The sequence below is a fragment of the Cyprinodon tularosa genome, unplaced genomic scaffold (genome assembly GCF_016077235.1).
Source record: "Cyprinodon tularosa strain WSP-4 unplaced genomic scaffold, ASM1607723v1 ctg63, whole genome shotgun sequence".
Classification (NCBI taxonomy): domain Eukaryota; kingdom Metazoa; phylum Chordata; class Actinopteri; order Cyprinodontiformes; family Cyprinodontidae; genus Cyprinodon; species Cyprinodon tularosa.
Genome location: NW_024039374.1, coordinates 2,695,332 through 2,767,420, shown reverse-complemented (window position 1 = coordinate 2,767,420; position 72,089 = coordinate 2,695,332). Strand labels below are relative to the sequence as shown.

Genomic DNA, 72,089 nt, shown 5'->3' with positions numbered 1-72,089 from the left:
TCAATAGTTGACACCATGGGCGTAGGTTTGCATAGGGACCATAGGGACATGTCCCTACCAAAATTTTGAACCGACCTAATTGTCCCGACCAATAATTGGATGTGAGCAACATGTTTCTAATTTACAGCAGTAGTTATCGCAGCAGTGGCTTCTTTTCCTCTCGCAGCTCCTCTGCCTGCTCTCTCCTGTCCCTTTCACGCAGCAGCGCATGGAACTGTGCTGCGCTCTTTAACTCTACTCTCATTGGTTGTTCTGCCTTAGGTTCCGCCTTCTCTCTCTCTGATTGGCTGTTTTCTAGTCCGCGTGTGCTTGGAGTACAACATTGAAAATTTATTCACACTAGAATGCAGCGGTTACTACAATTAATATTAGGCTGCAAAACTAGCCCCAATAAAAAAAAAAAAAAAATGAATATCATGTACACTAAAAAACAAAAACCTTTTTTTTCTTTTATAAAACGAAATATTCTGAGTCAGCCTGGAGTTCTGAAGACTAATGAAGCTCTAGCGAAAGTTCAATTGATGAAACTCTGACTTACCTCCATCAATCAGAAGCCGATCCGTCTCTGAAGCGAGCCAATCAGCTTCGAACTACTCCACCACGAAGCCCAATCAGCGTCCTGCTTCCACTTTATAAACTCCCTCAAATCTCACCACAGCCGCTATCCTGCAATCGCAATGTCGGATTTCGATTCAGACGACAATTCAATTTTCCCCGCTCGGAGAAGCTCCCGTCTAGCCGCTCTCATCTCTTCTTCCGCGTTACACTCCAAGGGTATATTGCCAGGCTCCGACCTAGACGCTGCTCAGATGTCTTAACGAGCCTCCCTCATACCTCCTCGTGATTCATCTCCCTCGCCTTCCGCTTCAATCCGCTCCGCTTCCTGGCCGCAAAAGACATGCAAGTCCTCCGCTCCCCTCGCCAGGCGCAGAAGGCCTCCCGGATCTGTCCCAGCAGCACACTGTTAAAAAAGTAAATGGCAATTGTTGTTCTAACACACAATTGTATTGTAATCCGACTCAGAAATATAAATTTGACATCTAACAAATAAATACACGTTTGCCCAACTCAAATTCTCAGAAGTTGGTTTAACAAGGAGTTTTAAATCGCCTATACAAGATTTTTTGAGTTCCCTCAACTGTAAACTCATGGGCATGCGCACTGCTTATGTTCATGGACACGCCCACTACGGTACGGGGTTTCCTATCCCTTTCTTCAAGGGCACAGCCTTTTTCCCTCGTGTTTGAGAAGATTGGCGGACATTGTGATTTTATGCATCTGGAGAACCACGGAGGAACGACCCTGGGACCTTACCAGTTTTCCCGGTGAGTGCTGCAAAGTACAGACAGTTAGCGGTTAGCTCCGTGAGTTAGCATTCCCTTGTGGTGTATTGCCACCGAGTTGAAGCATGAGTTCACATGTTTTTCACGTTCTGATGAAAGGAAAAGCAGCGCACGTGCACGTGTATAATGCGCGTGTGCGCGTGCGTGTTTATGCCGCGCATGTGCGGGTGAGTGTTTATGCATAGAGAAAAGAGTGTGCCTGTTATTTTCATTGTACAAATGAAAAGAGAGATTAAGTTGAGTGTAATAACTTATTAAATTTCTAAATTGTTTTATGTAGTGCAGTGTTGTTGCACTCAGGCACAGAATATTACAAGACTACATTATTTTACTTTCTTAATCCGATGTGGGTATTTACTGTTATTTACATTATTTACATGTGGATTTTTTGCTTTCATGATTTTATTTGCTTTACAAGAAAAACAGTGACATTAACATTTTATATGTTAACCCTGTAATGCAGCAGTTAATTCGTAATGAGTTAGAAAAGTTACATTACACACTGAAATTTATCATACTTGGAGAGATATAAACTGTACAGTTAAGAACAAGAAGTGAATGGATTTAACTAAGCCCTGTTGTGCTATGCAGGCTGGGTTTTTTGGATACCCTGGATTCTGGATTCTCTCCTTAAATGGAGATGGCGAGCCAACCGTGTGAACATCTGGATTTGGATTGAAGAGAAGGATTTGGACTGAAGAGGACTTTCTTTTTTTGCATTCATCGTCCTGTCGGAGTGGTAGGACTAAAAAGAAAAACTCAGAGATAAAAAGGGAAAACCTTTTTCTTTTTCCGTTGGGAAACAAGACATTTTATTTCATTTTATTTTTTTTAAAAGGGTGCACCCAATTTAAAGAGACTACAATTGAAAAAAACAAACTGAAGGCCGTCCAAATTTGTAAAACTGTTATTTTTTCATATATGTTAATACACTTACTTCACAAAAAATTACCTGTGTGTTTTCCTCTTACTAAAATGGTGTCTTACTGTTTTTTCCCTCATCATCACTCTTACGAATCTAGAACATTCTGGTCCAGTGTCATGTTACTTTGATCTGTGCAGTTAAGATTATGTTGTTGAACATGGTTTTATACTGTATCTATGCAATGTTTGGCTTGAAGCAATAAAAATGTTGTATTAACATAATTTTTTGTGTGTTGAATGATTGGTAGTGAAGACGATTGGTAGGACTAAAAAAACTGAGTTGATAGAACTCAACTTGCAGATAACACTACAAAATCTATATGTCAAACTCATAAAACAAAGTTGATAGAACTCAGAACTTAAAGGTGAAACTCAAAAACCTAAGTTGGTAGAACTAAAAATTTCTATGTAACACTCCAAAAACCTAAGTTGGCAGAACTCAAAAATCTTTGTAAACTCAACCACAGTGAATTTAAGTAAGGAAAACTCAAAAAACCAAATGCATCACGTTGCCTAGAAAATGTAAGTTCTGTCAACCTCTATTTTTTTTTCAGTGCAGTCACCGCTACGCCCGCTCCTTCTCATCGTTTCGATGCAGCCTTGGACCTCTTCAGCTTCCTGATTCATAGCAGCTCCCCCGTCTAGTCCTTCTGGCGTTTAACAGCTCTCAGCCTCCCTCCGCTCCACCGGACTCTCTCACTCAATCCTTCGACGCTGTCCGCACGCTCCAAACGTGGGAATCCCTGCACTGCCACGTCATCCCTGCCGCTGTCTGCTCAGACGGACCTCCCCCTCCCCTCATTCACATTAGGGAACGCCCGCCCTGGGCCAGCCTTAGGGTAAGACGTATTCAACCATGTTTTCATTCATAATTTTCTTTCTATTTGAGTTTTCTCTTATGCTTCGTCTGCCTCTATCAGGCATACTTATGTTAACACACATGCTGATATTTTCACTAGCCTCGTTCTAAATTATTCAGGGTAATATTTTAGTCTCTTATTCTTCCCTCCCCTGAAGTCGATCAGCAGGTCGCATCAGCAGGTGACGTCACAGTTTTCCTTAAATCATCCGATCTCCGTCTACCAGAGATCTTTCTGTTGGCCAAATTTTTTGGCCGCATTCAGCATCTATCGTGATTACTCAGAGCTTCTGCAGGAGGGCCATCCGATCAGTCTGTCCCCGCCGTGCACACTTCATATATATCGTACCTCAGTCTTAGCAGCCCGTCATCTTACCACCCCTTATTATTACTTCTGATTATCGTTCTGTCTTCTTCATCAAAAAAAAAAAAAAAAATTACACAAAACTGATGTTCTCCATCAGTCATTTCTAAATGCCAATTGCGCTCCTTGCTAGGTCAGCTAATTTGCCATGCGCTTATTTCTCAAGGCCGCGCTTTCATTCCCAGCTGCTTGATCCGGCAATTTCCGTCCCTCTCCTTGGTCAGATTACTGAACGTAGGCTGCCGTTCGGATCCCCTGGTCTAACTGCTTCTAATTGGGACAAAATTTCTTTTCTATGTCGACATTATCTATCTCCTGCCATGCTTCAAAAATTTTATGGATGCTGCATCCGTAGGTTTTGGGGGGTTCTTCAGGACAGGTGGTTCACGGGTTCATGGCCTCTTTTATTCACACCCATTATGCTTGTGTGAGGTCTACCCTTAGCTAGCTTGCCATCGTGGGGCTTTGGGAAGGATCGCGTCCGCCCACTGCGATAACTTCGTAGTAGTTGAAGCCACTAATAAGTCACTCCTCCTCCCAGTCTCTCATGCCTTCTTCAGAAGCATCACTGGCAGCAGTCACTAACGTTTCATCATCTCGGCGCGTCATGTTCAGGCATTCAAGCACTTTCATTCGCCCAAGGGTTACCCTACGTCCACTCATGGTTCCTTCACCACCTCAGGATACTCTTAGAATCACGTGGCTTTCCCTCTAGTAGGTAATCTGGGCATTCGTTCTGGACCGAGCAGATGCATTGCAGCTACTCGCGGGGTTCTGAGGCTTCCCTCAGCTCTGGGCCGATGGTTCACCAGCCTATACCTCATTCATCCGCCCAGAACTCTCACCAATTCTCTCAGCTCAGTGCTCTCTCTGCCTCTAGGTAACTCTATTACAAATACTGGTGGTGGTTCAACTCATTTTCATAATTTTCTGACCTAATCACGACCATCCTCTAACTCATTTTCTACTCCCACTCCTTATCAGTTTTCTTCATTATTCCCTGCTTCATGCAGTCTTCCATGCTGTCTCCTTGCTATTCATGCTATCTTCATTCTGGCTCGCATTCATGCAATCTCACCTTTATGACAGGCATTTATATGCATTCTCCTGTGTGTCACGTCACGTCTGGTCTGTGTCTCGTCATGCATCCTTGACACCATTTAGCATGCATTCCCTAATGCATCAATTCTTCATATATGTTACCATCCGCAAGATTCATTATCAGACTCATCCGCAAGATTCATTATCAAACTCATCTGCAAGATTCATTATCAAACTCATCCGCAAGATTCATTATCAGACTCATCAGCAAGATTCCTTCCCTAATGCATCACATGCTCCCTATCTGTGTCTCGTCGTGTTATATGTTCTATATGGACTCATCCGCAAGATTCATTATCGGACTCATCCGCAAGATTCATTATCAGACTCATCCGCAAGATTCATTCCCTAATGCATCACATGCTCCCTATCTGTGTCTCGTCGTGTCTCGTCATGCATCCCTTACGCCATTTTGCTTGCATTTCCAATGCATCAATATGCACCATGTCTGCGTCTCGTCATGTGTCTGTATCCCGTCATGTTATATGTTCTATATGGACTCATCCGCAAGATTCATTATCAGACTCATCTGCAAGATTCATTATCAGACTCATCCGCAAGATTCATTCCCTAATGCATCACATGCTCCCTATCTGTGTCTCGTCGTGTCTCGTCATGCATCCCTTACGCCATTTTGCTTGCATTTCCAATGCATCAATATGCACCATGTCTGCGTCTCGTTATGTCTGTATCCCGTCATGTTATATGTTCTATATGGACTCATCCGCAAGATTCATTATCAGACTCATCCGCAAGATTCATTATCATCGTCATCATAATGGGATGCATCGTCGTCGTCACCATCATCATCATCATCATCCGCAGGATTCATCATCATCATCCGCAGGATTCATCATCATCGTCATCATCATCATGGGATCATCATCGTCATGGGTTCTTCATCGTCATCATCATCATGGGATCATCATCGTCATCATCATCATGGGATCATCATCGTCATCATCATCATGGGATCATCGTCATCATCATCATCATGGGATCATCATCATCATCATCATCATCATGGGTTCATCATCATGGGATCATCATCATGGGTTCATCATCATCATCATCATAATCATGGGATCATCATCATCATCATCATCATCATGGGATCATCATCATCATGGGATCATCATCATCATCATGGGATCATCATCATCATCATCATGGGATCATCATCATCATCATCATCATGGGATCGTCATCATCATCATCATCATCATCATCATCATGGGATTATCATCATCATCATCATGGGATCATCATCATCATCATCATGGGATCATCATCATCATCATCATGGGATCATCATCATCATCATCATCATGGGTTCATCATCATCATCATCATCATCATGGGTAAATCATCATCATCATCATCATCATGGGTAAATCATCATCGGTAAGTTCTCGGCGTCAACCGTGGTCGCCATCCTCATCAACAACTTGGCTCGGTAAGTTGTTCGCAAACCTTCTCAGCATTTCATTACGCATTCTTTATTCTGTCCCTAGTGTATGCCCTACGAGCATACGGACTCTCCGGCCTCGACCTCGGCTTTTGGGGGAACATCCCTATTCACATTCATCTACTCATGCATGTTAAAGCATAATTCAGCATGAATGTTCCTGCCGAGGTCTGAGCGCCAAAGACTATACTTTCTTATCAATAAATTCTTCTAATTATCTTTTCTCTCTGTGTGAGTTTTTCAGATTGAAATGAAGCTCTAGCGAAAGTTCAATTGAAGAAACTCTGACTTACCTCCATCAATCAGAAGCCGATCCTTCTCTGAAGCGAGCCAATCAGCTTCGAACTACTCCACCACGAAGCCCAATCAGCGTCCTGCTTCCACTTTATAAACTCCCTCAAATCTCACCACAGCCGCTATCCTGCAATCGCAATGTCGGATTTCGATTCAGACGACAATTCACCCACCTCCATCCCCTTCTCCGCCATCGCAGCTGAATCGTCCTCCATGACACGACTTCACCTCAACCTCATCAGAGAGTATTAATCCCAGTTGTCACCATCCCTCGTCTCATCGCATTGGTCCGGCAGAAGACCACCATGTTGAGCCCGGTTCTGCCAGAGGTTTCTTCCCAAAGGGGAGTTTTTCCTCTCCACTGTCGCTTCATGCTTGCTCATCATGGACACTTCACGGTACCTGCATCACCGAGCAGGACCTCTATATCCCGAGTCTGAGTGAAGCCCCTGCGTCAGCTCCCTCAGTCTTCTAGTCCCACAATTCTGCCCAGCAGATCACCTTGTCAACCAGCTCGGATTAAACCACCACCAGTTTCAGGCCCGGGGGAACATCCCTATTCACATTCATCTACTCATGCATGTTAAAGCATAATTCAGCATGAATGTTCCTGCCGAGGTCTGAGCACCAAAGACTATACTTTCTTATCAATAAATTCTTCTAATTATCTTTTCTCTCTGTGTGAGTTTTTCAGATTGAACTGGAAAATGGGCAAATAAAGGCTGTAAGCCATCAACATTTCTGAATCTTAGCCACAGCCAACTAAAAAAGAAAATGTGAGGGTTTCCTTTTTACTGATATTTAGTTGATATTACTGTTTTCATTTTTTGTTTTTATTTTTACAATTTTGCTTCATTACCAGTAAAGAGCGAGTATCCTTCTATCAAATGTGTTGTGGAGTGGGAGCTGAGAGATAAAGACAACAAAGACCTGTTCTGCATCCGATTCCCAGTTCAGATTGTGAGCTAAACCACCATAATAGAAGAACCTCAGATGAGCTGCTTTTAAGAAGGGATTCAGCTTTGAGTAAAAAAAATAAAAAATCTAATATCCCTGGTTCTTGAGACTTTTATCTAAGTGGGTTGCTCTGTGGGGAAAGGCACATTTTACATTTATATTACTGTCTGTTTTAAAGTCTCTATTCTCCAGTTAATGATGAATCACTTACTAAATTAGTTGACGATTATTGAAATAATCAATTAATATGATTCATTTTTTTCAGCCCCAGGTGAAATACATGAAATGGGCGACACAGAGTAACTACAGCCCAGATGTTCAACTTTTATAGTGAAGTTAATATTTTAATGAATGTATTATTTTGCTTGATACAAAGAGAGAATAGTAGGTACAAATATAAGAGTGGGGTTTACCTCTGCATAATTCTATATCTTCAAAAGAAAATACTGTATTTACCTTCTCTCTTAGTCGTTCAAATGAAACTGTTTTCAAAGTGGAAAACAGTCCTAATTCCACATTCATCAGAGCCGGTGATACTTCAAACATTGATAAACAGCATCTAATGAGTGTAGAGCTTATAACATTTTTATTAATGGAGCAAAATGATGCTTTTCTCTTTTAACAATGAATTCCTCTTATCAGTACGGATGCTCACATCGAGCATAAAAAAGGGCATATGGCATAGCACCAATGACACCAGACCAATAGTGTCCCTACCAAAGTTCAAATCAAACCTACGCCCTTGGTTGACACACATCAAGACGTAGCAATAGATTCTGTAGCACGTTTTGAGCCGCAGGAGCAGCACGTCTGAGCAGCTAAACCAGCACCTCACTGCAGCTTCTGAGCATCAGACTCACGGGACGCACTGCGAAAGCAGCAGCTTCTGGAGTTGGAGTTGCTCTACATGCCAGATCAACCAATCAGAGAAGCTGATCTGGGAGCTGGCAGGGAGACGGACACAGCACTTCTGATGGAGATTGCTATGATCCCTCCTCCAAAACAGTTTATTAAGATCTAAATTAACTTAAAATCTGCCAGCAAAACATGTTAGATTTTATAACCCTGGTGCCTGCAGTTTGGAATACGTGCATCAAAAACGCTAACACCTACTTCCAGCCCTTATGGATTCTGTGTTTTGCAACTTCTAGATGTCCCTCATACTTGGTTTAAATAGCTTACTGTAACTGCGCCACTATCATGGAGTTAGGCTCTACAGAACTCTGTTAATGAGCTAACATTTGAGTCAAGTGTGATTAAGCACAAACACATTTAAGAGTAAGAGGACACTGGTCCTTAAGGAATGGAGTTTGAGGGCAATGGGGGATGAAGAACGACTCATGATATTGGCAGCAGGATAAGATCAAAAAAGGTGCTTGCAAACTTTTTGGATAGACGTGTTTTTTATTTTATTTATTTATTTATTTTTAGGTTTCTCTGTGACAGTGCTACATTATTCCTAAATATAAAACATATATTTCATCACAGCCATGATAAGAGACACTGAAGTTGTGAATGTTTAAATCTGGTAAAATAAAGGATAATGAATACTTCACAGTCAGACTTTTCAGCATATGGCTCTGAGGAACTGTAAGCATCATGACATCTAGCTAAAGGCACTCTAGTGTGCATCCAGGCCTTAAGAGAGAGACTTGCTTAATGGTTAGTGATTAAACATAATAAAGACACATAAAATGAGATACAATTTTTCTCACAGTGATGCCGCCCGGATGAATGCACGCACAGACCTTGGCCATGGGGCGTGCAAGCTGGAAATAATGTTGTGTCTCTATTTCCAATAAAACAAAATAGTAAATTATTTACAGCAGGCCACTGAGTGTGCATCCCTCTCATTTGTATTCCTGTTGTAGCGGTGATAAATGTGACATCATGGTGATGAATGAAGGTGTTGGGGTTTTAAAATCCACTTTTTCTGTAAACCAAGGACAGATGGTTATTTTTTATGTGAGCAGCAGAATAATCAAATTAGATGAGGGGGTCTATTTCGGTAGACAAATTTGCCAGACAAGACAGCGGCTGTTTGAATGTCATAATTAAAAATGTCAATAATAAGCATGTGCTATGAGCTGCTGAGAAGCTATAGATAAATACGTTGGTGAACATAAGTTAAAATAAGAATTGTCTTCATGTTGGAAGGCTAATTAGAAAGCCGTCTATTTCTTCATTTTCTACAAAGAGTATAACTGATTAAATCTTTCTCCACCTCCTGCATTCAACTTACACCACATCTCCGATCTCCTTCTTCTGGCCAATTAAATATCCTGACTCAGCTTAGAGATAGAAAGCAGTATTCTGAATGCCACACACTCAGATCCCCACAAAGGGTCATATCTTCAACAATGTTTCACACAAATGTGTTCTTTAGCAGCAAAGGTCAGAGTATGGTTCTTAAAAAATAAATAGCATTTTATAGCTACTCCAGCAGATGGCACTCATATTGGTTTATTGATGCGCAAGTAGAACTATTTTGTGTTGGGTTGTGCTCTACAGTCTCTTCTGACCGGCTGATTGAACACAGGTGTAACAGCTGAATTACAGTCTCACTGTTGGACATTAACCCCCTCCCTATATCTGGACTCAAACAGTCATTACTGATGACACCCAATGTAATTGCTAATTTTACGCTTCAGCTGGCACATTTTCCACTCGTCTTTCTCCTAATTCACCTCCCCTTTCTTTTCTGCAGTCTAAGTTATTCGCTGCATGTCTCTATCTTTCACTATGTCTCAATGCTAAGAGCAATTTATAACTGTCTGCATTGCTCAGCTGCCAGTCAACAACCTCAAGGGATGAACTACAAAGAAACGGAGAAAAAGGTCTCTCCTCCTTTTTAGCTCTGTCTCTTGTGTAATTGTATCTGTGCAGCTCCAAGTAACTGTTTGCTCACGTTCTTTCAATTTCAATCTGGATGTAATATGATAACCTGATCGGATTATGAGCTGATAGATTTTTTTTCCCCATCATATGAACACACTCACTGGAGCAATTTGTGAGTTTATACATTTGTGAGTTACATCGCCTTATTTTAATATTCTTTTTATTATCTTTAATTATTTTTGTTGCCTTTAACAGCTATTTTTTTCCTTTTTTTTCTTAAGTAGACCACATAGAATTTTCTTGCCACAGAAATGTGCTACATAAATAATCCGGCCATTCCTTATACGTGCCTGATAGGGTCTCAGATTCGTCTCATGCATTAAAAACAACTTTTCCCCCAAAAAGAGAAAGAAAGTTGGTTCTCTTCAGAAGGAAACAAATTTCTTAGCTGTGTTTAAGCCACGACAGGCACCAGAGACCTTAAGACCACAGCTACGAACAGCCACATCGACAACGGAGGAGGAGAACATGGACCATTCTGACTCTATGTCTCCAGCCTCCCTCTGGATCTGGGAGAAACTCATCCGGAGGTGGGAGTTGAAGACCGCACTAACAGAAGCATCTACCAGATGTTCCCAACTGACCCTCACAACACACTTAGGCCTGCCAGGTCTGACTGGCTTCCTCCCCTGCCAGCAGATCCAGCTCACCACCAGGTGGTGTTTGGTTGAAAGCTCAGCCCCTCTCTTCTCCCGAGTGTCCGGGAAATGCTACCAGATGTCAGATTACACAACTACAAAGTTGATCATCAACCTCCGGCCTAGGGTGTCCTGGTGCCACATGCAATCATGGACGCCCTTGTGCTCGAACATGGTTTTCATAATGGACAAACTGTGATTAACACAGAAGTCCTATAACAGAACACCACTCGTGTTCATATCGGGGAGGCTGTACCTACCGATCACCCGAGTCCAGGTCTTACTGCTGCTGCCCACGTGGGCGTTGAAGTCCCCAAGTAGGAAAATGGAGTCCCCAGTTGGAGTACCATCTAATACCCCTCCCAAGCACTCCAAGAAGGCAGGGTACTCTAGACCAATGTTGGGCCCATAGGCCGAGACAACTGTAAGAGACCTGTCCTGAAGCCGAAGGTGTAGGGAAGCAACCCTCTCATTGACCGGGGGGACCTCCAACACATGAGGACTGAGATGGGGGACAATGAGCAAGGCCACCTCTCCAAAATGGCAACGACAGAGAAGTGGAGCGTCCAGCCTCTCTCCAGGAGATGGGATCTGGAACCAAAACAGTGCGTAGAGCTTTGGGTTCCGGCATGCAGGTGCTCCCATGCAAGCCCCAACCAACTCATGGTGCCCTGTTGGGGATGTTCCAGGAGTATGGGGTCCGAGGCCCTCTGTTCAGGGCTCTCCTCTCTCTGTATGACCACAGCGGGTGCTTGGTTCGCATTGCGGGCAGTAAGTCAGACCTGTTCCCAGTGCATGCTGGTCTCCGCCAGCGCTTCCCTTTGTCACCGGTTCTGTTCATTACATTTATGGACAGAATTTCTAGGCACAGCCAGGGCCCGGAGGGGGTCTGTTTTGGGAATCTCAGGATATCATCTCTGCTGTTTGCAGATGATGTTGTTCTGTTGGCCTCATCAAATCAGGAGCTCCAACGTGCACTTGGGTGGTTTGCAGCCGAGTGTGGGGTGGCCGGTATGAGGATCTGCACCTCCACATCTGAGGCCATGGTTCTCCACCAGAGAAAGGTGGACTCGCCTCTTCAGGTCCTTGTCTAAGGTGGAGGAGTTCAAGTATCTTGGGGTCTTGTTCATGAGTGGAAGGACAGATGGAGCGTGAGATTGATCGACTGATTGGTTCAGAGTCGGCAGTGATGCAGTCTCTGTATAGGACTGTCGTGGTGAAGAGGGAGCTGAGTCGGGGGGCAAAGCTCTCGATTTACCGATTGATCTACGTTCCCACCCTCACCTATGGTCATGAGATCTGAGTAATGACTGAAAGGACAAGATGGTGCATACAAGCGGCTGAAATGAGTTTCCTTCGCAGGGTGGCTGGGCGCACCCTTCGAGATCGGGTGAGGAGCTCGGAGTAGAGTCGACGCTCCTCCAAGTCGAAAGGAGCCAGCTGAGGTGGCTCAGTCATCTATTTCGGATGCCTCCTGGTCGCCTCACTTGGGAGGTGTTCCATGCATGTCCCATTGGCAGGAGGCCTTGTGGAAGGCCAAGGACACGCTGGAGGGACTATGTCTCTGAGCTGGCCTGGTGTCGCCTCAGGGGCACCCCAGAGCAGCTGGAGGAAGTGTGCATGGATTGGGAACTCTGGCCATCTTTACTTAGACTGCTGCCTCCGTAACCGGGCTCTGGATAAGCAGAAGAAAATGGATGGATAAATGGATGGTGTTTAAGTTGTGTTTTGTATGATAATGCGGTCTATACTTCCTTTGAGTAGCTACAATTTAGGAACTTTAGGTTCTAATCAATTTTCAATATTTACATTTGTATACTTGCAATATTATTTGATATATTCCAATCCAAAATCATTTTACCTGAGCCTTTTTCCTGTTGTTGTTGCAAAGAGAAAATATTACACAGGCGGAGGTGGATACTCCAGGTGCAGAAAGCAAAAACCCTGCCTACTTTTCCTTCATGCTACTCACTTAACCAGGAACCCCAGTTTGTATATGGAAATAGAAATGGAATTGGTTGGATATAATCTTTTTTCTTTTCTCTCTTTTTATGCACATATCAAGTTGTATTAATATTTTGAAATGTCTCGTGCTTAATGTCAAGTGAGCTGCTAAATATGTGAAGAAACTCCCAACCCTAAAGAAAGGGTAGGTGTAAGTATGTTTATGCATGGTTGCTGTCAAAGTTTGTCTGTGTATTATCCTCTAATTGCCTAGAATCATGTCTGAGGTGTACCCCAACAAATGTCCATTGACCACTAGATAAACAACAGTCCTATCACCTGAGATGTTGCAAAGATAAAGTAAGTAAGGAAAAATGGATAGTATGCTTAAATCCAAAACAAACTATTTTAAACTCAGCACTATGTTAGGGTTGTTTGCCGCAGTGTTTTGTTTTCCTCCAACATGCGCTCTCTCTTGATTTTGATTAATCTCCCCGGCTTTCCTGTCTTTGCTAAAAGAAACAGCATCCCTGGAGGACGATCCTGCAATCACCATGTTTTTCGATTGTTATGGTGTTTTTTGGAGTGTAGTGTTTTATTTCTACTACACATTTCAATTTGAATGTAGGCCAAAATTTTTGTCATGATCTGACCTGTATCGACTTTTCCTAAAGTTTTCTGTGTCTCCTACATAGCTTTTAGCTTCTATCAGAATATTTCAAGGCGTTTGCTCAGTAATGGTTTTCTAGTTACTCTAAAAACAAAATTCTAAAAAGAAAAACTTAGGTTGTCATGATCCACTCTAAAACTGACCTAATTTTTCATTTCACTCACTTGCCTGACTCTGCCTGGTTTCTAATCATCGCTAATTCAATCCACCTGCGTCTGCTTCTTTATATTCGGCTCAGCCCAGCTATTGGGGCTAGATCGTTGTATGATGTTTTTTGGAGTTGTTTCCTTGCCCTTATAACTCTTGCCCTTTCCACTTCTTTCACCTTTGTCACTACAAATATTAATAGGATATAATTTAAATACCGTTTAGGGCCTTATGGTGTGGAAATTTTAGGGACATTAGCAGCAAGCAAGGTAGAAGTTTACATTATAGGGAAGATGCTGTAAAATTACTAAAAATTGAGTAATTTGGTTGATTTAAAAAATATATAAACATGTAATTAAACGTGTGCTTTACAAAATAAACACTTATAAATTAAATATAGGTTCTTTATTATTATGGGAAATTCAGAAATTTAATGCAATTAAAAAAATTTTAAACCAAAAAATTGCTCAACAACGCCACCCTGGGAATTTCACTCAGGGAATGTTACCATCTTTTTAAGGCAAACAGGTTCAGTTATGCAGGGATTGAGACATCTGAGACAGTTTCAAATTTACAAATCATTTATTAAATTCTTTTTGAAATACTTAAAAACCAATTCTTTATAATAACAAAGGACAAAATAAACTACAATAGCTGAGTTTACTGGCAAAAGGTGCCACTGTAGGGACGGCATCCACCAAACTCAGCAAACAAAAACAAAAAAACCTTCTAAGCACAAAACACAGTGGGAAAACCCAAGCTCAGGAATCAGGGCACATAGAAGAGGAAGACACCGTTGCCACACGTTGTGCCATATGCCATGATCATGGTTCTTGGACATTGGGAACCAGTCATTTAGTGGAATCCTGATGTCTATTCACTGCTTGCTATTTCAAAGAGGGTAAAGAATCATTTTACTAAAGGTTATTGGTTCTTGACTAAGCAAATCATTTAATAAAACATGATTTGGCAAAATAATGTTTTATTCACCTCATGGATTTGCATTGTGAATTGGTCTAAAAACATTCAAATTTCTCTAAATTAGTGAAAAGCTAATTTGATCCTATCCTAAATTCTTCCAGATAAACGTTGGTTTTAAAACAAAAGATCCATATTAAACTGTAATATGCTTTTCAACCATGTTCAACCATCCTACCTGTATGGGCATTGAAATTAATATCACAACAAGGCAAGGGAAGGCAAGGCAAATTTATTTGTATAGCACAATTCAGTACAAAGACAATGCAAAGTGCTTTACATGATTAAAATACAGGAAGATAAAACAGAATAAAGCAAGTAGGAAAAAAATAAAAAATAAATAAAATAAAATAAAAACACACACCAGCACCTCCACCGGACCTCAGCAACTGCCAGCAGAAAACAAACAGTTAATAAATGCAACAACCTTAAACCTAATACAAAAGAAAAACAATATCAGCCCAAATAAATAAAAAAGTATATATAAAGAACCAAAAGGGCTGGAACAAAAATAAATAATGAAAGCATGAAAAATAAAAGTTAAAAAATCAAAACCGCCACAGCAAGAGGCGAACTGCGTGCGCAGATGCCATGCTCCAAACACCACTTTTATTGGGTGTGTGACCACCACCAAAGTCCAGCTTTAAATGGTAAGCATGGAGAATTCTGGTAAATAAAAGAGCAGCAATGGTCCAAATATGGAGACCTAGGAAAATCAATTATTCACCGTTTCAAAACTGCAACAACCTGGAGCTTACAATGAGCGTTAAATCCTTACCTGCCAAGCCACACAAACGTGCGCGTACACACACATTTGTAGCAGGAGGAAGAGGAGGAGATCAGCACAGTGGTGTTTCACCTACGATCACACCTGAGTTTCGACTTTCTGACAAAAAAACCGCTATAGTGCAGAGAGAGATGACACCTACCACCAGGAAGTAAGAGCAGCATGCACGACACTGATTGATTTGTTGCCCATTTACTGCCAGAATCCGCAAGACGCCAGCCGCACAATGGGAGCCCAAGGAAGACATCCATCCAGCTGGACGCAGCTTCTTATCTACCCCACCTACTTTACCCAGCCAGAACCTCTCACCTGGAAACTATTGGTGTTGAAATATGTATATTTCAATACCACTACAGTACATTGTCATTTCTTTAATGCAATTTCCCCAGTCAGCTCCCTGACACTTGTGGGATAATGATTTCACTTCATGTTTTGTACAGCTCCCAAAGAGTTTCCTTATCTTGTTGCAATAAGTGATAATGTGACATTAAGTCCAGCATTATTCCATTGTGCTGAGAAATAATTAGTGTGCTTTTCTAGGTGGGGATATGCCACATTATCACCAAGATTAAAAGGACTAAAGTGCCATGGAGGAATTGGCTTAAAAGTGTGCTCTTAAAATCAAAAATGTCAGAAAATACATCTCTTGTGGGCACTGAAAGAGCTCAAAGAGATTAAATTAGCGTGTGAACAATATAAGATTTTAACTGTACTTGGACCTATCCAACCTGGATTGTGGAAAAAACCTCTCCACTCTCTGTGAACACTAAAATATTGGAATACTAATCACTAGGGAGCTGTTCTTGTGAAGGTCAGGGAGATTTATGATCTGCCACATTCACCCTGTGACTGACAGGGTGCTGCTAGAAGTCAGCTGAGAAGACAAAAAATGTTTTTAGACATATTTGACAACATAAAACCACCAAAGAAACAAAGACAACACTAGGTGCTAAAATGAGGACTCATGTTTAAACCAAAAGAAGCAAAGGTCTTGATCTTGAGGTGGTATGTGCCACATGTTCATTTGCATTTGCACTGAGGTCAGCGCTGTCACTGGGGAAATTCTTCTCTGAGGAGATCAAACACAGGTGAGCAGGTTGTCCTTGAATGAGACAACTGGCAAGCAAAATAGAATGCCCACTTTAGAAGTATATACTAAACTTAGGATTTTTTTCTGAAAATAACTTTTATTTAAACATAAAATAGTCTGTCATCTTTTACTACAAAGATATTGATAATGAAAAAACAAATCACCACCAGCAAGCCTATTCAATATATTTTAAACAGATTAATGATTTACAGGTACCAAACTGTCTTCAAATTCAAAATATATTTAAAAAAAATACTTCATTGGCCCCAAAGGGAGATTAGTTGTTGTTAAAACTTGTTTTTTTTAGGATCTGAAGGCTTAAGAGGAAGAGACTCAGGGGTAAAGTCTCCTGCATAAGGCCTTCCCAAGTCAGCTAAGGACCAGCCAGATGATGCCTGCAAAAAAAAAAGAAAGGAGACTAGGATAAATAAGTGTGGATAAGAAAGGATGATGGGTTAAAGGGAAGGAAGAGGGATGACATCAGAAGGAATTTGAGTGTAAGCCATGTCTGGCCCACATAAACATTCTAGTTGTCCCATTTTTTTTTTTTTTTTTTTTGAGGTCTGGTCATATAACATTGTAACTTTTTTATTTGGTCTGATGCCACTATGCCAATAGATAATGGAAGAAGACACAATTCTCTCCACAACAGACATAGAAGATATACTGCAAACACTGAATAACCCATAAGCTTTCTCAAAATCTACAGTCTGCCATGTCCTTTCTTGTAAAAATCTTCACAGTTGTGTCTCCTGTCTATCTGTTGTCCAGGTGAACACTGAGGTACTCCTCCATCACCTCCTTTCAGGTCACATTATGGTAATAGTGTTTGACTTATTCCTTTTTCTTGCAATCTGCAATTATCTCCCTTGTTTTGTTCACACTGAGGATCAAATGATAATTTCCACACCATGCCCCAAAACTCTCCTGAACTCAGCTTGTTGTCCATTTAGAATACACATAACTACCTAGTCATCAAAGTAGCACGTCAAGCTAAGAAAACCTGTCTCCCGGTCCAGGACTATCAGGAAAGCTTTCTTTTAGGTTGTGTTCTTTTCCCTTTGATCGTTCCCCTTCACACTAATAGCTGCATCTTCAGTCACCAGTTCTTCAAACTTCTGAGGTCTGCAGATGACACCACCCATATTGGGCTAGTTTCTGAGTGGTATGAGTCTGCTTAGAGGTGGAAGATTGTAGTCACCTTTTGGTCTACCTCTGCATCCTTAGCACCATCATCCCTTAGGATCACAAGTGGAATGCCACTTTCCTCACCAAGAAGGCATGGAAGAGGATAGACTTCCTGCAGCAGCTCAATTTCAGCTTGCCAAAAACAGTGATGTTCTAAATTAACATTTCTGAGTCCATCCTTGTGTCCACAAACTGTTTCAGACTCAGAAAACTATGTTCCATCAGGACCATAACTTTCCACAACAAAAACAACTTCATCCCATCTGCTGCTATCCTAGCATAAACAGGACCACGATCTTCCACTGACACTTAGCTGAGAACAAACTCATAGAAGCAGAGAATTCAATGACAGAGGTGGAAATACAACATTTTAGGTGTTACAGGGGGAGCTTTGGGTCAAAGGAGTGCTGGATGTCTGGGCTCTGCCCAGACTCCCATCTGTCTGATCCTCCTTCTGCTTAATTCTACAATTTTCTGACTCTGTGGCAGATCAAGACTTTTTTGTTGGGAATGGCCAGGTGGGGACCAATGTGTACCGAAAGTGCCCAAAAATATTTAGGTGCCAAAACCAATTCAGCTTAAATCTACGCTAATAAGACTGTACGAATAGGAAACTTATTAATCACAACATCAGTGTTTTCTAAATGAATAATTGAATACAAAACAGATTTTCATGAACCCCTTGATAGTAAATAAATACACATTTATACATATATGCTTTTGTGTTTGTGTATATGTTCTGCATACAATATATTAAATGGGTTGAGCAGTAATTTATCTTTTACTACATAGAAGACTCCCAGGCTGAACTTTAAATGAATCTAGTAAATATTTTATCTTTAAATATGAGCAGCAACAGAGTTTGCACTGAAAACTTATCAAAAGGGGAAAAGGCAGCAATAAAGGATTTGAAGGAAAACGATGGCACCTTCTGACGACAAAATATAAACAGTCAGAAGTCAAATCAGAATTTGACTTTCTTTTCCATTAGCACCCCATAAAACCAGTTTCCATGTGTTTACTAAATTGCATTAATATTTAAGTAATTCACCTGGCCACCCTATAGTTGCATAAATAGAATAGACTCGCTAATCACTAAAGACACTGCCTGCATATAGGAGATACAACAGACTTCCTGAATGAGATATCTGGTGTAACTTGTCTATGGGAGAATATTTTCTTATTGGCCTTAGATGTCTAAAGTCTCTCTACAAACATAGAGAGACAAGTATTGGCATTATATCTGCACCTAAATGATATCAATTTATACAAGTTTTTTTTCCCCCTTTTTTACATTTTTTTTAACCCTGACACCAATTGATACTTGCCCAGACTGCTAAAATACTATAGATATATCTATGCTTCTTTTGCATTTTCCAAGGTGATATCGAGGAAGGAAAATATTTCTTTGGCATATTCTGTTGGGAGCTGGAGAAGTACCACCTTCCTCCAGCAGAGTCCGCCATGGATCCTCCTGAGCCGAGCCTCCTGCACAGCTGAAGCTCATCCCATCATCAGAGGATCCACAGTATTTAAGCTGTCTTCAGACCTTGCCTCAACGCCGCAGTGTTTAATCCAGTTGGTTAGCACCTAAGCCTAGTATCTCTGAGAACCTTCGTTGACTTTTGAATCCAGACTGGATTCTAACCTTTGTCTCTGTTTTCCAGGAAACCTGTTTTTTCTCCTGTGAAGCTCAGGAAGAGCTTAACCTGCCGAGCCTGCCCTCTGAGCCAAACCTGAAGTCTCTCTCTGGATTTCCATGCAGCTCTGGACCAAGAGCTGGAAACTCAAAGCCAAGGTCAGCTCTCTCTCAAGAAGTAAGACGCTGAAGCAGTTTACGGACTCTGCTGAACAAACTATCTCCGGACCCAACAGTTTCCCTCTTTAGGCTTTAACCAAGAATCCTCAAGGTACAAATCTGAAACTGTCTGAATCAAACTCCTCTGAGCAAAAGCTAACTGAACTGTCTCCCACGCAGACTCCGGTGAACCAGTTCCCCAGGCCTGAACCAGAACCAGTGACTTATACTGTGCTTGTGACAATAAACATTGTTAAACCTTTTACTTCTGTTTCCGTCTCCGTGGTGTTCTGCATAACTGGGTCTCACTAGTGAACCCATCATGACAGAACACTGCGGCCAAACACAAGGCCCAGCAGATCACCTCCGCCGTCGACTGGAGGAGCAAGATGCCCAAATCCAGGGACAAACTCAAACCCTCCGTGAGTTCGTTTGGTTGAAACCCACAATCATATGCTTCAGAGTTATGCTAATTTTATGAGCAATGCTAATGCCACGTCGGCAGCGCAACCATTTCCGGGTCCAGTTCCGCCTCCGAGGTCACCAGCAGTGACGTCATCAGAGATCCGCCCAAGCCTACCTGAAAAATTTTCTGGTAATATGAAAGACTGCAAGGGATTTTTGTTTCAATGTCGTTTAATCTTTCAGAACTCTCCTGGCAGTTTTCCTACAGACTATAAAAAGATAACTTTCATTCTTTCCCAATTGACAGGAAGAGCCCTGGAATGGGCTCAGGCAAGGTTTGCCTCCGACGAAAGCCTCAGTTGTCGATACCCTGAGTTTATTTCTGAATTTTCTCAGGTATTCAATCAAGAAACTGATCAAACCATTGACTCTCGTGCTCTTTTCAACATTAAACAGGGAAATTCCTCAGTGGCGGAGTTCTCCATTAACTTCCGGGTTAAAGGGGCGGCTTCCGGATGGAACCAAAGCGCTTTAAAGGGGGCTTATTTTATGGCTTTGAATGAAAGCATCAAGGACGAACTAGCAACCCTCGACGAACCTGCAACACTTGAAGAATTAATCCGTCTGACGATAAAATTGGACAACAGAATCCGAGCTAGAAACAGCTCCAAGTCTAGAAATCTGGGTTCCTTTTCCTCTGCCCCTGCTTCTAATAATGTGACTGTTCTTTCTGCTCCCACAGAACAGTTGTCCAAACCAAGATCTAAAGTCCAGTCTCTCCCTTTGCCTGTTCAGGCCTCTCATTCCGGAGAGATGGATGCCGAACCCATGCAGGTTGGACATACCAGGCTCACTCCAGAGGAAAGACAAAGACGTTTTTTGAGCAAACTATGCATCTACTGTGGTGAGAGTGGTCACTTCATCGCTTCATGTCCAGTTAAATCAAAAGCCTGGGCCCGCCAGAGGTTCTGAGGAGTCTGGTGGGCCATGATAACTCTAAAAAATCTCCTCGACTGATGCTCCCTGCCACTTTGTTTTGCTCTAATCAAAGCCTCTCTTTTTCTGCCTTCATCGATTCAGGCTGTGAATGAAATTTAATTGATTCTAACCTTGTCTAGCAGCTTCAAATTGAGACCATTCCCCTGACCCAGCCTCTTAGTGTCTCAGCTATTGATGGGAAAAAACTCCACCAGGTTACCCATCAAACTCAACGACTCGAGCTACTACTCTCAGGTAATCATCGTGAAACCCTAACATTTTTTGTTTTTCCCTCCGCATGCTCTCCCCTGGTGCTTGGATTCGAATGGTTGGAGAAACATAATCCACATATTAACTGGACTGATCGTCATGTGGAATCGTGGTCAACGTTATGTCACGAAACATGCCTCCGTTCGGCAGCCCCCGTGGTGGGGTCTCCTAGAGGTGGGGGGGAGATGGACGCTCCTGACCTTTCATCTGTCCCTTCTGAGTACCATGATTTGGCTCCTGTCTTCAGTAAGGTCAGTGCTACGTCCCTTCCACCACACAGACCTTATGACTGTACGATCGAGCTATTACCTGGAGCACCTCTACCCAGCAGCAGACTATACAATATTTCCAAACCAGAACGAGAAACCATGGAAAAATACATAAACGAGTCTTTACCTGCTGGGATAATTCGCCCATCTTCTTCTCCGTTGGGTGCAGGGTTCTTTTTCGTAGGCAACAAGGACGGTTCTTTAAGACCATGTATTGATTACAGAGGCCTGAACCAAATAGCTATTAAAAACAAGTACCCTCTTCCACTACTCGCCTCAGCTTTTGAACCTGTACAAGGGGCAACTGTTTTCACCAAACTAGATTTGAGGAACGCTTATCATCTTCTTAGGATCCGTGATGGAGATGAGTGGAAAACAGCCTTTAAGACCCCCTTGGGCCAATTCGAATATTTGGTCATGCCTTTCGGTCTAACAAATGCTCCTGCCTGTTTTCAAGCCTTAGTGAATGACGTTCTCAGAGACTTTTTAAATGTGTTTGTGTTCGTCTACATAGATGACATATTCATTTACTCTAAAGACCTCTCAGAGCATAAGAAACATGTCCCCCTTGTGTTGCAAAGATTACTGGAGAACAAACTTTTTGTCAAAGCCGAGAAATGTGAGTTTCATCAGCCTTCAGTCACCTTTTTGGGGTTTGTGCTCGAGGGCGGGCAGGTTAAGCCTTCTGAGGATAAAATAAAGGCAGTTTTGGAGTGGCTGGTTCCTGAAAACCGCAAGCAGCTGCAGAGATTCCTGGGTTTCGCCAATTTTTATCGCCGATTCATCAGGAACTATAGTCAGACAGCTCTTCCACTAACCTCCTTAACCTCAGTCAAACGAACCTTTCAATGGACCCCTGAGGCACAAACCGCATTTGAGAAACTGAAATCTTTGTTTTCCAGAGCACCCGTGTTAATCCAGCCTGATCCATCCAAACAATTCATCCTCGAAGTAGACGCTTCCGACTCTGGTGTTGGAGCTGTCTTATCTCAAAGACTCGACACTGATCAAAAGATTCATCCTTGTGCCTTTTTCTCTCGAAGACTTTCCTCCGCAGAGCAAAACTACGATGTTGGAGACCGAGAACTACTGGCCATCAAGTTGGCACTGGAGAAATGGAGACACTGGCTGGAGGGAGCTGAGCACCCGGTTCTCGTTTGGACAGATCACAAGAACCTTGCTTACATCCAGTCAGCTAAACAAGCCAATCCCCGTCAATCAAGGTGGTCCATATTCTTCTCTCGTTTCAATCTCATTATCTTCTACAGACCCGGATCCAAGAATGTCAAACCCGATTCTCTCTCTCGTCTATACTCCGTTGATCAACCCGAGACGCCTGAACCTGTCCTTCCCGCATCATGCACTGTTGGAGTGGTTACCTGGGAGATCACCGATCTAATTAATTCCGCCCTGGCTTCAGAACCTGACCCAGGTAACGGTCCTACTAACCGAACTTATGTACCTTCTTCTGTCAGATCTCGCCTAATACAGTGGATGCATGCTGCTAAGTTCTCCGCCCATCCGGGGGTGAGCAGAACCGTTGCTTTAATTTCAAGACGTTTCTGGTGGCCAACTCTTCACAGAGATGTCAAGGAATATGTGTTGGCCTGTTCCACCTGTGCTAGAAATAAGGCCTCACACCAACCTCCCTCAGGCCTGTTACAACCTCTTCCAGTTCCCTCGCGTCCATGGTCCCACATAGCTATCGACTTTGTCACTGGTCTTCCCACCTCCCGAGGTATGTCCACAATCTTCACCATCGTTGATCGATTCTCGAAATCCTGTCATCTCATCCCTCTCAGGAAACTTCCCACGGCTTTTCAAACCGCTCAGCTCCTGGTGAAACACGTCTTCCGTCTACATGGCATTCCCCAAGAGATACTCTCAGACCGTGGTCCCCAGTTCATTTCCCAAGTTTGGAAGGCATTCTGTTCCGCTCTCGACTGTAAGTCCTCTCTAACTTCCGGTTATCACCCACAGTCCAACGGCCAAACTGAGAGGATGAACCAACAGCTAGAGTCAACCCTCCGTTGTCTGACATCAAACAATCCCACAGACTGGAGCCAGTACCTAGAGGTATGGCTATCCACTCAAGATATCCCCCTCAAGGGGATGTCTCGCAAACTTTCTCCAAAGTTATTTGGTCCATATAAGATTTCCCAGGTCATCAACCCATCAGCCATATGCCTTCAACTTCCCCCGACTCTTCGTATTCATCCCACATTCCACGTCTCTCAAGTGAAACCAGTAGTCTCAAGTCCTCTGTGCCCACCATCCGACTCCCCTCCACCCGCCCTGGAAGTCGATGGTCATCCTGCCTTCACCGTCCGCCGGATCGTGGACTCCCGTCGGCGAGGTCGCGGCTGGCAGTACCTCGTCGACTGGGAGGGCTACGGCCCGGAGGATTGCCAGTGGGTTCCTGGCTCTTACATCCTCGATCCATCACTGATCGAGGTGTACGAGCGTTCCTGTCCATCGACATCTTCCGGACCGCCGAGGGGCGGTCGTTGAGGGGGGGTACTGTTGGGAGCTGGAGAAGTACCACCTTCCTCCAGCAGAGTCCGCCATGGATCCTCCTGAGCCGAGCCTCCTGCACAGCTGAAGCTCATCCCATCATCAGAGGATCCGCAGTATTTAAGCTGTCTTCAGACCTTGCCTCAAGGCCGCAGTGTTTAATCCAGTTGGTTAGCACCTAAGCCTAGTATCTCTGAGAACCTTCGTTGACTTTTGAATCCAGACTGGATTCTAACCTTTGTCTCTGTTTTCCAGGAAACCTGTTTTTTCTCCTGTGAAGCTCAGGAAGAGCTTAACCTGCCGAGCCTGCCCTCTGAGCCAAACCTGAAATCTCTCTCTGGATTTCCATGCAGCTCTGGACCAAGAGCTGGAAACTCAAAGCCAAGGTCAGCTCTCTCTCAAGAAGTAAGACGCTGAAGCAGTTTACGGACTCTGCTGAACAAACTATCTCCGGACCCAACAGTTTCCCTCTCAAGGCTTTAACCAAGAACCCTCAAGGTACAAATCTGAAACTGTCTGAATCAAACTCCTCTGAGCAAACGCTAACTGAACTGTCTCCCACGCAGACTCCGGTGAACCAGTTCCCCAGGCCTGAACCAGAACCAGTGACTTATACTGTGCTTGTGACAATAAACATTGTTAAACCTTTTACTTCTGTTTCCGTCTCCGTGGTGTTCTGCATTACTGGGTCTCACTAGTGAACCCATCATGACATATTCAACAAATTTAAATGTCACATATGACTTTAGTAAAGAAAAAGCAAATTTACTTATTATGTGGATTATAATCACAAGAAAACTACGGATTTCTTTATATGGAAAGGAGACAAAGAAATTGTTTTTGCAAGGCACTAGTCCACATGCCACTCCCTTGAAGAAAGTCAGGGGAGTTTGTCAAACACAGATTTTTTTTAAAAGTATTCTTAAATAAAATTAAAATGTCTGGCACAAAGCTATCCCAAAGAGTGGATAGCCCAAGCCTACAACTCAGTTCTAAATAAATCAAAAAATTATTTGTTAAAGAAAAGTAGGAAAAAGAACTTTCAGTGATGTGTCACGACTTACTCTCATTGTAGTTATGTCATTAAATCCACATTTATGAAATACTGTAATATATTTAAAGCTGACCTAGAGCTCAGTTCCTTCTTTAGAAAAGTGCCTTTATTTTTAATGACATTTAATCCTTCATCTCAGCTGTAGATCTTTGCCGTTAGTCCAGGGTGATCATGGGCCTCTTGGCTGCATCTCTCATCAATCAATTAGATGGATGGGTGTGTCTTTGTAGCTTTGCAGTGGTCTGATACTCCTTCCATTTCAATATTATCCTTTGCACAGTGCTCCTTGAGATGTTTAAAGCTTGTGAAATCTTTTTGTATCAAAATTCGGCCTTAAATCTCTACACAAATGTATCTCGAACATGCCTGGTGTGTTCCCTGTTCTTCATGATGCTCATTGTGCTTTAAACAGACCTCTGAGACGATCACAGAGCAGACACATTTATACTGAGACTTGATTACACACAGCTGGATTCTATTTATCATCATCAGTCATTTAGGCCAACACTGGGTCATTCAAAGATCCTCACTGGACTTCTAGAGAGAGTTTGCTGCACTTAAAGTAAAGGGGGCAATACATTTTGCCATCCCAATCTTTACTTTTTTATTTGTTTAATAAAAATGTACAATATCCAATAAATTTTGCTCTACTTCATGATTGTGGCCCACTTTTTAAAATTTTAATATCATTTAAATAATTTTTTTGAAGCCTGAAATGTGGCAAAAGGTCGAAAAATTCAAGGAGGCCAAATACTTTTGCAAGGCACTGTATTCCTCTCATCCTCTCACCAGAAATAAAGTTTCCTATAAAAAGTATTGGTTGAATGACCACTTGCGTAGTTTAAATTATTTTTTATCCATGTGGCAAAGGCAAGCCACACCGCTGACTTTGTGACCTAAAGAGTTGATGCATATGAGTTATTTTAAATGATTCTCTAGGCCAATATACATACAACGCTTGACACTATCAATGCTTTACGGCCACAGGCTCTTATATAGTCATGGAGTTTTTGCTCTACTATTTTTCCACCTGCTTGACTACTGGTCATGGTTGAGGCAAGGAAAAGTTTAAACCTTCTGAGGAGGCTGAAAAGAGTCGATCTTGGAAAGGAGTTTAACTGGATGTAAAATCGACTCTCTTTTCTCAACTTTATTATTAGACTGGTCATTTAAAGCTTTGATCCTAGTATACAGTCATATATCTTTGTTATTATTTTTGATGTTTAGCAGAAGCAAAATACATGCAGTTACAGGTATAGCACCCCTAGTGGCCAAAAGTTACACAGGGTGCCTTTAAACACCATATTAGTGAACAAAAGAGTGCTATACATCGCAAGGACAAGAGTTATCCAGTGCCTGTTCATTTAAATGAAATGAAACCTCATGTTGCCTTCCTTTTCTTCTGTGGGAATGAAGAGGCTTCACTGCCACCTAGAGGCATAGTCTACTTGCTTCTAAAAAGAAGGGAAGCACACTTGTCACTAAGTGCAATGTTGCAGAGGGGATTTGTTTTTCTCTCTGTTGTGACTGTAATACCTGCTATTTTCTGAAATAGCTATGTGTAGGGAGTATTTTTTGCAGTCTTTTTCTGGGGTATCTTTGCTTTTTCTGGCGTATCCAGAGGCTGTTAAACAAACTGCAAAAGATTGCTTGTCTTCTTCTCAAAAAAGATGTTAATTCTTTAAAATTATTGATGGTTGGTTGAATCCCTTTAATAGTTCTAAAGAAAAATTGTTACAACTATTGGCATGGTTGCCCCTATTTATAAATTTTACTTTTTTCATGTTAGGGATTACAGCTTTTTTTTTTTTATAATTCTAAATGTTGATAAACATTTTTTTCATATCTTGTAATATTCTGTGATGTATCTGTCAGTTGAATGTTATCACTTTCTCACAGGTGAGACTTATTTAAGTTCGAGATCTCCTTTTCCGACAGTGGTCAGTTTTACCCAGCGGGAATGTATATTTGTAGGGCAGAGATGTGTGATGAAGGTCATAATGACCGAAATGTTATATCAATAAATCCTTGAATCCAAGTGATACATTGTGATGAAACCTTTCTTTGAATCTTTTGAAGAACTTTTCTATCAAAGCCAGGGAATTTCAGATGCAAAACCCTTTAAAATGTGCTCAAACTTTTTGTTTGAGCACATTTTTAGAGACAGGCCTTACAAGAGAAATTCAAATGCCTTCAAACATAAATGTATTAAAGGAAAAGTCTGGTCAGCAAGGAATAATCAATGGATCATTATTTATACCTTAAAATAATACATTCATGGTTATTTCATGAATTTAGCGTTAATCAGTAAAAAAATTAAAACTATATTTTCAATGCGATCACTGAGTCTGGGACCGACAATTTTTGCCCAAATATACCGTAGTAACACCTCCTGATATCTTCCGGCAGTAACGTCACGGTGTAGTAACCCTAGCACGATTCTCCCCACTTTGCAAGCATAATCAATTGGAACAACTAGACACGCCTGCCATCAACAACAATTATTTCTACAATTTCGACTTCGAGATGACCATTGAAATTTGCGAGAGCTATAGTTAAACTGACATTGCCCATGTGCATGGCAGTTGGATGCTGTAAAACATTGGGTAAAAGTGAAAAAAAAAGTTATTTCACCTTTCTGGTTAATGATCCACCATGTGTTTGTCACCGCATTGCCAGCTTGAAGAGGGAGGATTTGCCATTGAACTTTTGGCAAGAGAAAAAACACGTAATATGTAGCAAACATTTTAAAGAAGATTTTTTTCAAAATGACTTGGAGAATAGCTTGTTGTGACAAACAATTGATACAGCACTGGGACTACATATATTGCATATTCTCTGAAAAACATGGATGTCTCCAGCAAAGCACAGTCAAATTAAGATTACTCTTAATTAAAACACAGATCAACAGTATGTACGGTAATAAAGGTAAAGAGAAAATACAAAATAATTTAAATGGAACATCTTATTAACATAGATTAATGTTAAAATTATTCTTTTTTTTTAATTTACCTTAAAGAATGCATGCCAGCCTTTCAATGACTCCATTTAAATTCAGGTAGAACTTCCACCCTTTTTTTCCTATTTTTTTTTACACAAGAACATTTAAAGCAGAGGGCATAAGAATTTTGACTACTACATAAGACCAATGTGACACGATTGCAACAATGTCTGCAACTTAAGTGATTACTTTAGCACAATTTGCTCTTCATGTTCTTACTGCACTTGCTGGTGCCGGGCACCTTCTTAAATCAAAAGTTTAATTGCCATTTAAAAAAAATGTACTGTCCTGATATAGCTCTGGAAGCAAAGGAGCTGAAACACCATTTTACAACATTGAATGACCAGTGAAAAATCATTTTCAAACACCTTTACAGGTTGCTACGGGTGCAAGTATCTTTCTATAAATAAGATCTTTGTGTATATTCTCCCTCCATAAAGCGTTTTTCTATAAATTCAGTCAATCATTTTAAAGTAAGAGCAAAACATAGGTTAAGTATTAGTGAAAACAAAAGCTACTGAAATATCTTTCTCTCTTAACACCACAGTGTGTTTCTTCGCTAAGCAAATGTTTCCATTGTTAATCTTAACCATGATGAATATCTCAACTTTATCCACCTATTCATTAAATCACGACTGGTGATTAACAAGGGATGGTGCTGAAATGGCAGCATCTAATGAGGCACACTGGGAGTCTGAGTCGAAGTTTCTATTGGTGTACCAAAGAGTAAAGTAATCAACATGCTGACTTGTCCAGAGATGTAATGACACAGAGGGAGCTCTTTGTTTGCAAGTATCACATTTATATGTGCAGAACAGAGATAAAGACTTTGCATTTTATGCATAGTAACAAGTGCAGCTCTACAGTAAAAAACAAAACAATAAGAGCTCTGCACTTTTCATCTCTGGACAGAATATGAAAATTGCAGCACTGTGCTGACAGACTTCTGATCTGCCTAAGGAATGACTAGAGTGAGGAATTCCAACAGATTTGAGAGTGTAATAAGTTTTAACCTCCTCAGGTGACCGCTTGTTGCTCAAGAAATAAATACCAAGAGAAAGCCCAGTCTGTCTTCCACATTCTTCACGCAGGTTTGGAAACAATTTTGTTTCTAGCATAAGAAAACAGATCTCTACAGTACAGGAGCCAACTGCTTCAGCAGGCAGTTGTGTAACTGAAACATCTATTTGTCCATCTGTCAAAATTTCTGTATCTGTTATGATTCTGTCCTTTCTGGACCTTTTGGCTCTGTTTAAGTTTTCACTTGGGTTTTCATTTACCCTTTGATTCATGTCATTATGTGTTTTCTAAGTCATTATTTTCATTTCCATTTAGGGTAATACAAGTTATTTTCTAGTTATATTTAAGCACTGTTTTATTTATTTATTTACTTTATGTTTCCCCCTTGTTCCACTCTCCTTTCTCTTAGATCGCTGGATCCTTCTGTCCACACCTGCTCCCAGTCAGTTGATTACTCCATTAATCGTTCTGTTTGGCATATATACTCTTCTGCAATTACTGTTTGCTGGATTTATTCCCCCATTCCTTAGGTTTATTCCTATCTAAGATATTGCTTAAGTTTTAGTTCCTAAGTTTGTTGTTGATCAGTTCTGGATTATGACTTCTGTTTTTACTTCTTCATTAAACTTTGCAAGAAATCATCTCTGCCTCTCCAGCTCTACAATTGGGTCCTCAACATCCAATAATCTGACAGTATCATTAAATGTTTCAGATAAAAAAAAAAAAACGAACAAACAAAAAAAACGACATGCAAAAAAAAAAAAAAAAAAAAATCTGTCAATGATAAATGACTACATCTATCATTGACAGATTTTTTTTTTTAACCAATGATTAAATTTACAGTACTCAGGTATATGTATTTTTGTATCTAAAGCAGTCTGCTCGTATGTATCAAAATTATTTTCAAATGACTGTGCCAACATTGCAGAAGGACTATGAAACACCTGACATTGAGTCTCAAATGGCCCTCTATTTTTCTGAAAAATAATTGTAATAAAATTATACAGCAGGTATTGAAGTGTGAACACATGATTAACCTAATGCCACATCAGCTCATTTGGATTTAAATCCATGCCTTGATTTTTATTTTTGCATCAACATAAATGTTTCCTAAGCCTGTTTTCAAGCTGTCGAGACCTCAGTTAGGTTTTTTACCCTCCATCCCCAACCTTTACCCAGATAAGTTGCCCCTTATTTCCATGCCTTTCACATTACTCAGAAAAATCTTTATGTTAATATGAGAAAGACAAGAGATATGTATTAAAATATGGTCAAAGTTCAACGACAGCAAGGCCTGGGCTTTGCAGTGAAGCAACTGATGAGAGATGTCTCTATGGCCAATACTATATGGGCCGGATTTATCAAGATCCAATTTTGCGTGCAGTAATTTGCGCTCGCAAACTGGAATTTTGCGCGAGGGGCTGAACCATGGTTTGCGGGTGATTTAACAAGAGCGATTGCGTAACTAGTGGCAGGTGCAAAACTGTTGGAGACGCCCTATTTAAATGATGGTTTTGCGCGTTTTGTGGTTTGCGGCAAAGTAGTTTGTAGTTTGTGCAAACTAGTGCATTAAGAAATTTTAATCTTACAGTGACCCTCCCACCCCCTCCAAAAAAAGAAATATATATATATATATATATATATATATATATATATATATATATATATATATATATATATATATATATATATATATATATATATATATATATATATATATATAAACTTTGGCAACCTTTATTCCCTAAGGTGGTATGTGGCTGAATTTCTACTTCACCGCAGTAAAAAAAACAAAAACAAAAACAGGTGTTTTGTATCGGCCTGTAGAAAAATGCACATACCAAATGGCTCACAAGAAGTGACTGTTGATAAGATGATGTATGCATCCCCGCAGCATTGGCATGTTGCTCCACAGGCGCAAGGCGGGAGGTCGGGGTTCTCAGGTAGGGCGTCAGGGCGACATGGCATTTGGAACGTCGGACAGCACTTTTGAAAAACTAGATTGGGAGATCCCAGCTCTCGCTGCAACCGTACGCTTGAATGACCCAGATGCAAAAAAGTGCAATGTTGCAAGGAGTTTTGTGATATCTGGTATTGCGTGGGTCCTCCTTGTGGCTGGCTCCAAATCCATTCAGAGTTCCCCCAACAGCTCCAAAATGGCAATGCTGGATAAACGAAATGTTTTGATGATCGTTTCCTCGTTCATTCCAAAAATATTCACACGGAGTGAAAAAATGCGTTCTCTGCGTCTCCTTGCTTCATTTCGATGTCTCCTTCTTGCGACTATAACTGCTGCCATGTGTGCGCAATTACGCATACAGACCATTTGCACCTTCTTTTGAAACGTGTTAAATATAGAGTCAGATACCGTTAGCAAAATTGCTTTCAGGTTTGATAAATCACTTTGCGAGCGCTAAATTAATATATTTACATGTTCTCCTCCCACAAGACGCACTTTTGCGTGTAAACGCCCCATATTGCATATTCATTGCAGAAAAAGTACTAAATGGATAAGAGGCGCTATTTAGCACGTGTTAAAGACCAAATCCTTTTAGCACGCTGTTGATAGATCAGTTTGTACATTTTTTAGCGTGCGAAGTGAAATAGCTCACGTTTTAATACACGCAAACCTTTGATAGATCCGGTGTCGTGCCAAGGTAGTTATCCCTGCCAAAATTTGTATCCCCTCGTCGGGAGCGCGCACGGAGTAGGAAGAACAACCCGAGTTAACTCCGCCTCAATTCCAACGTGCAGAACTTCAAATTTTAAAGGTTTTATGTGTATGAAAGTTGAGCTTTACTGTTTTATTCTTTACTTCACATGTTATAGCAGAATATCGCCAGTGATATTGATTTAAAACTAATAATAAAACACAAACGTTTGCTTGAAAGCTGGTCGCTGACAGCAGTGTCTACTCCTCCCTCTGAAAGCAAACAGATCCCTGTTCTTTTCCTCACGTTCATTAAAAAATATCTCTCATGTGTATGAAAGTTGAGCTTTACTGTTTTATTCTTTACTTCACATGTTATAGCAGAATATCGCCAGTGATATTGATTTAAAACTAATAATAAAACACAAACGTTTGCTTGAAAGCTGGTCGCTGACAGCAGTGTCTACTCCTCCCTCTGAAAGCAAACAGATCCCTGTTCTTTTCCTCACGTTCATTAAAAAATATCTCTCATGTGTATGAAAGTTGAGCTTTACTGTTTTATTCTTTACTTCACATGTTATAGCAGAATATCGCCAGTGATATTGATTTAAAACTAATAATGAAACACAAACGTTTGCTTGAAAGCTGGTCGCTGACAGCAGTGTCTACTCCTCCCTCTGAAAGCAAACAGATCCTTGTTCTTTTCCTCACGTTCATTAAAAAATATCTCTCATTGTTTCACAGTGTCCAAATGTTCTCATCCCATTGAAAACTGTTGTAAACCATATACTTGTAATAAAAATGAAATAGAAAATGGAGTGCTCGTGTAATCATTAAAGACTGTGGGCCGGATTTATCAAGATCCAATTTTGCGTGCAGTAATTTGCGCTCGCAAACTGGAATTTTGCGCGAGGGGCTGAACCATGGTTTGCGGGTGATTTAACAAGAGTGATTGCGTAACTGGTGGAAGGTGCAAAACTGTTGGAGACGCCCTATTTAAATGATGGTTTTGCGCGTTTTGTGGTTTGCGGCAAAGTAGTTTGTAGTCTGTACAAACTAGTGCATTAAGAAATTTAAATCTTACAGTGACCCCCAACAAAAAAAATAAATAAGTAAATATATATATATATATATATATATATATATATATATATATATATATATATATATATATATATATATATTTATAAATTGACAACCTTTATTCCCTAAGGTGGTATGTGCTGCAGTAAAAAAAAAACAAAAAAAAAAAAACAGGTGTTTTGTATTGGCCTGTGACTGTGGATGAGATCCCCGCAGCATTTGGCACGTTGCTCCACAGGCGCAGGGGGAGAACCCCGACCCCGTCGGACAGCACTTCTGAAAAAACGAGATTGGGAGATCCCAGCTCACGCTGCAACCGTACGCTGGAATGACCCAGATGCAAAAAAGTGCAATGTTGCAAGGAGTTTTGTGATATCTGGTATTGCGTGGGTCCTCCTTGTGGCTGGCTCCAAATCCATTCGGAGTTCCCCCAACAGCTCCAAAATGGCAATGCTGGATAAACGATATGTTTTGATGATCGTTTCCTCGTTCATTCCAAAAATATTCACACGGAGTGAAAAAATGCGTTCTCTGCGTCTCCTTGCTTTATTTCCATGTCTCCTTCTTGCGACAATAACCGCTGCCATGTGTGCGCAATTACGCATACAGACCATTTGCACCTTCTTTTGGAACGTGTTAAATATAGAGTCAGATACCGTTAGCAAAATTGCGTTCAAGTTTGATAAATCACTTTGCGAGTGCTAAATTAATATATTTACATGTTCTCCTCCCACAAGACGCACTTTAGCGTGTAAACGCCCCATATTGCATATTCATTGCAGAAAAAGTACTAAATGGATCAGAGGTGCTATTTACCACGTTTTAAAGACCAAATGCTTTTAGCACGCTGTTGATAGATCAGTTTGTACATTTTTTAGCGTGCGCAGTGAAATAGCTCACGTTTTAATACACGCAAACCTTTGATAAATCCGGCCCTATATGCAGAAGGAAAATATTTTTTTCCTGGTTGAAATTTAGTACTTAAATCTATATTTGTGTTTATAGTAACGTACAATTTATCTATGTTGTACTATCCTTGATAAACAGTTTGTCTTCTAACATCAGCCATTTTATTTCATCCCATATTGCCAGAACCAGCAATATGGGATGAAATAAAACCTGCCGTAATTTGTTCCCCCTGTCTAAATCAGGCAAAAAAGGTCCCAGTTTTTCCATTTTTGGTTTATAAGCATCTTTTATGATGACAACTAATCCCTGAAACTTTGGAGTTGATTGACCTTTATTTCTCAATGTTACAAGGGGGGAACAAATTATGGCAGGCTACCTGCCGTAATTTGTTCCCCCTGTCTAAATCAGGCAAAAAAGGCCCCAGCTTTTTCATTTTTGGCTTATAAGCATCTTTTATGATGACAACTAATCCCTGAAACTTTGGAGTTGATTGAACTTTATTTCTCAATGTTACAAGGGGGGAACAAATTATGGCAGGCTACCTGCCGTAATTTGTTCCCCCTGTCTAAATCAGGCAAAAAAGGCCCCAGCTTTTTCATTTTTGGCTTATAAGCATCTTTTATGATGACAACTAATCCCTGAAACTTTGGAGTTGATTGACCTTTATTTCTCAAAGTTACAAGGGGGGAACAAATTACGGCAGGCCACCTGCCGTAATCTGTTCCCCCTGTCTAAATCAGGCAAAAAAGGTCCCAGTTTTTCCATTTTTGGCTTATAAGCATCTTTTATGATGACAACTAACCCCTGAAACTTTGGGGGTGATTGACCGTTTTATTTCATCCCATATTGCAAGAACCAGCAATATGGGATGAAATAAAACCTGCCGTAATCTGTTCCCCCTGTCTAAATCAGGCAAAAAAGGCCCCAGCTTTTTCATTTTTGGCTTATAAGCATCTTTTATGATGACAACTAATCCCTGAAACTTTGGAGTTGATTGACATTTATTTCTTAAAGTTACAAGGGGGGAACAAATTATGGCAGGCCACCTGCCGTAATTTGTTCCCCCTGTCTAAATCAGGCAAAAAGGGTCCCAGTTTTTTCATTTTTGGCTTATAAACATCTTTTATGATGACAACTAATCCCTGAAACTTTGGAGTTGATTGACCTTTATTTCTCAAAGTTACAAGGGGGAACAAATTATAGTAGGTCATCTGCCGTAATCTGCTCCCCCTGTCTAATTCAGGCAAATCAGATATCATTTTCAATATATATATCTTAATGTATTTCATCCAGTTTGACTTCAGACGTCATGCAATAGAAATTTATCTGAATGTCTAAAAACTCAACCTGCACAGAAATAACGGAGAAATCAAAATTAATTATATCAAGTAGTTTTAGTAATAATAAAGTGTGTGGGTTCAAATGACCAGCAATATAAACTTAGGATCCAAACACTACACAAACGCACCATGAACTCCTCATGACCCCGAAATACGAAAAGTCAGAAATACATCAGCGTAGAAGGATTATCCATACCTTTATTTGCTCAAAACAGAAACCGCTAAAATTACTTTATTACGTCTTAGTAATAGCCTACTGAAAAAAGTGCATTAATGGATAAAGAGGAATACAAACGCGTGGTAGCCTATAAATTAAAAGGGGAATATCCACCTTCTTTTACCAAGAAAGAAAAATTTCTTCTTCGAAGGCAAGCGTCACTGTACGACATTGAAGGTAAGCTATAAAAGTTTTCACTACCTGTGTTACAAAAATATTAAGAAAACAAATAACAATTAAGTTTTACGCATTGAGAGACGTGGTGATTATTTTCCACCTTACGCTTCTAGGGAAGCATTGGAGTAATAACTCATTAGTCCGTTTCTTAATTAATTTAACTCTTTTCGCAAAGAAGGTGAGGGGCCTCATAAATGGCATCTACAAAATGTGTTTTCTATTCATATAAGGTTATAATAAATATAATACATTGTATGTAATGTATTGTTTTATTTTGTCTTTAGGGGGCCAGCTGGTGTACTGGCGTCACAAAGGCAGGGCTAGGTCCGTCAAAACCAAGGTGGTGTGTGGAACAGAAGAGGCAAACTTGATTTTCACAGATTTTCATGCCAGCCCCACTGGAGCGCATTGTGGACAAAGAAAAACTGTCGAAGCCATTTCTAAGCGGTTCTACTGGCCTGGGATGTCAGTAGATATCATTAAATGGGTGGGTAAAAATAATGGACCCATTTCATAAAATTACGACAATTAAACTCTGATTTGTTTTAATGTGCAGAATGCATGACACTGTTTTCTTATAAATTAAAAATTTGAAAGGGTTGCTTATTAACTTAATTTTTTTAATTTTCCTCCAATTTAGGTTTCCGAGTGCACAGCTTGTCAGACACATGCAAATACAATAAAAAAACCTTCTGAAATAATTCCAATAAAGGTGAGTCATTTTTACCTGAGATCTCAATAATCTCCAGGAAAAAATTTACATATAATTATGTGTAGTCCAATTGATTACTGCAACACCTTGCAATGTTAATGTTTTCTTTTTTGTCTGGCTTTCTTTGTCCTCCTATTCTCTTGTAAGTGTTGTGCAATGATGTACATCTGCAACTTCTTCCTTTGCAGAGTAACCATTTTAGTTCACTTTCACACAAAAAAAACAACAACAACAAATTGTTGATAATTGTATTTAATATTAATTTAATTATGCTGAACCCATTATTTCTGTCACAATTATTTTGCATCTCCTTGTTTTTAAGGTTTCTCAACCGTTTGAACTAGTTGGGATGGATCTGATTGGAAAATTAACAGAAACCAAAAACGGAAATCAATATCTCTGCGTCTTCATTGATTACTTCACCAAATGGCCACAAGCTTACCCGTTGAATACAAAATCTGCCATTGAAGTGACCACCTGTTTAATCAAATTTGTGTATCAGTTTGAATGTCCAAAACGGATTCTCACTGACCAGGGAAGAGAATTTGTCAATTCGGTAAGTACCTCACATGACATTATTCCTGGACGCTGACTTATACCATTTCTATTAATTAAGTTTTTTGCAAAGTCATGGAAACAATTTCCCAATGGTATTGCACTGGAAAAAAAATCAGAATTTCATCTAAGATTGTTCTTTTTCATGATGTAAGTTTTTGGTTAATGGCTGGACTTTCCATGTGAAACAAACTCTTGGCGTACAAAAGTAGCACATTCAATTGAATATACCAGAGTTCTGATAATTCGAACAATGTCATTATGTTTCTCCACTGTTCAGTTTATACAATACTATACAGATCATTACTGTGGGAATGATGACCTCTTTATATTTAATTCATTAACCCCTGTGCATGGTTTCCTTCATATTGAAATGTACTACACTCAAGTTGTTTAATTTGTTTGTGCAGCTGAACAAAAACATCTGTGAAATGCTACACATTCAAAGAAGCCTGTGTTCACCATACCATCCACAAACAAATGGCTTGGTGGAGCGGATGAACGGCACAATTCAGAGGTAACAATTAATATTTACACCCTCACACTATGAATGTTACAGCTATTAATACAAATGGATAAAGACATATACATTAGAATTTCACAACAGCATAATCAAACAATCAATCCCTGTGCATGTGGGTACAAACATTTATCGTACCACTGCTTTCCTCAGCAGAAAAGACATAATATTAAACTTAATTTGGGCCTTGAGAGCATGAACTACCAATGCAGCTTTCAGCTCCTGGGCTCAAGGCCATGATTTCAATTGACCTAAAAACATGCATGTTTTTTGTTTATCATTGCCATTATGTAGGCATTGTTTGTATATAAAGATGCTTTGTTTTTATTGTTTATTAGTCCTTTACATTCATTTTGTTCTCTAAGTTATTTATCTTGAGCGGCAACAACCTGTTTTTGTTGTGTTGGCAAAAGTTTAAGGTGGACAGAACATCATACTGGTGAAAGTTTTTTAAATGAAACGTCCCAAAATTCAAACAAGCCATGACTGCACAGGGCTTATATTGTTTATGTAGAATTCTAAAGAATTCTAATGCAAAAAAATTGAAGACTGCATTGTAATGTTTAGTCATCCTGGTAGCAAACTCATAATACAGATCAACATTGTCTTTGTTCCTGGTGCTTCTCCTGTTCTGGAAAAAAAAAAACATATGCCCAACCCCGATTAATGATGGTCCTACACCACTGCATATACTTAAAGGAAATAGACCCTCGAACAATAAATAAATGAGATAAAGAAACCACCCAAAAACTAAAATTATTCACCTAAAAATAAAGTGAGTTAATGACCTCAAAATAATCTGGTATGGTTATTGTGGGTAAGAAGGGGGGCTTTGATGAACCTATTCTTTCCATCATTTCAACATCAACAACACACAATATATGTCTTCTTCTTTTTCAAATTTTGTCACTTTTGCTTCTCCATAAAACTAGGTTGTCTTTCATTCAACGTCTTCACTACATGACCAAATAGATCATGCTAATTAATGTTTGTGTTTCTTCATGCTGTCAGAGCCCTCTGTAAAGTTGTAGGGGACAATCCGGACACCTGGGATGAGTATATTGACGCCATCATGTTTGGAATTAGAACAAAAAAACAGATGACCACCAAATACTCTCCTTTCTTCATGATGTTTGGCAGAGAGGCTCGTTACCCATCACAAATTCCAGAGCAGTTAATGGTTGGTATAAGTTCTACCAGTTACAAAAACCATCATAATTACAAATAATGCTCTTTATTAAACTCAGTTTTACTTAAGAGCTATCAAGGAATTGACTTTAATTTGATCAATTTAGAAGTTTTTTTGTCTGTAATATGTTCTTTTATAAAATATTACAGTTGTAAGATTTGTTACAGCAAATTTGTTTCGTTGAATAGGTGGACAGCAGTGTGGAAAATCTTGTCGGACAAGAAGAGGTGGCACTTGACATTGAAAAACATGAACAGCTAATGGAAGTCATTCGGGACAATGTCAGCAAAGCACAAGACAAGATGAAGAAAAGGATGAAAAGCAGAACAAGCGCTGAAACCCTTAAAGTTGGTGACAGCGTCTTGAGAGCCAACATAAGAAGCCAACAAAGAAAAGGAGGGAAGCTTGAGGCCAACTATCTAGGACCATTCATTGTAATATCAATCCAGGACAAAAGCGCAGACATTAAGGATTCAAATGGTGTCATATTCGAAAAAGTAAATGTAGATCATCTTAAACTGGTCAAAATCCCAACAGCAAGAGTGCCACACTGGGGTTTAAAAAAAAAGAGACAAAGTGCTACTCCCCCTGCTTCTCTGGCCAGTGCTTCTCCACCACATGCATCTTCTCCTGCCCCTGCATCCCCTCCACCGCTTTCATTTGCTGCCACTGCTGCACCTGCACCATTCCCATCTCCTCCACCATCCCCATTTCCTCCACCATCCCCATTTGCTGACACTGCTGCACCATCCCAATCTCCTCCACCATCCCCATTTCCTCCACCATCCCCATTTGCTGACACTGCTGCACCATCCCCATCTCCTCCACCATCCCCATTTGCTGACACTGCTGCACCATCCCCATCTCCTCCACCATCCCCATTTCCTCCACCATCCCCATTTGCTGCCACTGCTGCACCATCCCCATCTCCTCCACCATCCCCATTTGCTGACACTGCTGCACCTGCACCATCCCCATCTCCTCCGCCATCTCCATCTCTTCAACTATCGCCATCTCCTCCACCATCCTCATCTCCTTCACCCCCTGCATCTCCTCCACTACCCTCAGCTGCTGCCACCGCTGCTCCTCCACCATCCCCTTCTCCTCCACCCCGTGCATCTCCTCTACCATGCTCAGCTGCTGCCAACGATTCTCCTTCAAAATCTGAGTCTTTTCCAAAGTACAGCAAAGCAGATGCAGAAAAATGTATGAAGAAAAACTTCTGTCATTCTGGGAATATATTCTATGTAGTTTGTCTTTAACTTTTTGGTGTAATTTAAATAATAATAGTTATATTTTTGAACAAATGTAAATGAAAATTTACAGCTAATGTTTAAATTTTAGTTTTCTATGTAGATGCATAGGTAACACTTTGTTTTACAGTACATCAAAAAGCATGTAATAACAGGTTAGTCTCACTATATTACTAGGTAACAATAAAAACTTTATCTGGTAATTACCCCAAATTAATGTATATAATATCAAAGTAATTGCCTACATGTTTCATTGCTATGTAACAATGAAGACTTTTGCTGGGTAATTACCATAAGGTTGTAGTTAACATAATGTTTCTATTATTGCCCACCACCTACCAATGGCTTGCAAATTAAGTTTTAACCTATGATCAGGTAAATAAAGCATTATATAACTCAACTGAAGTTACATATAAATAAGATAGGTAAGAAAATTGGCATGCCGTATTCTAGGTATCATTTTCTGTTATATTTCAAGTAATAAACTGCATATAACTGGATAAAAACACATTCATTTATTTTTGTTAGGGAAATGAATGCGTTAGCTGGTAATAACGGATTGACATTTAAGAAGTCTGACTTTTTCTTGTCTGCCTAGAACTTAAAGCACAGCACAAAATTATGCATAAAGTTTATAGTGTAATTTGCTATGCTATTACCATGTTATAAATGGTTAGACAGAATGGTAGTTGTACTGTAAAACAAAGCGTTACTGACATATATCAGGGGAACTAAATCCTTTGCACCTTAACTGATTAGATCTATTGAAGTCACAATGGGAAGTGTAACAGATTAGTTATAAATATATAACTGTTCATGTATAACGATCTTAATGTGTCACCATTTCTCTTTTATCCAGATGTACTTGAGGCATGGGGTGGAAAAACATGCAACGTGTTACTCTCAAAGATCAGTGCCTATAAGCTCTTTTACTGGGACATAAAGCAACTTGTTCCAGACATGGAGTTGGAAAGCGAGGTATTGCAAAATGGAAAGTTTAATTTCAAACTTAAAAAACATATGTTTTTTTTATTCTGTGAATGGCTGACTAATGTGCTTTTTTATTTATGAACAGTCAATCAACGCTTATCTTCACCTCCTTATAAATGACTACAATTGTGCAGAAACTACAAAATCAACTTTCATTGACACGTTTGCAATGACATCCATATGGAATGGGAAGATTCTGCGACTCAAGGTTTGTGTAGTAATAGAGAAAATTATGTAAAATCTCATAATCAACTTTTCACAACATGTAAATGATGTGAAGAAAAACTGTTATTGCTAAAGCTGGAACCTTGTCCTCAGAGAATCATGTAAATGCTTCAACGGTGACAGTGAATTACTTGAATGTGTTGAACACATTATATAATGTCAAAAATATTTGGTTAGAAGCTATCTGGTTCTGTGGAGGACTCAAGAGCAGAGACACAGGGTAGAGATGGTGTCTTGTAGGTGAGAAGAATATAAAGCACAGAGGAACCGCAAAGGCGGAGAATATATGGGAGACAGAACAATAACAGGTGTTATCAGGTAATTATGAGCCAGTGTGTTTAGAAAAAGCTTAGAAGGATATAAGAGGAAATAACTGGCAATAGGAGCAACAACAAACCGCAAACAGGGAAAACAGGGTTCAACTAAAGCTAGAAAGTAACATAAGGATAAATGTGAATTAAAATAATGACTACAAAGTAAGGAATGACCAAGTGAAAAACTAGAGGATAAAAAAGGAACTCTAGATAACTGAAGCCATGGAAAATAAAACCTAATCATAACAGAATAAATAACTAACAAACTATAGCAATGAGTACATAATACCCATAATGCAAAAAAATAGATTAGACGGAAGATAAAAACGAATGTTTTAAGAAATAATATACATTTTCACCACAACACAGAGCAAAAGAAATAAAAGCACAACTGAGAAATGAAACCTTAAACAAGTTACAGAAGCTTTGTTCAAAAGACCTGTATTATTATTGATCATAGGCTGACATCACATGGGAAAACTTTATCATTTGAATAATCAAGTAGAAACGACTCAATCTGTTTATCCAAACACACGTTTTTTAGATAACTGCTGCCTTGACCCAGAGCTTCCGAAATCTTTCAAATAAATACTAAACAGGATTTAGCACTTATCATTTGGATTAGTAAAAATATATATATTTTTTTATCTTTGTTTTGGTTTGTTTTTCTATTCATGTGTTGGGTATATGTTTCATCGCTGTTATAATGAAGTTACTAACATGTTACATCATTCATTTTAGATAAAACCAATGGAATATGGTGTAATTCTGGGAATTGTGAACAAGCATCATCACTGGATGTTAGTGGTAATTAACCCTTCCGTGTTCATTATTCCTTTACGAAAATGTCAATAAGTGTAATTTTGTTAATGTGAAGAGGACACTGATCAAAAGTGAGTGATTCCAGGAATTTTTGTTATTAAATCAAATTAATCATAGGTAATCTACCCACAAGACAAGCGGTCGGTGTTTCTGGATCCTTTAGGAGAGAGTAAACAGGACATACAGACATGTCGGGCTACTACAAGGCAAGGAAAAATCAAGAAATGTCAAAATATCTTTCCTTACAAAGCCTGATTTTAAAAATGTTATTGTGAATAATGTCCAATTTTGTGGATGTCACAATTTACATTACAGAATAAATAGTAATGCAGGCTTATTTTTTTCAATGTGTTTCTTACACTTATGTACAGTATGAACCTTTCTCTAAACGCAGTAAGGTACATTAAAAATTTAAGCTTTATGTTCTTGTACAAGGTTGATCCAAAAGTCCAGTACAATAGCACAATTACGACCCCATTAAAAAAAATTTGTAATGTTTATTTCAAACTGAAATGTATCATGAAAACACAAACAAATAAAACCTGGACCACTGAAAGGATGGATATTGAAATAATTCTTTTTCAAATTTGCATAACACAAACGCAAAGTCATGCATTATTAAAATTTTAAATGTGTTTACAGGGCATTTATGCAAAAAATGGGATGTAACATCTCCAGGTGGACTTGTGACACAGTGATGCATCCCAAACAGACAGATGGCACATCATGTGGACTCTTCACCTTGAAGGCAGGCATCCAAATATGCAAAAATACATAGTTATGTACAAAAAGACGTATCTGTGTAATTGAAAAGATTCATATCATGTCTTCACAGCCACTACGGATTAGGGGGGAGGTGGTGGAGGAGGTGGAGGACTATAGATACTTGGGAGTGATAATTGACAATAGACTGGACTGGAGGTCTAACTCTGAGGCTGTGTACAAGAAGGGGATGAGCAGACTCTATTTCTTGAGGAAGCTGAGATCCTTCAATGTGTGCAGCAAGATGTTGGAGATCTTTTACCAGTCTGTTGTTGCCAGCACCATTTTCTTTGCTGCTGTGTGTTGGGGCAGCAGCATCAGAGCCAGCGACACCAACAGACTTGATAAAATCATCAGGAGGGCTGGTTCTGTACTTGGACTCAGGCTGGAGTCTTTTGAGACTGTGGTGGAGAGGAGAACGCTGAATAAACTCTTATCCATCATTGACAATGATCAGCACCCTCTCCACCACACAGTGGTCAGACAGCGGAGCACCTTTTCTCACAGGCTGCTCCAGCTCCACTGTCGAAGGGACAGATACAGGAAATCTTTCCTACCATATGCCATCACACTGTACAATAAAAAATAAACTCTTGTTTCAGCATACAGTAACCAGCACTGTACTGTACTGCACTCCATATTTTAATACTTATTTATAATCTGTTCACTGCACCTCAGGGATGTTCACTGCACCCTTATTATGTAAATTACCCTTATTATGTAAATACGCGTGGATGTTATGTTATTTTTACTTTTTTCTTATCTTATTGTGTTGTGACTGTCACTATGTGTAAAGCTGCTGCTACACTGCAATTTCCCAGCTTGGGATAAATAAAGTACATCTATCTATCTATCTATCTATCTATCTATCTATCTATCTATCTATCTATCTATCTATCTATCTATCTATCTATCTATCTATCTATCTATCTATCTATCTATCTATCTATCTATCTATCTATCTATCTATCTATCTATCTATCTATCTATCTATCTATCTATCTATCTATCTATCTATCTATCTATCTATCTATCTATCTATCTATCTATCTATCTATCTATCTATCTATCTATCTATCTATCTATCTATCTATCTATCTATCTATCATATGTAACTTATAATATCTAGATTAGTTTCAAGCTGCTTCGCCTATTAGCAATGTACAATATAATGTCTGTAAAGACATTTAAAATGTCTTTTTCTAAAAAAAAAAATCTAATGTCTTTTTACAGTTTGCTGAGAAAATCCTGAGAAAAGAAAAGATTTCTTTTCCGACAACTAAAAAGAAATAAACAAGCACAGGATGAAAATTGCGACCACTCTCCTTCTCAGCACAGGTATGTATTCAATTACCTTTGGATTGTCTTACATGATTAGTATCTTGCTTTTAACTATTGGAAACATTAACATTGTATTATTTGATGTGATATTGTCAAAAAAAATTGAGGCTCATTGCATATTTTGGTATGTCTTACAGATGACCTGAGCAACCTCTGTCACTTTTGTGGCGAGAAAAACACGGACACTGAAGACATCTGGGTATTTGACAATATTGCCAGGTGCTTGTAAGAATTCCCTTCTTTCTATGCTGATTTCTTTCTCTATTTTTAACAGATTCAGTGTGACGACTGCTTCAGATGGTACCACCTTCAATGTGTTGGAAACCCAGATCCCCAAGAGGATTACGTGTGCTTTGCATGTCAATAGTTTTGTTAAGTTGTTTCTATTATGATGTTTTTATCTTGTAATAAATTTTTTTTTTTTTATTGAGAAGTTATAAGCAAAACTTTGAATTACAATTTTTTGCTACTATTTGTTATTGTTGGGATCCGGAGGCTTGCCCACCAGATGCCATCGAGGATCCCTTCCTGAGGGCTTGTGCTGCCTGTTGGGATCCGGAGGCTTGCCCACCAGAGGGCGCCAAGGATTCCTTCCTGAGGGCTTGTGCTCACCTGCCTCACCTGTCTTTCATCTCCTCATCAGACCACTCCAGCGCCAAAGTGTTTGCCAGTAACGGTTAGCAAAACCTGAGCCAACCTGCCTGTCTGAGTCTTCTGACTTTTTATGAACCAAGCCTGAACCAGTTTCCCCTTTCTGTCTCACAGATAGATCCTGCCTGACTACCAGTAACCCTGGAGAGTTATCTCTGCTGGTTATCTGCCTGCCTGCTCTCTGTCGAACTCTGGGGAGCTTCCTCTGTGAGTATCTGCCTGCCCGCCCTCAGAAGATTACTTGGAGAGAGACTCAGTCTGTGATCTGCCTGCAAGCTCTCAGTAAGCTCTGCCTCTGCCTCAGCCAAGTCCTCAAGAGAGAGAGAGAGAGCTCAACCGGGATTCTGCCTGCACTCAGACTGCCTCTGCCAAGCTCTCAGTTCTCCTCCTGCCTGCACTCAGCTCAATCTCTGCAAACCCTCAGCCCTCTGTCTGCCTACTCGCCTCTGGACCCTGAAGGTTTCCCTCTTTGCAGCTCTGCTCCACTCCAGAACAGAAATTCACCTGAACATCAAACCACCAGCAATATTCCTGGATCATCTCTACACCCCCTCAGCAGAACCGTTACCCCCCTGGACAGGAATACATCTCTGTCCTCCTGAACCTGCAAGTAATCCGGATCACTCAGACCTCTCTGTCCTCCTGAGTGGCGAACCCACTTGCTACTGTCTGCCAGAACCCAGAACCTGTGATTATAGTACTTTATTGTAAATAAACCTTTGAACTTTTTCCCTTCCTCCTGAGTGATTTCTGCATTTGGGTTAGACTACTAGATGCCCTCGTGACAGTTATTACCCTAAAGGGTTACGTTACAGGCTCCACACTTTACAATTACTTAAGCGTGCAGTGAGTAGGTGCTGTCAGCTTAATTTTACTTCAGTAACTACCATAAAGACACTTTTACATCTAAAAATCTCAGCTGGTAAAGCCTGTCCCCCCTTGTAAATTAAGAAACATAGGTCAATCAACTCCAAAGTTTCAGGGGTTAGTTGTCATCATAAAAGATGCTTATAAGCCAAAAATGAAAAAGCTGGGGCCTTTTTTGCCTGATTTAGACAGGGGGAACAAATTACGGCAGGTAGCCTGCCGTAATTTGTTCCCCCCTTGTAACTTTGAGAAATAAAGGTCAATCAACTCCAACGTTTCAGGGATTAGTTGTTGTCATAAAAGATGCTTATAAGCCAAAAATGAAAAAGCTGGGACCTTTTTTGCCTGATTTAAACAGGGGGAACAAATTACGGCAGGTAGCCTGCCATAATTTGTTCCCCCCTTGTAACTTTGAGAAATAAAGGTCAATCAACTCCAAAGTTTCAGGGATTAGTTGTTATCATAAAAGATGCTTATAAGCCAAAAATGGAAAAACTGGGACCTTTTTTGTCTGATTTAGACAGGGGGAACAGATTACGGCAGGTGGCCTGCCGTAATTTGTTCCCCCCTTGTAACTTTGAGAAATAAAGGTCAATCAACTCCAAAGTTTCAGGGATTAGTTGTTATCATAAAAGATGCTTATAAGCCAAAAATGGAAAAACTGGGACCTTTTTTGCCTGATTTAGACAGGGGGAACAGATTACGGCAGGTGGCCTGCCGTAATTTGTTCCCCCCTTGTAACTTTGAGAAATAAAGGTCAATCAACTCCAAAGTTTCAGGGATTAGTTGTTATCATAAAAGATGCTTATAAACCAAAAATGGAAAAACTGGGACCTTTTTTGTCTGATTTAGACAGGGGGAACAGATTACAGCAGGTTTTATTTCATCCCATATTGCTGGTTCTGGCAATATGGGATGAAATAAAATGGCTGATGTTAGAAGACAAACTGTTTATTAAGGATAGTACAACATAGATAAATTGTACGTTACTATAAACACAAATATAGATTTAAGTACTAAATTTCAACCAGGAAAAAAATATTTTCCTTCTGCATATAGTCTTTAATGATTACACGAGCACTCCATTTTCTATTTCATTTTTATTACAAGTATATGGTTTACAACAGTTTTCAATGGGATGAGAACATTTGGACACTGTGAAACAATGAGAGATATTTTTTAATGAACGTGAGGAAAAGAACAAGGATCTGTTTGCTTTCAGAGGGAGGAGTAGACACTGCTGTCAGCGACCAGCTTTCAAGCAAACGTTTGTGTTTCATTATTAGTTTTAAATCAATATCACTGGCGATATTCTGCTATAACATGTGAAGTAAAGAATAAAACAGTAAAGCTCAACTTTCATACACATGAGAGATATTTTTTAATGAACGTGAGGAAAAGAACAGGGATCTGTTTGCTTTCAGAGGGAGGAGTAGACACTGCTGTCAGCGACCAGCTTTCAAGCAAACGTTTTAAATCAATATCACTGGCGATATTCTGCTATAACATGTGAAGTAAAGAATAAAACAGTAAAGCTCAACTTTCATACACATAAAACCTTTAAAATTTGAAGTTCTGCACGTTGGAATTGAGGCGGAGTTAACTCGGGTTGTTCTTTCTACTCTGTGCGCGCTCCCGACGAGGGGATACAAATTTTGGCAGGGATAACTACCTTGGCACGACACCGGCCCTATGACTCTTGGGTTTGCTGACAGACACCCAAAGATATCTTTAGCACACTATCGATCTGCTCATGGGCAGGAAACAGATTTATACTTTGATTTCCTGGAGTAAACACTGTGTGTTTGGATAGGGATGTAAACCAAAAAGCTATTCTGTTGACTCCATTTGTCATATATATCCTCTGTTCGATAATTCAATAAAGTGTTTGAGACAGCAGCTGCTACGGGAGGAACTTCAAGGCAGGCCGGTCCTGGTTAATGTATTTCTGTCAGCGAGAACGAGAGCAAGGGGAAGGAGAAGGAGATGGACAGGTGGATAAAGGTGAGATATGAACGATATCTCCAAAACTTTCCGCACTGTTGTCTTTCTTCCTTTAGAAATGATTATAGTATCTGATGCAGTTGGACACAGTTAGACTCCTAATCGTATTAAGTTTAACAAGTGTATTCTGTTAGGTTTTTCTTTCTAAAAAAATATATGTTTTGTATATATATAAAAAACAAGCTTTCCAATTGGGTTTGTTCACTAAAACATAAATAAATAAATAAATAAATAAATAAATAAATAAATAAATAAATAAATAAATAAATAAATAAATAATGCAACCATTTTTGGCATTTACTTAATCATATTTATTTACTTTAACACAACTCTTTCATTTTAGCAGGTTAGGACATAAAACAATTGTGTTAACGTAACTAAATATGCTAAAGTAAATGCCAAAAGTGGTTGTTTATATTATTCCGATATTTTACACATGTGAAAATTAAGGTTTGCATAGAAAAACTCTATGTAATATTTTCATAAAATTGTATATCATTGTCAGAACAGAACATTTGCAATACTGAATACCTCTCTATTGTCACCCATGTATGCTAAAATAATCTTTGAGACCTTTTTTAAAAAATCATATTGACCTCCCTTTCCATGATGCTTTCCAGATATTTCCAGATAACCTAACCTTGAGCCTCCCACAAAGAAATGAGTAAGCCTTGCAACACAAGGCTAGAATACATGTGTCAGGATCCTGTGCTCTGTGCTCTGCTCACTCTCTTCCACAGGTGGTTGTTGTTGACAGGTGGGCATGGCTTAAAGGAATAGTACACCCAAAACATGATTAGCCTTCATTTTCTACTCACCCCCATGCTGAACAACACTCTGGAGTACTTTTTTGATATCTCAAATGCATCTGGAGATCTGGGAGGCTTCTTGCTGTCTGCTGACATTCAAATAATGGAGGTCTATTGTGCCCGAGACAGAAAGGTCCATAAAAGTCCACAAAAACGTGTCAATATTCCTCCATACTGCTCGTCCAATGTATTCCAAGTGTCCTGAGTGGGTAGCGTCCAGAATTTACTCGAAACGAAGTCATTTAGAATGTTTTTAGAGCATAAACAGTAGTGTATAGTATTTCCTAAAAGCGCGTTCATGAGTCTACGGAAACCGCGGCAGACCAAGCCAGATGAAAGTGCGCATTCAGCTCGGCAAAGAACTCATGCTCTTCCTCAACACTGAAGTCCTCAGACATTTTTCTTTCGTTGTTTCTGCGCACTTTCATCTGGTTTGGTCTGCCGGCCTCCGTAGCGTCCTGAACGCGCTGGCGCGCGCTTTCAGGAAATCCTATACACTACTGTTTATGCTCTAAAAACATTCTAAATGACTTTGTTTCGAGTAAATTTTGGATGCTACCCACTCAGGACACTTGGAATACATTGGACGAGCAGTATTGAGGAATATTGACACGTTTTTTGTGGACTTTTATGGACCTTTCTGTCTCGGGCACCATAGACCTCCATTATTTGAATGTCAGCAGACAGCAAGAAGCCTCCCAGATCTCCAGATGCATTTGAGATATCAAAAAAGTACTCCAGAGTGTTGTTCAGCATGGGGGTGAGTAGAAAATGAAGGCTAATCATGTTTTGGGTTTACTATTCCTTTAAGTGGAGCATTCGGTCAGCTGAAGGACGCCAGAGTGTTAAACCGTTGTGCTACGCCAAGGCCTCTGTCCTGCAGACAGATCTTTGTTCATGTTTGTCTGATGTCCTGGATTCCTGGTTCTAACTTGTCTCCTGTCTCCCTCAGTTAGTTGTGCTCTGGATTACTCACCTGTCAGTCTCCATGCTCTGAGGACTGGTTCCTGAATTCCTGATGCTCAGAATATGCTCTGGCATTCCCCTCACCCCCCCTCAGTGTTACTTAGCTGGACAAGAGAACCTCCTTCCTGGATTCACGCTGGTTTCTCAAGCTGCTCCTCGAACCAGCCTCTGCTGAGGTGCTGCTCGGGCTCCTGCCCGTGTTCCATCGGCTGACCCACTCAGCCATCTCCTCCCATTGGAAGGCTGTGAGTCGCAGACAGATGACCCATACCTGGCGTGCTCCTCACTTGGACTTTCCGTTCCCCACCTGCAGCTCATGAAGTGAGCCTTTCCTGCCAGTTTGTAGCCTAAATAAACATCTTTAACTGCTCCTTGTTCTCAGACTGTGTCTGCATTTGGGCCAATAACCTTAAAACAATGGCAACATGCTTACCAAACTGGTCAGGTGACAGTTTTCAAATTTTCCCACCATCAGCCTCTTTTCCAGGGCAGATAACTACAGATGAACATCCATCAGTCGTTTAGTGGTCCAGAGACAGGATACACCATTAGGATACCGGTCTATTACAAGCCTGGGTCTCCTCTTATTATGCCCCTCACATACCTTACCTACTAAAGCTTGTGTCATACATTAATTTACCATCTTCTATTGCTGTTTCTCATCGTGTTTGTGCCTTCAGGACAAAGGCCAGCAAACAACCATGTACATTTAGAATTCAAACTTTCTGTTTTGATCTTTGTTTGCTGAAAACATATTTCAATAAATCTTTGGAGGAAAATGCCCTGTCAAAAAGCAGAGGGAGCCCTACAAAACATAAAATGGTCCCTTTGTTGAATTCACAACTTTTAGAAAATTGTAAAATTTTTCTCTGGGAGGTACCACACAGTATATCTGTTGGACAGACAGCCCTTTTGTGCATTTTTCCACTGCAGATTGGGCCCCTGTTGTGCTTTTTTACTGCTGTTTGCTAAAGAGAAAATTGTCTCTATTGAAGGACAGTTCAAAACACCCACTCAAACAGGTTCGGGCAAGGTAGTCCTTATTCTAGAATATATTTCAAAATAAATGCTATGGGAGGAAACATAGGTTGACTATTGGCTAGGATACACTGTTATGTGAAATAACTTATAGTGTAATTTTAGTTATTATTGGGTGAGTTCAAGCAACTTTTTAGATTTGTCAAAGAAACGTCAGTTTTAAACACTCTAGGTTTTCTTTGTTTTTGTCACGTTTACGTTAAAGGGGTCATAGAATGCAAAACATTGTCATAGATGGATAACAACAGTTCAGCGGGCGAAATGGACATACAGTGAAGTTCAAACCCCATGGACACCTTCTCTCTCTGCAAATCTCCTAATTTTAAACTTCCACCATAAAACGGGCAAATTGAAACGAAGCCCTGAATTGACGTCAATTCTGGGATGTTGCCTCATTTGGTTCTGGCCTGTACTTTTGTCACGCCCAGAAATTGACATACAGACCAGCCCTGGGTTCACTGGCCCAAGAAGATGAATGGAGGTAGATGTAAGTCACCAGTTTAAATGTTTAGCCTATAGTTGGGTTTACTTCTACAAGAAATACATAGCAGGCAGTTTCTGGTGTGTTCCCTATACGTTAATACGTTAGAGACTACACATCAAACTCGCATCTATGATCGCCAATGCCTGCTGGAGCTACGGTCACAAAATGTTTTAAGCTGCGGAGTGCTACAGACGGATGTAAACAAAACAACAGCAGAACGTAACTGCCGAAGGAAGAGATGTGCGAGACAGAGAAAGCGAGGATGCAGAGGGGGGCTAACTGCGAAGCTAAAGAGAAATCCCCACAGACCTCCGCTTCCATCAATCCTGCTCTCCAACGACTGCTCGTTGGATAACAAAATGGATAATCTCCGACTGGAACTGTCTTCAAGAAAGGAGATTAGTAACTGCTGCAGCATCATTCCGACGGAGTCTTGGCTGCATCCAACAATACCAGACAATGCTATTAGCCTGGAGGGGCTAACGCTATACCGCACCGATAGGAACAAAGAACTAAGCGGTAAGTCTTGGGGTGGTGGGCTATGTATTTACATCAACAACAGCTGGTTTAAAAATGCTAGATCAGTCGCTAGCTTCTGCTCTCCAGACATTGAGTATTTGAACTGCAGACCGTTCTATCTGCCCAGAGAGTTCAGTGTGGTTAGCATCACTGCTGTTTACGTGCCCCCAAGCACAAACACAAAAGAGGCCATGAAGAGTCTATACCAGGCTATCTCTGAGCTCCAATCTGCATACACAGAGGGTGTTTTCATCATTGCTGGGGATTTTAACCAGGCTAACTTGAAGACTGTTCTCCCTCATTTCTATTTTGCAACTCGGGGTGAAAACACTTTAGACCTGATTTACTCTGACATCAAAGATGCATTCAAAGCAGCATAAACCAATAGTTAAAGAGTTCCGAGTGTGGTCTGAGGGTGCCATGGAGACACTCCAAGACAGTTTTGAATGCTCTGACTGGAACATCTTCAAGGCTGCAGCAACATATGACAACTTATTAAATATTGATAAGTATGCCTTGACTGTGTCAGCCTACATTAACAAATGCATTGAGGACGTCAGCATCAAAAAGAACATCACCACCTGGGCCAACCAACCCCCCTGGATAAATGGATAAGTTCGGAAATCGCAAAAAGCACGGAACTCAGCTTTCAAATCTGGTGATAAAGAGGCACTGAGAACACCACATGCCAACTTAAAACGTGCCATCAGATCAGCAAAGCAGAACCACAGCCAGAAAATCCAGGATCTTTTCCACTCCAAAAGCAACACCAGGTGGATGATCACAGACTACAACACACTCTCCCCCCCGGTAGATGCAGCAAACACTGACTCCCTAAATGAACTGAACAACTTCTTTGGAAGGTTTGAGGCACTAAACAGCACTCCAGCAGTGAGAGCCATTCCACACCAGGGAGAGGAGACACTAAACCTGGACTTAGCTGAAGTGAAGTAAACTCTGAGGAGAGTCACTCCAAGGAAGGCCGCAGGGCCTGGTAACATACCTCGGCGGGTGTATAAGGAGTGTGCAGATCAGCTGGCTGGTGTCCTCACAGACATTTTTAACACCTCGCTGGACCAATCCATAGCACCAGCATGCTTCAAGTCTGCCACCATTATTCCAGTCCGAAAGAAGCCTCAGGTCAACTCACTCAATGTCGTACTGACTCCAATTATGATGAAGTGCTTCAAAAGGCTGGTTAAAGAACACATCGTCTCCAGTCTGCCGCCAACATTTGACCAGTTTGCCAACCGACGCACCCGCTGCACTGAGGACGCCATCTCTGCTGCTCTCCACCTGATCCTGGAGGAGAAGAACACCCATGTGCGGATGCTGTTCCTGGACTTCAGTTCAGCTTTCAACACAGTCATCCCATAGCATCTAATGGGCAAACTGAAACAGCTGGGATTCAATACACCCCTCCGCAATTGGCTGCTAGACTTCCTCACCAACAGACCTCAGTCAGTCCGGGTTGGACAGAACACCTCTGATGTCATCAGTCTAAGCAAAGGTTCCCCTCAGGGCTGCGTCCTGAGCCCCCTGCTGTTCACCCTGATGACACAGGACCGCGTCCCAGGTTCACCACTAATCACAACTGTAAATTTAGTCATATGTTTATATTACTGTTTTTATATATATATTATAATTTATATATATATTATATACTATTTTTCAAGGCTGCACTTTTAAAAAAGATGAAATTGTCCAGAGAGCTGTTCCAAACAAAATTTCTATTTGTTTTACACGTGTGTAAACAAAATGACAAATAAATCTAAGTGCTCCAGGCTGCATGAAGAAAGTGGAAATTTTTCACAGTCTTCCCAAGGATCTAAAGACTCGTCAGGCATGGATTATTTTTGTGTATCATAAGATCCCTGTTTGATGCTCAGCTGTTCATTTGCTCTAAGCATTTAACCGAAGACAGCTTTCAAAATCTTTGATGGGGGTCTGCTGGGCCGCTGACTGGACCGGATTGGGTATTCAAACTGAGCTGTGAGCTCCGGGGCTGGTCCAGGAACCCCGGCAGACGGGGTTCTGACCCTCTCCGCGTTCCGAGCCAAAACCCTGAGGGCTCTGAGGAGAAGGATCAGGAAATTATCAAAAGACAGAACAAACACTCTCTCCCTGCCCACCGGGAACCAGGACATAAAAAGACAGCAAAAACAAAACAAACAAAAACAAACAAAAACTATGATCTGGCCCTGAGATCTTGGGCTGAACCGAATATAAAGGGACAGACGCAGGTGGATGAGATGAGTGCTAATTAGAAAACCATGCAGAGTTAGGCAGGTGAGTGAAATGAACAAATAAGGTGAGCTATCAGGATAGATCATGACCGTTAATCATAATATTATTTTAGAAAGACCTGAATATTTTATAGGAATTAATGGAACAGCATTAAACTGCTTTAAATCTTAGCTATCTGATCGATTTCAGTTTTTTCATGTTAATGACAAATCTTCCTCATGCTAAAGGGTTACCTGTGGAGTACCACCAGGCATGGACTGGTAATCAGGCGTACCGGGCATTATTATATATCGGCCTCGTTATATTTGCATAATGCATGCAGAAAAATAAAATCAGCAGCGCAAGAGTCTGTCCGGCCCTTACCACAGGCTACTGCAGCCCATTGGTTATCATCCCTCACAGTCTAAAGGGCTAGGCCAATCATAAAGTAGAAAAATACCTTCACTCTTCATTGGAACTTTGTGCAGCGGTGTTCACAGTAGTAATGGATAAGAAACGCAAGGGAGGCGCAGAGACAAAAAGAAACAAGTTCTTCAAACGGACGCTGCGAAATGTGTCAAACTGACTGACATGTTCCCAACAGCAGGCCCTTCATCTGCTCCGGTGTCTGATGTAAAATATGATGGTGGTGGTGGTTGCAGACATCCCAAGTCTCCTGGAAGTTTCGGGAGTCTCCCTGATATCGATAGTTGTTCACGGATGCCCGCGAGTCAGATAAATTATCCCGGATTTTAGACTCTGCAAGGTGATGTTTTTTTAATGCGAGTGAGAGCGGGCAGGCAATACAATAATTCATGCATCATGTGCTGATTAGAACTACTGTGATTGCGCAGACAACAACAAGAGAGTGCGGGGTGTGAGGAGGAGGTTGCTGGTGCAACCTGTGCAGCATATCTGTTCAAAGCGATGCTCCGATCAACCAGCGTTCCAGGCGGCTGATTGGATCAGTCAGAAAAATAAGCCAATAAGTTTCAGTTTACTTTTTTACAGTCACCTCATTTTGCAGCAGAAAGTGTATCCATGTCTAGTGAGGGTAAAGAATGATGGACTGCATGTATGGCGCATGCAACGCCAGGGGCGTCAGCTGACCCAGTACTATACAGGGGCACAATAGGGCACCAAATAAAATGCGAGCGCGCAGAGCACCTGAGCAAAAAAAATTTTGGGCAATTATTTATTTTATAAAAACATGGGCACAGATAATTAATGCAAGCACATGAGCAAATATTTTATGGCACCTAATTATTATTATAAAGCATCATAAATAAATTGTACTATAAGATTGTTATTTTCTGCATTATGAAATATCTACCTAAAGCAAACTGAATTGAATTGGCCCTCTTGTAAACTTCACTGTATATCTCTAATCCACTACTGATGAAGGCACAATTTATCTTCATTAAGCATCTCACTGAAATAAGTTTTTGGAACTTGGGATGTCTGTGGTTATATTGGAGGCGAGGGCGAACCGAGCAGTGAACATGATGTCAGTGCGGCTGAGGAGAGACATGGCGAGAGAGATGAGAGCAGAGAGCAGGAGGAAATAGATTACTTTACCTGTCCTGATCCTTGTCTTTTACAAAACTTTTTGAATCACCACCCACAACAAAGGACAAAAAATCCAGTTGTGCAAAAGGTATTCACCACTAAAAATGCAACCAACAGGAGGTGGCTCACATATTGTGAGAAACAATAAAATAAAAAATAAATGCTTTATTTTGTTTTGTATGTATTGCATTTGGAAAGACTACTGACACAAGTTCATTTATTACTAGGATATCTGATTGGAGGCATGTGCACCAGCGTAAAGAAGAGCATGAGAAGAGTAGCGTAATTTGTGTGGTTGACTGTGACTTATTTCTCTCTCTCTCCCTGATCTAAGAATTGTTGTTGTGCTGTGGTGGAGCTTACATTTTACAGTGTTAATAAATTAAGTTTTTGGAAGTATTTTAAGTGTCCACTCTCACTAATTTCCATGAACCTGGCCTCAAGGTATTGCACAGTTGGTATACACATTCAGTACACCAAAAAAAAAAAATGTGGTGGGCCAGTCTAGTCCAAAATGCCAGGGCCGATTTTTTGTCCCAGTCAAGCCCTGAATACCACCCATTACATAGATTACAGGCATGGCTTGAAGATATAAAAATCTAGATGACTTTTAACATTCTGCTCCTGAATGTGGATAAAAAAAGAATTTATAGTCTTTGGACCAGAGTCTTTGAAATAGAAGCTGATTAGCCAGTCACTTCACTTGCATGGGATTAAACTGATGTCAGATAATAAAGAAATGTTGGTGTTATTTTTGATCAGAACCTGTCATTTATATCGTATATCAAAGATGTTTTTAGAATTTCCTGCTCTCATCTGTAAAATGTTGCAAAAAATTTGAAATACTGTATCCTGTCCAGGGGTAATGCTGAGAAACTACTTCATGCATTTGTTACTTCAAGTCTGGACTATTGTAATTCTTTACTATCAGGAAGTCCACAAACTGCAGTTAAAAGCCTTTAGTTGATCCAAAATGCTGCAGCCAGACTTCTGATGGAAATTAAAAAGAAAGATCATATCTCTCCTATCCTGGCTTCTTTTCTTTGGCTTCCTGTTAAATCCAGAATAGAATTTAAAATCTTCCCTCTCACATATAAAGCCTTAAATGGCCAAGCTCCATCTTATATTCGAGATCTGATTGTTCCTTATATTCCTAACAGAGCACTTTGCTCTCAATCTGCAGGTTTACTAGTGGTTCCAGGAATTTATAAAAGTTGAATGGGAGGTAAATCTTCTAGTTAACAGGCTCCTCTCCTGTGGAGCTAGTGGGTTGGCTTAAAACTTTCCTTTTTGATAAAGTTTATAGTTAGAGTGGCTCAGGTTATCCTAAGTTATCTCTATAGTTATGCAGCTATAGAGCTATAGGCTTAGAATTCTAGAGGACATAGGGATCCCTTTTTCATCATTTTGCTTCATTCTATCTTTATTCTTCCGCTCTGCATAATCTGTTAGTTCATTTTCTAACGTTATGCTCTCTCGGCTTTTTCTCATAGTGGTTTTGCATCGTCTTGTTTGGCTGTGACACCATCCTGGAGAGAAATATCAGCTGTGCTATTGCCATTAACACCTTTGTTCATAGATGTTACAGATCGGCCTGTTTTTTCAGTGTAGTCCTGTTCCTCTGTCTGTGGCTGGCTGGATGTGCTCTCTTCATCCTCTGTCATGGGAGCTGGCTCGGAGCTCATCTTTGTGGCTTCGTGTTTTCTGAATGGGGCTGCCTTTTACAGTTGACTTTAATATTTCTACTTCTTTCCGTATAAATGCTTTTGTCTTCTTGAACCCCAGTTAGCCTCGGCAGATGGCCACTCACACTGAGCCTGGTTCTGCCGTAGGTGTATTCCTGTTAAAAGGGAGTTTTTCCTCTCCACTGTTACTACAAGCATGCTTAGTGTGAGGAATTTCCTTCGAGTCGATGCAGTTAACTGGTTTTTCTTAGAAAACTTTTGATCGATTTGACTGTATGATCTGGTGAACTGTAAAGTGCCTTGAGATGACGTGTTGTAAATTGGCTCTATATAAATAGACTGAATTGAATTGAATTGTTCCACTTCATCCATTTTCTGTAATCCTGAGCAGGCATGCTGACAGCATAGGCTTGGTCCTGGACAAAATAATTGCATATAGGCCCCATCTGTGATTTTTTATATTCGGGGAACCCCCCTGCCCCTAGTTTAATATTAGCCTATTAAATTCTTATTATTCATAAAATTATATCTACAGATACGCCTTGATTAATTAATCAATCAGTGTAGTAATTAAATATATTTAATAAAAATTCCAATATAATATTAGGTAAAGTCATTGCATAAGATGTCCCTCTAGTAACGTCGTACAATCTTAGATATATCCAAAAAGTGTTTTTGATTTTACTTTAATATTAATATAGAAATAATATAGAACAGATTCTGTTAGATTATTGATTTCTCTTTTTTTTTTGAGAAGATTCTACTTAATATAAGTGCAATAATCTGCCAGTGTAGTAAGACAATTGTAATTGATAAGACTTTGTGTTTTAAGAAATATCATGACTTCAAGAATCATGATGACGGCCTGCACATTACAGTAGGTAAGAGTGATCTGTAGTGGGACTGTGCAGCTTGAGGGATGTTTCTTTGGTGACAGATGTAGTACCGTTTCCATATCAAAGTGATGGAGCAGCTGTCTTACCCAGAGCAGAGAGGAAGATTTAGGCTCTGCATTTCCCTGTAGCATTTCAAACTTTACAAGACCATCTTATTAAGATCTTCTGTATCCTTAATTTGAGAGGGAATGTTTCCCAGAAAGTATGCAAAAAGTGAAAGAAAACATCTTTAAGTATTAACAGAATTTATTCCAGTCATGTTGAACAAAATCATTGATATAAGAACAGAATACATCCTTTACATTTTTTATTAAGTCTTGACTTATGACATTACTAAGGAAACAGCAAAATGGCCCCAATGTTAGGCTTCCTCATCTACTTACTTTGGTGTCCTCCCAAAGTCCAAAAACATGACTGTTAGGTTAACAGTCATGTTCAGATTGACATACCCCTGAGTATCAAAGTGTAAGTGCATCATTGTACCTCTCTTCCTTGCAATGGACTGGTGACCTGTCTAGGGTTTACTGCAATTTTCGGCTATTGACTGCACAGCCCTAGTATGACCCTTACAGATAAGCTAACAAAGACTAATGGATGGACAGCAAGAGCTGCTTTAAGTCTTATGCCAGCTAAACACAGTGTGATATTCTTAGCCCTCACATATGTAATACTGTTTAATAAGTGCTGTTCAATGGATAATCATTGATAAATATTTGATTATTGCTCTTAATCTTCCGTTTTACATTGTACAGTGAGGCAGGTTAAAGGACAGTCATTTTTATTGTCTTTCAACCAAAGAGCAACTGCAATAATTATTTGACAGTGTGTGATATTCTTATAACCCAGCACAGCGTCAGAAAAAAAAAAACAAGTGAGGCCATAGGTAAAGTGCACTGATATGATTTTGATCCAGGTAGGACCCAGAAGGATGACCACAAAAGGGGAAAAGATTTATGAAGTTTATTCACAATAATACTGAGATGAGGCCATAGAAGGTATTTAGCTTTGGTCAAAATCTGCAAAAAGACAGACTGTTGAGTAGTGGAAGAACTATGAATTGGGAATTGCAAACATGTAGTGGTACGTTACCATAAGATGGGTTCTTCACAATGGAGAAAAGACAGCAGTCTGTAGATGGCCCAACTAAGATTCCTGATGACTAGAGTAGGGCTTCCTTAAAATGGTGGCTACAAATACTAGGTGATAGGGTTCCAAGTATATATAATCACATCAATAAGCCAATCCAGGTCAGTACCCATGACAGACAGCAGGTACATTTAGGTCCAGAGTCCATGAGGCTGAATTTGGAATCCAAAGACAATAACAGAGGTCTGGTGCTCCAGGTAGTGAGGTTAGGCCTAAGTCATTCTGCTCAACACAGCTTCGTTTTTGAAGCGGAAGTGTCGCTGAGATGTGTTTTGAATAAATCCCATCTAAAGGACCGCTGCAAGCGAGGACTACGTCATACTTTATGTCGAGCTTCACAGTAAGCTCAAATCATCTGGGCGTTTCTGTACTACTGAAGTATCTAAATGCATCAGAATCGCAGCTCAAACCACAGGTCTTTCCCATTTTCAGTTTTATTCAAAGACAAGGAAAACGTTTTTATAATTACAGTAGTTCTAGTTTTGAACTGATTGAGGATAGTTCACTACATGCAAATAGATCTAAAAAAGACAGACACAAATATTACATACACACATCTATACCCACTGCAGTCATGCATTGAACAATTTAAAACAAATATTTATTCACACTGCACATCTAAACAGTCATTGATGCTTCTCCTTTAATATGATCATCATCAAAACCAAAGCAGGAACGTGGAGAACCTTTGGGAACTAAAGTAATGGGTAGCAGAGTTGGTTGCAATTATTATCATTACAATTACAATTATTTAAAGTATCAGAATTATTTAAAGTAATTATGTGTTTATATAGTTATAGGTGCTGCCCACTCAAATAATTGGCTGCACGGGCAAAGTGTCCAAATTATCATAAATTAGCAAAAAAAAAATTTAATAGATACGAAATACAGGAACAAAATGCAAGCCGATCCCAGTATCTCTCTGCGGCGAGGCATGCATGTTAAGCCCTTGGCCAAACAGATATATACAGTATGTACTGTAGCTTGAAAACCAGGATGGATTAGAAATCGGAGCCATATTTACAGGAGCACACCGTGATATAACTGTTATTCGTAAGGGCTGTTAATCATATTGCAATTTCACAGGTCAGACATTAGTTTTCCTTCATATTTATTTATATAATAATTATCAATACTATTATTATGCAACAAGCAAGTTCAGCCGTGAAAAAATGCAGATATTAGGATACCCGCTCAGTTTTAGTTCTGAAAGCTATCCAGCAGATACCCATTCTAAACTCCTTCAAATGTGTTGAGCATTTTTGGCTAATTATGTCAAATTGGTTCATTGATTCACGAGGCTTCAGAATTGCCATCATCAGATCCAGGGGACTTAATCAGAGCAAACAGGCTTTAGGCAAAGATTGGTCAGGTAAACAATCCAGGCAGCAAACTTGAAGGCTTGAAAGCTGTGGCAGAAGTAGACAACAGATGACCTTGCACTGAGTGATTGCAGGGTAGGACCTTATCTAGACACCAGTACAGGTGAGTACAATCAGCAGTCAGCATGAACAGAGAGAGAGGTGGGAACAATAGTTAATCAGCAGCCATGAGGGCAGAAATTAACAGAAACAAGTCAGATCATGACGTGTACAAACTAACATTTATTAAAAAATGGAAATAAAAAAAATATCAAAAACTATAATGGATTGGAAGTGCTGGTATGAGTAGTATGATATGCTTTGATATGTCATCTATACGCAGGTCTAAATTAATGTGATTCAAAAAGAAGACTCTTTACGACATGATCTCTAGAACCAGAGCAACAGCCTCATGTCCATCAGCGAGCTGTTGATAGAGAGAAAGCAAGAGACAGAAAGACAGCCTGTCTCAAAAGGCCAAGTGAGATAACTGTCAGGGTTTAGTTGTGGTTTGGAGGACCCAAATGCAGAGGCAGAGGCTGAGGAGATTTCTGGGAGTTTTAATGGAGCAAAACAGTAAACAAAGGCAGGAATCCAAAAATCCAACTAATAATGAAAGGCAAACCAGAACTGAGAAGACATCTGGGGAAAACCAAACACGAGGAGCCAGGGAGAGACGAGGAACATGGACAACAGCATGGGAGGACAGCAAAGACAAGGAACCAACAAAGAGTGAGAGCAGAGGGAGAGCATATATAGGAGAGAGAGACAAAGGGAGGGCTAACGAGCAGACAAGGAACAGGTGTGAGAGGAGACAACGAGGGAGCCAAGGAGAAAGGAACATACACACACAAGAGGGCAAAAGAGGACAACAGAAAAACATGAGAACTAATATAAATCTAGAAATACAACAAAACTGGAATTAGGCCAATAAATCTAGAAAACAAGGAGCAAAGAAAAGAACAGCAGAACCAAGACCATGACAGTGCCCCCCACTTAAGGGCGGATCCCAGACGCCCAAAATGTCCAGAAACAAAAAACAACCCACCCTGGGTGGGCGGAGGGGGAACCAGGAAGGAGCGCACGAAATACAAAACCAAACGCAGAGTCCAAACAAAAACCAAAACAACCCACCCAAGGTGGGCGAGGGCAAACAAAGTCTCTGGAGGGCGGCCGTGTGGCCCGAGGCCAGGAAGATTCTCTGGAGGGCGGCCGTGTGGCCCGAGGCCAGGAAGAGTCTCTGGAGGGCGGCCGTGGGGCCCGAGGCCAGGCAGAAGCTCAGGAGGACGTCGACGGCGACGGCGTCTCTGTCGAAGGAGGCTCTCTGGAGGTGAAAGAGGACCTCTGGAGGAGGCCGGCGGCAACGCCGTCTCTGAAAGAGGAGGGTGTGATGTTAACAAGTGTTTATGTGATAAGACCTGTATGTGTAATACCAAATGTGACCACTGGAGGGAACCTGAGTCCCTTGGTATGTAAGGCAGAGCATTGTATCAGAACGTCAGTTATTCAATACAGTTGAACAGAAACGTACGCCGGTTGTCCCGTGTTTTCTTTCAACGTTTACTTTGAATCACACAACATGGTGTCAGAAGTGTAGACTTCACGACCTGCGGACAAGAGACAGCGTGAATGCCAGGATCTAGTGCCAGACGGCGACAGAGGAGACATCAAGCGAGTATGAGTGAGCGAGAGCAGCAGCAGGGGAACGTTGAAGCGTCGGGGGACCACCACGAAGATGCTAACGTTACAGACCGTTATATGGCTAACGCTGTAACGGAAAGCCAAGGAGCGGCTAGCATACCGAGTGCAACGTTTACCATAAAGCCACCGGAACCGTTTGACTTTTCTAAACCGCACGAATGGGAGAAATGGATTCGTCGCTTCGAGAGATTCCGGCTGGCAAGTAATTTGAACTGTTCTTCAGAGGCTAACGAAGTTAACACGCTAATTTACTGCATGGGTGATGAGGCGGACGACGTGATAAGAGGGCTAGTGCTAACCCAGCAGCAGCGTTTGCAGTACAATGCAGTGAAGGAGGGATTTGACGGTTACTTCGTCCCGAAGAAAAACGTTATTTATGAACGTGCTAAGTTTAACCAACGAGTACAGCAACCTACCGAATCAGTCGACGCATTCCTCACAGCACTTTATGCCCTAGCAGAAAGCTGCAACTATGGTTCCCTACATGATGAACTGCTACGAGACAGATTGGTGGTGGGCATTAGAGACACAGCACTGTCTCAGAAAATGCAGCTGGATAGCCAACTCACTCTCACCAAGGCGATCACCATGGCCAGGCAGTCGGAGGAAGTTCGGCGCCAACAGACGGACCTGAGGGGGGAAATGAGCACTGCTAGCAAAGTAGCTGTGGATGCACTGCACAAAGCAAAAGGAAAGCAGTGGAACGCGACGCAATTAAAAGCTAAAGGGCTTAAACCGGGACATGCAAAAGCAAAAGCAGCGACTCACACGGCGACGGGAAACAAGGCATGCCACAAATGTGGAAAATCACCATCTCATCCTGCGGTTCAGTGTCCGGCTCGGAACGCTGAATGCCACAGCTGCGGCAAAAGAGGGCACTACGGCAAGGTATGCAGACTCATCAGCTCTGTGAATGAGTTAGCAGAGGACACAGATGGACTGTTTCTAGGTGAGGTGTCCTCGGGTGAAGATCCATGGATGGCTGACATAGGCTTACAGGGCAGAAAAGTGACTTTTAAAATAGACACGGGCGCCGATGTAACAGCCATACCAGAGACAGTATACAAAAATACCATGCCCGGTGCCAAAGACGTTAAAGCTGCCATGAAACAGCTGTATGGCCCTGGTGGTGCAAAGTTGAATGTGCTAGGGTCAGTCACCGAAACACTCACCTACAAGGACAGGAGCACCACAGAGAGGATATACATCGTCAGAGACCTACACGTCGGGCTACTGAGCAGGCCAGCTTCAGTGAGGCTCAAACTGGTTGCTCGGATGGACATGATCGACCAGGAGACGGTGAGGACGACGTACCCAAAACTCTGCGATGGACTGGGGCTGGTGCAGAAGCCCTACACCATCAAACTCAAGCCGGACGCCAAACCCTTCTCTCTCAAAGTTCCACGGCGAGTACCACTACCTCTCATGGGCAAGGTGAAGCGGGAGCTGGAGAGGATGGAGAGCCTGGGCGTCATCAGCCGCATTGAGGCGCCAACTGAGTGGTGCTGCGGCATGGTGGTGGCTCCCAAGAAAAACAATGAGGTGAGGATATGTGTGGACATGTCACCAGTGAACGAGTCAGTGTGCAGGGAAAAGTTCATCCCCAACCTCTCTGAGAAGGACAAGCCACTGAGAGCCCTGCTCTCAAAGAAGAACATGTGGTGCTGGGGGCACGACCAGCAACGTGCTTTCCGCAGCCTCAAACATGAACTCTCCACAGCGCCAGTACTCCAGCTGTACGACCCAAACAGCCCACTGAAGATCTCGGCGGACGCTCATCTTATGGGCTGGGAGCCGTGCTGCTACAGAAGAAGGCAGAAGCGTGGCTACCGGTCGCGTATGCTTCCAGGTCGCTGACCGACACAGAACAGCGATACGCCCAGCTGGAGAAAGAGGCACTGGCACTGACATGGGCCTGTGAGAGGTTCAGTGACTTTATCCTTGGAGTGCACTTTGAACTCGAAACAGACCACAAACCTCTAGTGAGCCTGCTGGGAGGCCAGGCTCTGGACGCACTGCCACCACGAATCCAGAGATTCAGGATGCGTCTGATGAGGTACTCCTACACGATCTTCCACACACCTGGGAAAAGCCTTACCTCAGCTGACACACTCTCACGCGCCCCACTGACAAATGCAGTGACAAGCAGCGACAACGACCTGATGGAGGACACCAACATCTACGTCGAAGCGGTGCTGGAGCACCTCCCGACCAGCGACAGGTACCTCACAGAGCTTCGCAAACAGCTGCAGGGCGACAGCGTCTGCGCGCAGGTGATGAAATACTGCGTGGAGGGCTGGCCGGACAGGAACCAGCTACAGGGGCCCGCCAAGCACTACTGGCACGAGAGGGCGTTCCTGACTGTGCAAAATGGACTACTCCTGAAGGGCACAAGGTTAGTCATTCCTGCAACAATGAGAGACACTGTGTTAGACAAAATACACGAGGGACACCAGGGCATAGTGAAGTGTAGGGAGAGGGCTACCCAAACAGTATGGTGGCCTGGGCTGAGCAACCAGATCAAAGAGCTGGTACTCAAATGCAGAGAATGCATCAAGGAGAGGGCCAACCCAAAAGAGCCCCTGATGCCAACCCAACTACCTGATAGGCCATGGCAGAAAGTAGGTGCAGACCTTTTCGTGCTGAAGGACAAAACTTACCTGTTAGTAGTTGATTATTTCTCCCGCTATATTGAGATTGCCCAGCTCAGCCCCACACGATCTACTAACGTGATCACACACCTCAAATCAATGTTTGCACGTCACGGCATTCCAGAGACTCTAATTAGTGACAATGGGCCACAATTTTCTGGGCATGAAATGAAAGCCTTTGCCAGTGACTATTGTTTTGAGCATGTAACCAGCAGCCCAAAACACCCCCAGAGCAACGGTGAGGCCGAGCGTGCCGTCCAAACCATAAAGAGCCTGCTTAAGAAAGCCGGCGACCCCTACCGCGCTCTGTTGGCCTACAGAGCGACACCCCTGAGCAACGGCTACAGCCCTGCCGAGCTGCTCATGGGACGGCGCCTGCGCACCACTCTGCCGGTCCTGCCAGAGAGGTTACAGCCAGCACTTCCAGACCTTCGCGACCTTCAGCGGAAAGAGAGGGAGAAGAGGCGAGCAGACGCACAACACTACAACAGCAGACACAGAGCAAGAGACCTGGGTAAGCTGTCACCAGGTGACGACGTCTGGATCACAGACACAGCTGAGCCAGGCACGGTAACATCCGCACACAGCACCCCACGATCTTACCTGATCGCTGGATCACAGGGGACACTGCGGCGGAACCGTTCTCACCTGATTCCTATGCCAGAGCAGAGGTCAGAGTGCGAGCAGCAGCCACTCAAGGTGGACAGAGGTGAAGAGACTCCTTCAGCAGTCAGACCGACTGTGAGCTCACCTCATATCACAAGAACCAGGTCTGGCAGGAAAATAAAGAGACCGGACAGACTTGACCTGTGAAAATAATAAGAGAAAGAAACATATACTTACCTGTGAAATGGAAAAGAGACTGTGAAATGCTTACCTGTTAAAAAAAAAAAAAAAAAAAAAAAAAGAGAAAACTGTTTCCAGGTAAAAATGAATTAAAATGATGATTGTGTTTGGTTTAAAACTCCGTTTATGTTATGTCAGTTACGTGGCTGAATGCTAAATGTCTGGCGTTATGAGACGTTAGAAATGAAATGAATCTTTTATCTTGAAATGTTAGAGGAAAGAAAATCCTATAAGTTGTACGAATATGTTGGTTACAATGTTCTCAGGTTAACAGCAAACTTAAAAAAAAAAAAGAGTAATCATCTTCTCTTTAACTTCCAATAAGGTCTCTTTAACTTCCAGTAAAGGGGATGTGATGTTAACCAGTGTTTATGTGATAAGACCTGTATGTGTAATACCAAATGTGACCACTGGAGGGAACCTGAGTCCCTTGGTATGTAAGGCAGAGCATTGTATCAGAAAGTCAGTTATTCAATACAGTTGAACAGAAACGTACGCCGGTTGTCCCGTGTTTTCTTTCAACGTTTACTTTGAATCACACAACAGAGGGCACCAGGAGGAGGCCGGCGGCGACGCCGTCTCTGAAGGAGGAGGACCCCAGGAGGAGGCCGGCGGCGACAGAGGGCCTATGGAGGAGGCCGGCGGCGACGCCGTCTCTGAAGGAGGAGGGCCCCAGGAGGAGGCCGGCGGCGACGCCGTCTCTGAAGGAGGAGGGCCCCAGGAGGAGGCCGGCGGCGACAGAGGGCCTATGGAGGAGGCCGGCGGCGACGCCGTCTCTGAAGGAGGAGGGCCCCAGGAGGAGGCCGGCGGCGACAGAGGGCCTATGGAGGAGGCCGGCGGCGATGCCGTCTCTGAAGGAGGAGGGCCCCAGGAGGAGGCCGGCGGCGACGCCGTCTCTGAAGGAGGAGGGCCCCAGGAGGAGGCTGGCGGCGACTCCGTCTCTGAAGGAGGAGGGCCCCAGGAGGAGGCCGGCGGCGACAGGGGGCCTATGGAGGAGGCCGGCGGCGACGCAGTCTCTGAAGGAGGAGGGCCCCAGGAGGAGGCCGGCTGCGGCACAGGAACAGCCTCAGAGGGGGCCGCCGACTGCGGCACAGGAACAGCCTCAGAGGGGGCCGCCGACTGCGGCACAGGAACAGCCTCAGAGGGGGCCGCCGACTGTGGCACTGGAACAGCCTCAGAGGGGGCCGCCGACTGCGGCACTGGAACAGCCTCAGAGGGGGCCTGGAGCGCCCGCTGAGGGGCTGTGGAGGCTTGGAGCGCCCGCTGAGGGGCCGTGGAGGCTTGGAGCACCTGCTGAGGGGCCGTGGAGGCTTGGAGCGCCCGCTGAGCTTTAATTCAGAGAGCCTTTTAGTAGTCTGCTCAGGGAAATCAGGATGACTCTGAACGGGCTCAGGGGTCTCAGGCGCTAGGCTAAACGGCCCTCCAATGGGCTCAGGAGTCTCTGGTGCTAGGCTAAACGGCCCACTAATGGGCTCAGGAGTCTCTGGCGCTGGGCTAAACGGCCTGATAACGGGCTCAGGAGTCTCTGGTACTGGGGAAACCCCCCCACTAATGGGCACTGGAGCTAGGGGATCTGGCCATCTACTGGGCACTGGAGCTAGGGAATCTGGCCCTCTACTGGGCACTGGAGCTAGGGAATCTGGCCCTCTACTGGGCACTGGAGCTAGGGAATCTGGCCCTCTACTGGGCTCTGGAGCTAGGGAAACTGGCCCGTCAATGGGCTCTGGAGCTAGGGAAACTGGCCCGTCAATGGGCTCTGGAGCTAGGGACACTGGCCCGCTGAGGGGCTTGGGATGTGCTGGCTGACAGGGAACTGATGGAGGTGGAAGGAAAGGGAATAGATCCTCCCTTTGCCCATAAAAGTAGTCCCATAACTCGGACTCCTCAGTATGTGGTGCTCTGACTGCAGTGGGTGTAATCATGGTGACTGAATTTAAACCTCTAACTCGAGGAGCTAACTGCTGGTCATGGAGGTGACGGCCAAGGCCATAGGGGAAACTGACCTGAAGAAGAGTGGGATTGGAGCAGGCGTCAGGCTGACCCGCCGGAGAGGGAGTGGAGGCGTCAGGCTGACCCGTCGGAGAGGGAGTGGAGGCGTCAGGCTGACCCGCCGGAGAGGGAGTGGAGGCGTCAGGCTGACCCGCTGGAGAGGGAGTGGAGGCGTCAGGCTGACCCGCCGGAGAGGGAGTGGAGGCGTCAGGCTGACCGCGTCAGGCTGACCCGCCGGAGAGGGAGTGGAGGCGTCAGGCTGACCCACCGGAGAGGGAGTGGTGGCGTCAGGCTGACCCGCCGGAGAGGGAGTGGTGGCGTCAGGCTGACCTGCCGGAGAGGGAGTGGTGGCGTCAGGCTGACCCACCGGAGAGGGAGTGGTGGCGTCAGGCTGACCCGCCGGAGGGGGAATGGATTTCTTCCCCCGGCGGCGCTTACGCCTGGAGGAGGCAGACGGCATGGGGGGACCAACAGATGGTGAAGGTGGAGGAACCGGACTGGAGGCGATTGAGAGCAGAGTTGGAAGTGATGGTTTGGGTGGTGGAGGTCTGTTGAAGAGTTGGGCGCTGGCTGCTTGGTGGTTCCACTCCAACTCTTCAAACAGTTCAGACAGCACTGGGGGAGAAATGAGTTTGGAGTTTGTGAGGAGAATTTGCCTTAGTTGGCCAGCTGCACTCACCCTCTCCTCAGGCGGGCTGAGACTGGCAATAGTGTCCAGAGCCTTTCCCAGCTTCAGGAAAAAATCCCTCAGGGTGTCCAGTCTGGGCTCTGCTGGGTCCATTGTGGTTGGTTCCTATTGTCAGGGTTTAGTTGTGGTTTGGAGGACCCAAATGCAGAGGCTGAGGAGATTTCTGGGAGTTTTAATGGAGCAAAACAGTAAACAAAGGCAGGAATCCAAAAATCCAACTAATAATGAAAGGTAAACCAGAACTGAGAAGACATCTGGGGGAAACCAAACACGAGGAGCCAGGGAGAGACGAGGAACATGGACAACAGCATGGGAGGACAGCAAAGACAAGGAACCAACAAAGAGTGAGAGCAGAGGGAGAGCATATATAGGAGAGAGAGACAAGGGGAGGGCTAACGAGCAGACAAGGCACAGGTGTGAGAGGAGACAACGAGGGAGCCAAGGAGAAAGGAACATACACACACAAGAGGGCAAAAGAGGACAACAGAAAAACATGAGAACTAATATAAATCTAGAAATACAACAAAACTGGAATTAGGCCAATAAATCTAGAAAACAAGGAGCAAAGAAAAGAACAGCAGAACCAAGACCATGACAATAACAGATATTTCAAATTAGCATCTCATATATTGTGTAAATGCTACAACCAAAATCTACTTATCAGCCAAAAAATGTGCTGATGGAGATGCATCACTTAAGGATCCACTAGAAATGGATGCATTGTGATCCATTTCTCAGATTTTGTATGATCAACAGAGGAGAAACATGCTAATAAAAGCAGAGAGTATATCACACATCAATTGGGAAATCATAGCAACAGCCCTACAGACTGCTAATGAATGGGGAACCTGGAATATGTAAAACACTCACTGTGCTGAACTATGAACACACAAAAGTATACTTATTATTGTGTAATACAACACACGGATGTATAAGATGACTTATTATTTAATTTACTATGAGAATCATTTGGATATTGGGACCTCACAAATTTATATAAAGGAACAGCTTTTTGGCAGAAGGGGGCCCAGATTTGGTGAATAATTTAAAGGTTATTGGTGCTTGATTGGCCCAGTTTTATGGATCTGGAGAAGGCTTATAGCAGTGTCCCTTGAAGCATTTAGCTGGTAGCACTGCAAAAATGCAAAATATGTGTGCTGTTTTTCATGGCTATCCAGTCCTTATAAACCCAAAGCAAGAGCTGTCTGCTTATTTTGATAGAACGTCGAGTTTGTGCCTAGTGTGGGCTGCCACTTTTCTGAAGTCCTCTCCAGTCCTTTCAGTCCTTTCTGTTCATGAACAGAATTTCATGTTTATATATATATATATATATATATATATATATATATATATATATATATATATATATATATATATATATATATATATATATATATATATATATATATATATATATATATATATATCCTTTTATTTTATAGACATTTTCTTTTTTTTCTGGTGTTTTCCTTTTAATTTTTGAAAATAATTTTTTCTTATTGTCTTTGAGCCGTACCTTTAGAATAGAATGGGAGTTGGATAGGCAGCTGATCATCGTTATCATGAGATATTTTTCATGAAAATCCTGACAAAACAAAACACAGCCCATAAAAAAAATAATAAGACTAGCAATTGAAATTAGCTTAAATGTGGACATGTTTGTAACCCAGTTATAGATTTTTTTTAAAATCGATAAATGGTGGACACATAGTTATCTGAGCACTAAAATGGTAATTCCTAATAATCTTTTAGTTAAAACCTTGTCATGGACTAACTGAAGAATTAACACTCTTTCACTATCTATTATTTCCCTTATTTTTTACACAAATTACTCTATAGGCTGTTAATAATATTTTAGCTCAAACAATACCATCTTTCTATTTTATTTTCTCATTGTTATAAGCCCAAACTACATAATATGTGGTTTTGTTTTTATAAAATTTGACATAAAATGTATTTAGAAATTAACCAAAGCACAGTAACCTTCAGTAGTCACTGTATTTAAAAAGAATATTAAACTAAATTAAAACTGAATCTCCTATGTAAAAAAAGGGATGGTTTAGTTCAGACAAAAAAACTATTATATGCACCACATTTTGCAGACGCATTAGTAACAGTAATTTTAAAAGATTACATCTACTGTAAACTTAAAAACAGTAAAATAAATAATTTTATAGGATTTCTGTTTTTTTGCAATTTTTTATTCTCTGCATTTTTGTGTCAGTACTTCAATCCTACTCATTAAATAATGCTCTTTAAACAGTACTACGAGTGTTACATCATATCACTAATGCATTGCTGTGTGGAGACAAAATGAAAAGCTAGGTCCCTCATAGCCCCTGAAAATATCATTGACTCCTATTACAGCCACTAAGCCCTCGGTGCCATTTCACCACAGGGCAAATTAGTCTCTATGAAGACAAATTGCTTCACCAAAAACACAATAACTTGCCATTTGACGTGTACAGTTCTCCATGAATTATTAAAAAGGCCATTTGTGTGTATTATACAGAAGATGCATATTACTGCAGTAAAAGTAATAAAATATATTGGATGTTTGAGAGGTATCTTTATGGTTCATCCTTATTTGCACTCATGACTTGCAAATTAAGGGATTGGAACTAAGGAATACATATGCAAGTACAAATGACAACACGTCACCATTACACAAGTCATATCACTCGTCATTGGTTCTAAGCACACTCCTATACCCACACATATCCTATTTATCCAAGCAAATGTGGGGCCATTCATTATCCATTGCATGACAAGAGGCCATTAGTTATTAGTCCTCTCTTCCTTATATGAGAGGTCAATTCCCTCCAGGAAAATCTCAACCTCCAATTGCACTAAAGAATGTGGTGCAAAACAAAGCTTATTTTCACAAAAAGCAAAGATAAAATATTTCAACACAAGATCACAAGCAATCTCCAAGAAATGGCCATATTTTAGATTATAAAGATGTTAAATCAAGGGCTATAACACGGCTGCATTTGGGGTCCTAAACCCTGCAGTATGATTAATTAAAATTATCTTTTCTACATGATCTGTACTTCTTCACAGGTGGCATTGTGTTTAGACCATTTGTGAGATGTATTTTGGGGAGGGTTGATCATTTGCTTGGTCTACCCTTGTGCTGCAAAGAGTGTATCAGGTTTGTGTGAGTTAGGTTTGCAGGGTATGGCCATTCGACCATGTTTTCTGCTCTCTGACAGTGAAGGATGCGTCCATAACGAGGTGGCGATAGATAAACTATGTAATGGGAATCCAACCTGCGAGACAGGTCATTAATCTTGGTGAGACAAAGATGACCAGTGGGCCATGTCTGTTTACTGTAACAGAAGCAGTAATGTTAGGATTTATGTATCCAGGACTCCTTCAAGGCATTTCCAGCATTCTGCTTTTTTCAAACAAAAAACTTCCAAAATCCCAGATTTAGCATCACATTTATAAGGTTAACATTGATTTGAATTCCAAGTACTGTACAGGCCAGGTCACAAGATTATGAAAAAGTACAAATTGCCTATGTTAAAACAAATATATTTTCTTAAGCACATTATGACACAATTTGAAAACAAGAAATGTCACTAACAAATCTTAGTGACATTTCTGGTTTACAATTGTAACTATCCTCTGTTCAATGAAAGAAAAACCCAGAATGGTAACCGCAATAGATTGAATCTGACAAAATGAATAGTATATAAAAATTAAATAAACTGAATGAAAGTTCGTTTTTTAACAATGCTTCAACAGAAATTATAAAGAAAAAAATAAACTCATGAAACAGGGCTGGACAAAAATGATGGTAGTGTGGCACACATCCTGTCTACTTTTAAGGCTAGGTAAAACTTTTGTCTCATCTTATCCTGAGCTATCTCTAAAGTTATGCTTATGGCTAAGGCTACGGGAGGAAATAGGGAACACGTTTCATCATTCTGCATGGTATTTGTTAGTTAAACTATGCTCTTTGGGGTT

At 41.4% G+C, this 72,089-nt stretch overlaps 4 long non-coding RNA genes across 4 annotated transcripts; all 4 read left to right on the top strand.

Moving 5' to 3' along the window:
- The first annotated feature begins 36,505 nt into the window (after nt 1–36,505).
- On the top strand, nt 36,506–40,515 carry LOC119798549. The gene is made up of 3 exons (XR_005282733.1): nt 36,506–36,603; nt 37,013–37,119; nt 40,424–40,515. It is a non-coding gene; the product is annotated as an uncharacterized LOC119798549 (long non-coding RNA).
- Nucleotides 40,516–40,703: 188 nt separating this feature from the next.
- LOC119798611 lies at nt 40,704–42,122 on the top strand. Its single transcript, XR_005282742.1, has 3 exons — nt 40,704–40,762; nt 41,835–41,900; nt 42,033–42,122. It is a non-coding gene; the product is annotated as an uncharacterized LOC119798611 (long non-coding RNA).
- Nucleotides 42,123–43,958: 1,836 nt separating this feature from the next.
- LOC119798610 lies at nt 43,959–44,959 on the top strand. The gene is made up of 4 exons (XR_005282741.1): nt 43,959–44,015; nt 44,156–44,217; nt 44,293–44,694; nt 44,784–44,959. It is a non-coding gene; the product is annotated as an uncharacterized LOC119798610 (long non-coding RNA).
- Nucleotides 44,960–49,052: 4,093 nt separating this feature from the next.
- Nucleotides 49,053–55,267, top strand: LOC119798543. The gene is made up of 3 exons (XR_005282731.1): nt 49,053–49,109; nt 51,484–51,486; nt 55,061–55,267. It is a non-coding gene; the product is annotated as an uncharacterized LOC119798543 (long non-coding RNA).
- The last annotated feature ends 16,822 nt before the right edge of the window (nt 55,268–72,089 follow it).